Here is a 60,948-nt window from a genome sequence, read left to right on the forward strand (position 1 = left end):
TTTCCACTTGTAAGCGTGAATGTTGCCAAGGAGGCTAATAAAATTACTGGTCCCGCTCAGAGGACCCACTCAGGGAATATTTCACTGCTTCTGACGCTTTAACACGATTTTCCTGAAACTGAAGTCAAATCGATCGTTTTCCACAAGTGGCTTAAAATTCAGATGAGGAAAAAACAATCTATTTTGTTTTCAGCCAAAGTTTTGGTGTCTGTAGCTGAAATATGAATTTTAAAAAATTCGCTGAGATTTTCTTTGAGTCTGAGACACACTGCAATAATAATAATAATAATAATAATAATTTTATTAAAAACAGTTTAAATTTAGAAAAGTTGCTGTTCAGAGCGGGCAAGTTAAATTACTAAATGGAGTGAAGTTGAAAAGATTAAAGTTTTACAATGATTCAACCACTGTCACACAGTATCACATCTTTTCATGATGTAATTATGAATGATTGATCTCTGGATTCATGTTGGGTGATTTCTATTTCAGAAAAAGAGCATGAAATATAAAACAGGTGCATGGGTGGTCTAATGTTTCAGTTACAAATACACTCTAAAAAATGAACCACTGTCTCAATAAGAAAAAGTGATGTAACAATTTGCATAGATTTTTTTTAAAGTTATTTCAACTTAACTAAAGTTATTTCAACTTAACTAGAGAAGTCTTGAGGCATTAGCTCAGTTAACAGTTGAAATAGCTAAGCTGAAATAACACAGTGTACCTGTGTGACAGTCAGGAAACAGGTATACTGACAGCATACTGACACAGTCAGGAAACAGGTATACTGACAACATACTGACACACAGTCAGGAGACAGGTGTACTGACAGCATACTGACACAGTCAGGAAACAGATGTACTGACAGCATGCTGACTGATACACAGTCAGGAAACAGGTGTACTGACAGCATGCTGACACAGTTAGGAGACAGGTGTACTGACAGCATACTGACACAGTCAGGAAACAGATGTAAAACATTTTTTTGTGGTTTTGTTAAGTCCACTAATTCGCTGCTCCCATTTTCACCCAGGGTCACCACAGTGGATCCACCATGGATCCGGTGATTTGGCACAAGAGTTACACCGGAAGCCCTTCCTGACCCAAATCCACAGGCAGGGGTGGCCTCGAACCAGGAACCTTCCTCTCTGGGAACAACTGCACTCGTCCAGTGGTCCTCAAAAGAATAAAAAAATACAAAAGAAAACATCCAGACGGTGAAGAGCAGAGTCTCAGTAAAAGGACTTGAACCATCGAGATCAGTCACTGAAGGAATATTTACCAGAATCCATCAATAAGATGCTTCTAGACATCCTCAGCACGATTGGGGTTCCCACAGATCTCAATTAAAGCAGAACCTGAACCTGCCCGTGACCTCTGCAGGACCCACGTGGCTCATCAAAGAGTGGGCGTGGCTTATAGCATAACGCGGTCCTTTGTCAACCTGGTTCAAACGCGTTGTCTTACTGAACAGTCCCACACCTTCCTGTCAGTCGCTCATTCTGACATTTTCACACCTCGTGTTTCCTTCACTGAAGTCATCAGATGGTTGATTCAGGATGTCTCACGCGTTACAAAAGAACCAACTTTGAAAAAAACTTGGACAAAATAAAACCAGAATGAATACCAACGACAGGTTGATATTAAACATTTCTTAAAATAATCCCAATATTTAGCACGTATATATGATTACAGAGCCCTGAGACAGAATGGTGTCCCGTCCAGGGTGAACCTGCCTCACACCCTTCGGTCGGTAACACTGGATCACTTCCTAAATTTCATGGAGTCTTCCATGGCCTAAGATGTATCTGTGGTGAAAATTTCAGCAAAATCCATGAAGTAGTTTTGACGTAATCTTGCTAACAGTATATAAAGTGAAACGTGATCCACCTGTGCCATGCCCCGTGTCCGTATACTGTAGCATTTTTTCCTGGGCACAATCCTCTTTTTTGCTCTAAATGAGAATGGAGTGCATGTGGCTGCCTCCAGGAAAACAGCCACACCCAGCATCCATGTGGTGTGTTTCTCTGGACATGATCCAGCACGCAGACAAGTCAATGTGCCTCACGTCATAGACACGCCCACTTTTAACCTGGTGAAAGATACGCCCACATTTTACCTGACCAAGGACACACCCACATTTCCCTTGGCCAAGGACACACCCACATTTCACATGACCAAGGACACACCCACATTTCACCTGACCAAGAACACGCCCACATTTCCCTTGGCCATGGACACGCCCACATTTCACATGACCAAGGACACACCCACATTTCACCTGACCAAGAACACGCCCACATTTCCCTTGGCCATGGACACGCCCACATTTCCCCTGGCTGCTGCAGACAGATGTGGGGATGGACCAGATGTCTGTCTAGATGACTACCATCTAGGATCTGGGATGGTCCCACAGTGTGGTCTTTGCAGACCAGCACGTGCCCCCAAATGTGACATGATGAATTTTGTCCATTTTTTAAATTCTAACACTTAAAGACAAACATCTCAGTATCATTTATTCTTCTTTTACTTGTTGCTTCTGACGTCGTCTCACTGATGTTTCTGTACTCGTCTCTATTTGAAGTCTGTAATCAGACTGTGGGATTACGTTACAGATTACATTAATAACTGTAACTCAATACATTTAGCTCCTGCTGCGTCTGCTGTAAATCTGCTGGTGACCTGATGGGGCGCACTGGAGCGCTGACCCCCGTTAGCTCGTAAAGTCTGTGATTGAGGGACTCAAACTGAAGCTGATCTCGATAAGAGGATCTGTCTGAAATGTAAATGGTCTCTAAATACTTGAAACTCCTTGTTGAGGGCCGTACAATCCTTTTGTGGTGGCTAACATCTGCCTAAAGTGTCTTTCTGTCTGCCCGCTTAGATCCTGGCCGCTGAATGAGCGTAAAAATGAGCGAACGGCCCCTTTAGTGAAGAGCTCTCTGACCGACCTGCGTCCTTTTATTGCTGGCCTTTTTAGGATTCTGCATTGAGACGTTTGAGTGCAGAGGGCCATCAAACGCAGCGCTCAGAGGAGGGACCACACACAAGCAGAGCTCCACCGGCTCCTCCACAGGAGCTCCTCTTCTTCTCTGGAATGGGGCCCGCTTTAAGTGGCCCCTTCTTTCAGAGGCACCGTGGGCCACCCGGATCTGCTCATCATCCATTACAACAGCCAGAGAGCTGGCGAGCACAGCGTGGACCCCACAAAACACAAGTGGGCCTGTCGGCCACTTGCTCAGATGTGACACCTGGGTGGCAGGGTGCAGTCAAGGCCGGCGATTATTAACAAAATGCTGCTTGCTGTCTGCACTGTAATATGGTGTTAAGTTTCACACATATGACAAACCAAACCGCTTTAGATCACAGCCCTGTTAGCCCCCAAAACATGAATCAACTGCAAATTAGATTAGATTAGATTTGACAGAACTTTATTGGGGAGACTCCCTCAGGGAAATTGAGGTTCCAGCAGCATTATATAGCAGCACACAGGATAAGAAGCACACAGAATATCAAAAGTGAAAGTAAAGAAGAAAAACGGTTTGAGAAACAGAAAAACAAATCATGAATTACCATGATACTGAGGTAGGTAACGTTCCGGAGAAGTAACGTCTGTCTAAGCTGAAAACCAATTCAGACGGAACACCCAGATCTTCAAATGTTGATGACAGAGAGCCAAGAAAATTATCCGGAGCACAAAGAAGAACTTCTGTTTTTCCTGTAATAAGTGACAGAAAATAAGCAGTTTCTAATGGACATAAGGACAGTCTTCAGGGAGAGATGATCTGAGGTTTAAGTGAGACATACAGCTGGATATCATCTGCATAGCAAAGATATGAGACGCCTTCAAGAGGTACTCAAGATGTGTCAGAGTGGAAACAAATACAAGGCAAATAACATGTCCCAGAAGAGAACCTTGAGGTATGCCACAAGACAGAACGGCAGGAGAAGACACAAATTCAGTGGTAACACAAGAAACTCTACTCAGAGACAGGAAGAAAACAGTCCAGGACTGACCCAGAGATACTCACCCGCATTCTCAGTCTCTCCATCAAGACACAACTCTGTCAACTGCTGCAGGAACATCCAGAAGTACAAGGACAGAATATTCACGTTAAACCACACCAGACAGGAAGTGGTCTGAAAGTGACCGCATAATCTAACCTGATAAATCATGAATGGTTTTTCAGAGACTGGAGGTCCAGTAGAGACCACGCAGGAATTAAAAACTGCTTTTCAGGAAAAATCCTTGACTTTGAGAAAGTAGGTCAAAGTAAAAATATAGTTACATCCCCGAAACCCAACACACACAAATCATAATGATGACGTTTCAAAATAAATCAGGGTCAAACTTAAGCAAACTACTTCAACTTTAAATGTCATCTGTTTTTTGAATACAGGGACAAACAGAAACGAGGTGTGAGGAGTTAAAGAGGCAGAGTGCTGCTACACCCCTCCCCCACCTCCTCCCCACAGCACCCTCTCCGTCCTCCTCGCTGACAAATCTCACTGCCATCATGCTTCACGCTTAACCTGCTCCCCCACACGCATCCCACTCCTGACCCCCACACCCACTTTCTGCAGTCCCCCCCATCTACTATTACCAAACAATCGTCCCCTCTGACAGCATCATTCACAAGATGCGGCCTGAGGACTCTGTGCTGGACCTGAGGAGGTGGTCCCGGACCTGAGGAGGTGGTCCCGGACCTGTGGACGGGTCAGATGACCTCTGCACGGCCCCAGCAGGTCACTTCCTCCTGGATCGTCAGCCTCCATTCAGGAGAGAGGCGACTGTGGAGGATTGAGACCAGTGGTCCCGTGTCCACTGAGCCTAATTCCCACTAATCTGGTCATCAAATACCCAGAGTGCCGACGTGGCGGGGAGCGGTGCGGCAAGGGCATCTACAGGAGGCCAACGGGCACCGGAGAAAAAGACAAAAGACGTGAACGTAACACAGACTTTTAACATTCATGAGGTTAAAAATGGGCGGAGTTAAAGATGTGAAAATTATTTAAGTCTCGTCGACATCCTGAATTAAGACGAGAAGGACACTCGGAGTTTATACGTCCACCAACTGACAGCGAAAGGTGCTCAGGATTCTCTCTTCCATCATGCCTCTGTGCACATTAACACAGATTTTCTGCAAACATCAAATCTCATCATCATGGAAACAGACACTCCCAGAATAGACGAGACCTCTGCTGGACCAAGTCCAAGTCAACCGCAACAACAAAGACAGTTTGCGGAGACCATGAAAGACTTCTGCAAAAGTTTTAATTAAAATCATACTTATTATCAAGTGTTAAAACTGTCTGATACATGACAACACAGACATCTGTCAATAGCGCAACGCTGCGGTTTTACAGGGGTCCTGGGAGGGAGTTGGGGTCCAGCTGAGGTGGGGTGCCCCCTGTCGTCTTCCAGGTACATCCGACTGGGAGGAGGTCCCGGGCACGACCCAGAACACACTGCAGGGATTATATCTGCTGCCAAGAGAAGAGTTAGACCCTGGGTTCTTTGGGTCTGTCTGAACTCCCAAGAGAAGAGTTAGAGAACTTGGCTGAGAATAGGGAAGTGTGGGATGAGCAGCTTGGTCTCCTGCCACTGCAACCCCACTCAGATTGGTGGCAGAAAATGAATGAGTGAATATGGCTATACCTGTGTGTAGGACTGTACAGCTTTGTGACATCATAAAGTAAGGATGCAAAAGATCAAAGGAAAACCCAAATTTTCATGTTACAAATAAAAGGACAAGAAATAAATTGATGATATTGATTCATGCAAACACCAGAATGTCATCTAGTCCAAATTATTTTTATTATACTTAATTAATATCTGAATAATTCTTTCTATCAAGATTGATTAAGACTTATTGATCAGTTTTTCTGTGGAATGAAACCATTTTCTCTGAAAGACATTCAGACACGCGTTTGTGCGGAGAGACATTGTACCAGGTCCCAGTGTGGACGTCAGTCTTTGCCCATGACTTTTGGACTCTGTGGATCTTTCAGAGCCCTGGTTCGTCACATGGAGCCATACACGTGTCAACAGACCCTGATGTTAGAAGCAGGTTTCTGAGGTCTTTGGATCGGGGTTCAGACAGGACTTTTAGACACTTTGGATACTTTTGAACAGGTTTTTTATTTGAACTTTTTTCCACCGTGAACAACTTTGTGACCTTCAGCCTTCAACGATGGTGAAAACTCGACATTTCAGGATCCAGCTGAGCTTGGAGGCAGGTCCTGTCTTGGTACTGGATCATTTATCCAGGACTGACATCCTGGATAAATGATGTTGTGGTACCTACGCCCACCAGCCAGCCAACCGCTGCGTCTGTCAGACACATCGGCCCCCACGCAGTGACGCCATCTGTCAGCAGAGCCGCTCTCACAAACCTTCCTCTGGCCCAGCGGGCACAGCTGGCACCACCCGATCCAGATCCAGGACAGATGGTGGTAAGCGTCTTAACAGCACCTCCTCCTTGATGCCTCGACATTTCTCCAAATCTCCCTGTCAAAAAATGAAAAGCAGGAGGAGGGACTGAACCGTCCACAACCCATCACGGCTCACGACAAACGGGTTCCAGCTCCAACCTGATCTATGTTTCAGGTCTCAAAACCCAAAACGATCCAACCGAGCAGATCAGGGTCAAACAGCAGAACCTCACCAATAAATAAATACCAAGAACCAAAGGCCAGGTTCTACCATCAAACCGACCCAGAACAACAAGAACTCGCTTTCAGCGACTCCTCAAGGATACCAGGATTAAAACACACACACACACACACACACACACACACACACACACACACACACACACACACACACACACACACACACACACACACACACCTCGACTGTATTATGAATCAAAATATATTTTGAGCTGCAGCCCCCCAACGCCACCCTGAAACTGTCTACAGACCTGATCCAGAACCACTGTCCTCAGTACTTGGTCAAGACTCGGTTTGTTGCTGTGCTTTGATAACAATGTCAGACGGGTGTGCACGAGTCCTGAGTGCACAACTCTGCCAACACTGAACACAACTTAGAGAGATCCAGATCGTGATCTGGATCTGCACCAGCATCATTTATTGTTATGTGACCTGTTTGATTGACAGGATTCATCACGATCTGTTTTGATGAATTTCAATAAAGAAAGTAAAACCGACTCCAGAGTCCACGTCTGGACATCAGCGCCCACCTTTAACATGTTCCTCACATTTTACAGAACCCGGCTGTAACGGGCCTGATGTGGCCCTCGGGCCGCTGCTTTGACACACAGACAGTTCGACCTTAAATAAAAATTAAATAATTAAAAAAACAGCTAATCTTGAGGTTCTGATCGGTTTCTGAGGCAGATCTGAGTTTCACGGATCCACAGACTGTGTTGGGTCCAAACTTGTCTTTTCACGCCTCAAAGTTCGACGTTCTGTCTCCAAAAGGTTTCAATCTGCGACTCGAACTGGACCAGAATCCAGATTACCAACAGAAAGCAGAACTCCAGTGGTTCCGGTTCAGGAACGAGCTTCAGGTATTTTGGGACTCTAAGAACGCAGGTTCCGAAACGAATCATTTCTTAAACAGAACTTTAATCGGGTCAGAGATCAGACCACCTGAAGTCCTAAAAAGTCTGGGTGTTAAGTTTGTGAAGCAGGATTCGGTTCTGGACTCACCTGAGTCCCACATGAGGACGAGGTGCGCGCACAGCAGCAGACAGCAGCTCGTCGGGTCCATGGTTCCAAAAGTCCGCAGGCCGATCCTGAAGAAGATCCTGGGGTCAGGTCCCGGCGGTTCCGCTGCCCTCACTGCTCCATCCTGACCCGGTCGGGTCCGGTCCTCCCGACGCCCTCTCGGTTTGTCTCCTGATTGCACTCAACACGCGTCCCGGTTCCGGTGCGTCCGCTCTCCTGCGCACCGACTGACAGACTGAAGACGATCCGCCGGACTGCCGCGGTGCGCCACCTGCAGGCCGCAGGAGGAACCGACCCGCCCACTCCTCCCCATACGACTGATCGATCCATCGACTACTGATCGGAAAGAAAGAAAGAAAGTGTTTTGACTTTGACGTCGTCATGTGACTTCATTATGATGTCATTCATACCAACCAATCACTCATACTTTGCTGATCATTCATTAATTCGTGTTCTAAACCCCGGACACACAACCTGGGTGGGAGGAGAGGGAGCATCGAGAAGGAACCCGCAGGAACCTCCCCACAGAAAGGACCAAGCAGGAAGAGAACCCAGGACCTTCTGTGTCAAGCACTAAGACACTTCTTGGTCTCTTTTGCTGATCAATATATGCTATAGATCATCTATAGGCTTCTTCATTGTTGAGATATTTTAAAAAGCTGTTTTGGGGGACCATGTGTTGCTTTGACCAAACTACTTCAAAATCGAATCACCTACAGATCTCTGTCCAAGTCATAATCTCCCCATGTTTGAAAGAAATACATCCAGACATTTTTGAGTTATCTTGCGCACACACACACACACACACACACACACACACACACACACACACACACACACACACACACACACACACACACACACACACACACACACACACACACACACACACACACACACACATTGTAACGCGTAGGTTAATAAAATCCAGGTTCACATTGTTTCCACCTGATCTGGTTTGCTGTTGTTTCAACATTTTGTTTTTCATTGTTTATGTGTAAATAAACATGTAGCATAAACAACATATTGTTATGAAAACAAATAAACAAATAAATAAAGATGACTGTTATAAGCAATTAATCATCGTGAAGTTTGATCAAAATGACCTGAAACCAGCAACAAGCTGAAATTTAATGTGAAATACGGAGCTGAAAAACCAACTCTTAAAAATGGAGAAAACTGATTCGAATCTTTTGTTGTTGTTGTTTTGCTCTTTATTTTTCATAGATCTCACATGACGCAACATTTCATTTTTTCATTTTATAGAAAGTATCCTAGAAAAAACAAACAAACAAACAAAACACTTTCAACCACTGGCTGCGATTTTCCAACCTCAGAAAAAGCTCCAGACCGCCTCCACCTTTATCTGAGCGAATATATTTGCATAATTTACTCTGGATTATCTTTAATTTATGCAGAAACAGTTTTCCACTTGTAAGCGTGAATGTTGCCAAGGAGGCTAATAAAATTACTGGTCCCGCTCAGAGGACCCACTCAGGGAATATTTCACTGCTTCTGACGCTTTAACACGATTTTCCTGAAACTGAAGTCAAATCGATCGTTTTCCACAAGTGGCTTAAAATTCAGATGAGGAAAAAAACAATCTATTTTGTTTTCAGCCAAAGTTTTGGTGTCTGTAGCTGAAATATGAATTTTAAAAAATTCGCTGAGATTTTCTTTGAGTCTGAGACACACTGCAATAATAATAATAATAATAATAATAATTTTATTAAAAACAGTTTAAATTTAGAAAAGTTGCTGTTCAGAGCGGGCAAGTTAAATTACTAAATGGAGTGAAGTTGAAAAGATTAAAGTTTTACAATGATTCAACCACTGTCACACAGTATCACATCTTTTCATGATGTAATTATGAATGATTGATCTCTGGATTCATGTTGGGTGATTTCTATTTCAGAAAAAGAGCATGAAATATAAAACAGGTGCATGGGTGGTCTAATGTTTCAGTTACAAATACACTCTAAAAAATGAACCACTGTCTCAATAAGAAAAAGTGATGTAACAATTTGCATAGATTTTTTTTAAAGTTATTTCAACTTAACTAAAGTTATTTCAACTTAACTAGAGAAGTCTTGAGGCATTAGCTCAGTTAACAGTTGAAATAGCTAAGCTGAAATAACACAGTGTACCTGTGTGACAGTCAGGAAACAGGTATACTGACAGCATACTGACACAGTCAGGAAACAGGTATACTGACAACATACTGACACACAGTCAGGAGACAGGTGTACTGACAGCATACTGACACAGTCAGGAAACAGATGTACTGACAGCATGCTGACTGATACACAGTCAGGAAACAGGTGTACTGACAGCATGCTGACACAGTTAGGAGACAGGTGTACTGACAGCATACTGACACAGTCAGGAAACAGATGTACTGACAGCATGCTGACACAGTTAGGAGACAGGTGCACTGACAGCATGCTGACACAGTTAGGAGACAGGTGCACTGAAAGCATGCTGACACAGTCAGGAAACAGGTGTACTGAAAGCATGCTGCCACAGTCAGGAAACAGGTGTACTGACAGCATGCTGACACAGTCAGGAAACAGGTGTACTGATAGCATGCTGACACACAGTCAGGAGACAGGTGCACTGACAGCATGCTGACACAGTCAGGAAACAGGTGTACTGAAAGCATGCTGCCACAGTCAGGAAACAGGTGTACTGATAGCATGCTGACACACAGTCAGGAGACAGGTGCACTGACAGCATGCTGACACAGTCAGGAAACAGGTGAACTGATAGCAGACTTTTGTTTGTTCTTAGTGTGCTGTGTCTTATGTTGTAGACCCATGTGTTTTGTTTTGTTTTTGTGGAGCTCGAGCTCGCCGTTTGTTCTGTGTGAGTAATGTTTATTCTCATTGAGCTAACAGAGCAAACAACCAACAAAAACAGCCACAATAAAGCCACATCAGATGAAAAGCAGCCTGAAACCAGCTCTAATTATCATTTTTATTAATGTATGTTTGAAGGATTTTCATACTAGAAAACACATCAAAACAAGTTACACCATACAGAGTTTCTCCAATCACAGCCACAGAAGCCTATAACTCATTCATAGTTGTCTCTGTGTCTTGATGGCTTCCCTCACTGGCCTCCTTGTTGCACTGTCACTTGCAATTTGAGAACTGCCCTCTCCAACAGATTTACCAGTACTATAGTGTTTGTATTCCTTCGTGATTGATGGAAATTAAGTCCAAGACACAATCAGAGCCTTGGAAATGCGCACAGCTGATGTGGTTAAAGAAACCTGGATGTAAAATTGATGATTTAGTTGTTACACTTGGGCCACCTACTCGTACTTGTGTATTCCATTGTTTTAAATTTATGTCATATTCTATGGATTTGTTTTGACTGTGAACTTAAAGTGTAGAATTTTTCAAATGTTGATGACATCATTTTTTAAAAACAATTCAGTGTCATAAACATATTAATATGTGTCAAAGGTCACAGGGTCACAGCTTTTGCTAACTAATTTGTGTTCTGGACGAGTCCCTGGTTTGACTTCATTAAAGAAAAGAATTGATGGCTAAAGCGATAATGAGGTTCCTTTAAGAGCAGACGGTTTCCACCCTCAGATGATGTTACATGGGAATCAGCAGTGGCCTTTCAAACAGACGCTCATCCACAAATCCCCAGAGGACAGTGCTGTCCCCCGAGGACAGCGCTGTCAGGACATCAGGTAAGTGTCTCCACTTTTTATTGTTGGTTTTTCGCTTTATTTCTGCAGACAGACTGTGGTGGACTTTGTGGAGCTCCACCCTGCTGCAGCTTCAGTCACTCTGGGACCTGAGCGCCTCCATTAACGCATACGTGCACTAACGCGTACGTGCACTAATGTGTAGTGTTACTCTGACATGGACTCTGCTTTGTCTTTGTTTTTGATTTTGTGCTCTGATTATCCAGTTCACTGTCATCAGTTGTCTCTCTGAGTGTGTGTGTGTGTGTGTGTGTGTGTGTGTGTGTGTGTGTGAGAGAGAGAGCTGAAGTCTGATTTGAATTCTTGTCCGGGAACTCCTGGTTTCTGAACTTTGGGCCTTTGTGATCTGTACGGAACATCAGTAATCCTGGTGGGTCGAGTTTTCGGGTCTCTGGACAATAGAGGCTTCAGGAAGCTTGTGATCTTCGCCTGGTGACTGAGAACCCACACAGTCTCTGGATAATCCCCCCCGTGGACTGAAGTAATGGGGTCACATCACGTGGGACAGACTGGGTGTCATTTAACACCTCCCCCTGATGCCACATTTACTGCACATGCTCCGCCTTAACTAAGAGGCCAGAGGTCGGGGCCTGGTACCATTCAGCATCAGATGTTTTTTTTAAGTTCCCTCTGGGGATTCTCATGGAATCACAGAGTCCTGGTTCATCAGTTATACAGATCAAGTTCATGGCAGCAAATAATGAATATGAGCTGAAAGTGCAGCTTTAAACTCAGGCTGGTTACCCAAAGAAGGTGAACAGAGCAGTGTGTGTGTCTGCATGTGCATGTGTCTGTCTGTCTTTGTGTGTCTGTTTTTATATATGTGTGTCTTTGTGTGTGTGACTACAGAGCATCCAGAAAATGTTTACAGGGCTTCACTTTTTCCACATTTTGTTATGTTACAGCCCAAAATGGGTGAAATTTATTTTTTTCCCTCACATTTCTACACACAATACCCCATAATGACAATGTGAAAACAGAAGGTCAAAATTGAGCTCAGGTGCCTCCTGTTTCCACTGATAATCCTTGAGATATTTGTACAGTTTAATCAGAGTCCACCTCAGTTAAATTCAGTAGATAAATGGAAGAAATTCAGATCCACCAGGACTCTTCCTAGAGCTGGCCGCTCATCTAAACTGAGCGATCGGGCAAGAAGGGTCTTAGTCAGGGAGGTGACCAAGAACCTGTCAGAGCTCCAGCATTCCTCTGTGGAGAGAGGAGAACCTTCCAGAAGGACAACCATCTCTGCAGCAATCCACCAATCAAGCCTGTATGGTAGAGTGTCCAGACGGAAGCCGCTCCTTAGTAAAAGGCACATGGCAGTCCACCTGGAGTTTGACAAAAGGCACCTGAAAGACTCTCATACCAGGAGAAACAAAATTCTCTGATCTGATGAGACAAAGACTGAACTCTTTGGCATCATGTTTGGAGGAAAGCAGGCACCATCCCTACAGTGAAGCTTGGTGGTGGCAACATCATGCTGTGAGGATGTTTTTCAGCAGCAGGAACTGGGAGACTAGTTAGGATTGATGGAAAGATGAATGCTGCAATGTACAGAGACATCCTGGATGAAAACCTGCTCCAGAGTGCTATTGACCTCAGACTGGGGCGACAGTTCATCTTTCAGCAGGACCCTAAGCACACAGCCAAGATATCAAAGGAGTGGCTTCAGGACAACTCTGTGAATGTGAGTGGACCAGCCAGAGACCAGACCTGAATCTGACTGAACATCTCTGGAGAGATCTGAAAATGTCTGTGCACCGACGCTCCCCATCCAACCTGATGGAGCTTGAGAGGTGCTACACAGAGGAATGAACCAAACTGCCCAAAGATAGGTGCACCAAGCTTGTGGCATCATGTTCAAGAAGACTTGAGGCTGGAATTGTTGACAAAGGTGCATCAACAAGAATTGAGCAAAGGCTGTGAATACTTACTTACCTCTGATTTCTTAGTTTTTATTTTTAATAAATTTGCAGAAGTTAAAAAAAAAACTTTTTTCATGTTTTCATGTTGTGGGTAGAATTTTGAGGGGAAAAATGAATTTACTCCATTTTAGAAAAAGGCTGTAACATAAAATGTGGAAAAAGTGAAGCGGTGTGAATAATTCACGGATCCACTGTATATCTGTGCTTATATGGTTGTGTGTCTTTGTGTTTGTATGTGCATGCATGTCTTTGTCCACGTGTGTCTGTGTGTGTAAATCATCTCAAATATAAACAAAAATGACAAACATCATCATATATGATGTTGTTGTCAGTTTGGCTGCTCCTGTTAATGTTCGGGGTCACCACAGTGGATACAGTCAGATCCGCATTGGTATTTGGCACACGTTTTCTGCTGGATGCCCTTCCTGACACAACTCCAGTTTCACCTGGAGAACACACACAGCCACTGGTGTTCTGAAGAGGTCTCCCATCCAAGTACTAACCAGATGCTGCACTGCATATCATCATATATGATATCATACTAACAAAATGTTAAGACATAATGTTTGACTTGATCTTTGGCAACTTTTCTTTTCACTCCAACTTTAAATCTTAACATTCACACTTTTGTCACCTCCTCCTGCTGCTATTCCTCCTCCTACATTTTCATTTTAAATATACAACGCAACTGACAGTAAATTATCCTCATTAGTTAAATTGCGATTCTGCATGTGATCAGCACCATGGACAGTTCTCTCTAAGCAGCTCTCAGTATATTTGCTCGATATAAATATAATAAATGTAAAAATAATAATAATAAGTACAAAATAAGCAATCAATAATAAATATAAAATAAAGAGTTCTTTGAAGCACCTCATAATTTTTTTTTTTTGTAAGACCTTTTGTTGACAAGTGTTCTGTTTTCAGTATCAGATGGTGTAAATGAATCACTAATAAATGCAAATTCAGAACCATGAAATAAAAGTAGCTTTCACGTCATGTGGTTCTCTCTTGTGAAACCTTTGACCATTTTAAAAAAAAGTCAGTTACCGTAAACTAGCGTGTTGTCCGTGGAGATCCACAGGCTCTAGATTGGGTAGTGTTTATAAAATAGGTAGCTGACATTTTTCAAGGGTGGTACTATATTATGCAATGTTTCTATAATGATATGAAATGGCGTGTGAGACCAGAATTTAATTATCAACATCCATTGTTCAGTAATATCCGTAATTTCTCCAAAAATATTTGTCCTATCAACGTTCTATTTTGGTGGCATTCATCCTACATGCAAAATACATAAACGTACCAAACGGCAAATGTCAGTTCTCCCCAGTTTCTCCATGATTGTATACACACACTCACATGCACGTACACAGAGGCCAGTTGGCTTTTAATATATAGATATCAGAGGACACTTTGAAACAACCAGACATCACATGACCACATGTCAACAGAAGTCAAGTCCCTGGAGCATCCATGGGCAGCCTGGTTGCAGTCAGGCCCAGAACCATCATGCAGTCAGCTGGGGACATGGCAGAGGGTCAGCCTGGAACCATCAAGGAGTCTGTTGGAGAGGTGGATGCAATTAGACCTGGAACCGCCATGCAGTCTAATGGGAAGGTGGCTGTGGGTAACCCTGGAACCCACAACAGTCTGATGGAGCAGTGGCTACAGGTAGACCTGGAACCATCAGGCAGTCTCCTGGAGAGGTGGATGCAAGTAGACCTGTAACCTTCAAACAGTCTGATGGGCAGGAGGCTATAGGTCAGGGGTGGCCAAGTTCGGTCCTCGAGATCTACCTTCCTGACACTCTTAGTTGTCTCCCTGTTCCAACACACCTGAATCCAATGAAAGACTCCTTAGCAGGGTTTTAATGAGTCTTTCATTGGATTCAGGTGTGTTGGAACAGGGAGACAACTAAGAGTGTCAGGAAGGTAGACGTCGAGGACCGAACATGGCCACCCCTGCTATAGGTGGATCTGAGAAGATCGAATGAAAGCTTTCTGAGAAGCCGGTGACTTGGCAGACCCAGAGTGATGTTACTCATAAATGAAGAACCCTGACAGCACTGAGTCACTATTCAGGTCAAGCCAGACACACTGTGGAGTAACCTGAAAACTTTTAGTCTGTTATGTGAAACAAACAGTGTGACTTTTTATCTCAAAAAGAAATCCAAGATAAAAAAGAAACTTTATTAAATAAATAAAACCAAAGATGTTAACCTGGCAACAAATGGACACAATCAGATGACTGTACTGCACAGAGAGCATCCACACAGAACCAGTCATTCAGTCATTCATTTTCTGCTGCTGATCTGGGTCCAGGTGGGAGTAACTCAAGCAGCTCATCCCACACTTCCCTACTCTCAGCTACATTCTCTAACTCTTCCTGCGGGATTCTGAGGTGCTTCCAAGCCACCTGGGACATATAATCCCTCCAGCAGGTCCTGGGTCTTGGCTGGGGTCTCCTCCCAGTTGAACTCGCCTGGAAGACCTCTCTAGAGAGACGACCAGGGGGCATCCTCACCAAATGCCAGAACCACCTCAGCTGGCTTCTTTTGATGGGAAGATGAGAATTTATTTACACACAGAACCGTATCCACAGTAAAGTGAGCAGGAAGGCACATTTGAAATGTGCCGTGTGGCCAGCAGGGGGCAAATGTGTGAGTTTCCATCAATCTGTGGTAAGTGTGAGAGATTCTGTTGGAAATAAGGAATAACCCCCCCCCCCCCCCCCCCCCCCCCCCCCCCCCACCCACCACCACCACCACTACCACCACCACCAACAGTGATTTTTCACTGTGCTGTTGGCTTTTTGTGAATAAACCTTCACCCTGGTGTGCTGAGCACAACAGAGCCACCTGACCGAGCCAGCATCCAGCCCAACTCCAGCTCAAAGCCTTCAGAAAGCTGCAAACGAGGGAGGAGAAAGGCCTGAAAGAAAAAGTCTGCAAAGTGCAACTCCAAGCTCCGGGTTTCCTAGCAACATGAAACCGAGCAGCGCTATTTTATTTGTTTAGAGTTTGGTTTTATTAGGTGAATGCTGGTTTTCTTTTTCTTTTTTTCTTCATGAGTTCCTGTTCTTAATCCTCTGAACTGATCCAAGCGTACTGGCACTTTTCTCTCTGTGTATTTCTATAATGGCTGTATGTGCACAAGCTTCTTTTTCACTGTAATCTCTTTCACTTTGCTGCAGATCTGTTGAATCTCAAAGCTCATAACTCCCCCCCACCGAAAAGAGAGAAAAAAGGAAGACAAAAGCACGAATGCATAATTTATATAGTGAAGCCGTGTTTTTAATTGTTGCTGCTCTTCAAAGTTGCTCGGTGTCATTGTCTCTGGGTTCAGGCCGGCTGCTTCTGATGGCAGAGCTTCATTCAGGCCTTTTTAGGGCCCGAGCGGCACAGAAGCAGCTTGCCCCTTTTCTCAGGGTGTCTGTCTGCACAATGGACTTCCTCAGCCAGCACACAAAAGAGCCCGGTGCATAAAAAAAACCCCAACCAGCCTGACTGAATAGCATTCCTCTCCACAATGAAGCCTGAGAATACTTTCACTGATCTCTTTTCTCCTTCAAGACGCAGCAACATTTCGCCCTCACAAAGTGAATTAATCTGAAAATGAAGCAAATCAGATGAAAATATGAATAAAAAACAAGTTATGACAAATTTTAAACATGTTTCAAGTATTCGTCAGAAGACAAACAGATTTGCATGAAATACGAGTAGTTTTGATCTTTGCTTGCTGGCGATTCAGCCAGACTCCGCAGGCCCGATCTGCCTCGCCTGAGCTGGTTCAGGTCCGTCTGGGTCAGGCTCTCTGCACGGTCCTGATGTGTTTGAAAACTTGTGCTGGCCACAACCCTGAATAGAACCTGCAAGCCAAATTAATCAGTGTTAATGCATTTCAGTGTAAAGTGTCAATTCAACTCTCTGCTGGTGTTATTTTAACTCCACACATGCATGAATAAGGAGTTTGTGAGTAGTGTGTTTGGTAAGGTCACAGTGCTGCTGCCTGACTGTCAGGTCATACCCTGTCTGAGTGAAACCTGTCCGGTGTCCTCGCCTCGTCTGAACACACGTCTCAATGTTTTACACCATAAGAGTTAACCGGATAACACTATCAAAGTGTGAAAAACTTAACACTTTCAAAAGTGATAAAATAACACTGTTTATACAGACACTTTGTAAGATTTAAAAATACCACTGGGTGTTAATTTTAATTCTGACTTTGCCGGGTGAATAATTGAAATATTGTTCAGGGAGCGCGGAGTGCTGGCTGCCCCGCATCGCCGCTGCATCCACAGGCCACACCCCTCCACAGAGACATATCAAGGTGTTCACATTCAAAATTTTATATTCTCTAGTCCCCTCCCCACCTGAAAACAATCTGGATCCGCTCCTGTTCTCTACCTGTTGTTTTGAAAATAGGCTGTGATTTTGTCCTCACGTACAATTTAAGATATTTATTTGTAACTTTGGGGATTTTGTCCTTTTGTCTCAATATAGCACAAAACTGAACTGTTTCTATTTGAACCGTGGGCGGATGTGCAGGTATTAGTTAGCAGCACTGAGATCAATCAGTTTGATCAGAAATTTGTCTTTTCAAAAGTTAAATGCCAGCTCAGTGCTTTCTTACATTTCTCCACAGACATCAGGAATTTATTTGCATTTCACTTCAATTTGTCTAATGCACAATTATAATTGTAAATGCACAATTTTTATTTTAATCAGAATCAGAATTGCTTTTAGTCACCAAGTAGCTTGAAAGGATACAAGGAATTACACTTTGGTTTGAGCTGTATCTCTCTGCATGGCGTGTACAAATATACACTAAACACTCAATAATTCAAAGGAATAAAATGTGCAAATCAAAATGTGCAAGAAAACAAAATGTGCAATAAGAAAACCTTCTGATTCTGCCTGCAGCAGCGTTTATCATTCAGCATTTGTTTATCCCCCCCCCCACCCACCCAATCTGCCACTGGTACTTTACTATTTTTATTTCAGGTTTAAGCCAAAATGTTGAGTGGGGAACCGGCTGGTGTCCTCACAGCACAATGAACCCCCAAACAGAGCAGCCGTGTCCGCTCCTGACATTTGCTTCCCTGTCACATCCTCAGCGTGCACGGTTGGACTTGGGTCAGTGGGGGGGTTCCTCCTGAGCTGAGGATGAAATTGCTCTGTTGCCACATTGGCTGGTTGCCAACCTGAGGCTGCTGAGAGCCAAAAAGGGTCACGACACAGAGAGAGTGCACGTCACCAACACCCACGGCCTAATCCTGCTCCTCCATACATCTGCATCGGGCCGTTTTTAAAAGCTAAACCCCCTTTTTGTCCCCTAAAATCTCCCTCTGCAGCCCACAGCGGCAAAAAGGACAAGCTTTTGTCCAAGGCTACAGTCAGGCCCAGAGCCGAGGCTGCCGCGTGTCAGACGGAGGCTCTAAGCCTTTCACAGGCCTCACTTTGCTCATGTCCGTGTTTGGGGGAAAAAAGGGGGAAACTTTTATTTTAGCACGTGAAAAGGCTCCAGACACTTCTTCAGCCGGAGGAACACCGGCACCGTGCTGTTGGTCACAAAAGCCCCGTTTACACATAGACGGTAAGAGCTCCCGGAAGCGTCCCGGAAGAGTTTGGATCAAACGCCTTTGTTAACGCCGGCGCTAGGGGGCGTGGCTTGGTTCCCTGATCATCGGTGTACACAACGGCATTTAAACCGCCGACAGAGGCAGACAAAACGGCAGCGCTAGCGGACAGTACGCCGTTCTAAATGCCACCTCCCGGTTAAAACGGCGTTCCAAACGGCCGATAGGCGGCAGTCAGTATAAAAACGCTAGCGCGCTGCATGCAGACCTCTCACTCGTGGCCAGAAGACGAAAGAAGAACAAGAAGAAGAAGAAGCTCCAGATATTTTTGCAGAGAAGCTCCAGTATGCCTCCAAAGAAAGTTGGCAGCGGCAAGAACTTTGGCAAGAAGAAGGAAACCAAGAGGTCTGGTTCAGAAGCAGAGGGGAGGCCTGTGGTGGAGACACGTTGAGGAGGGGGAAAGGGAGGAAGAAAAGGCTGAGGATGATCCCCCTCCCCCTGCAGTGACTGAGGCATGTATTCCTGCTGCTCCAGCTGCACCAGCTCTTGAGCCAGGTGGATCCAGAGAGCAGTCTGCTGGGGAGGAAGTGCACGTACACCTCAACCAAGTTCCAGCATGGTGCCTGTTGCCTCATGCAAGGCCTCAGCTTCATCAATGCCCATGGGCATGTCCATGTCGAAGTTTTCTTGGTCAAAGAAGTCCATGGTGCTCCTTTTACAGCTCTGCTAGCAACTCCAGAATGATGAAAATGTGTGCAGAACCAGCCTATTATACTGGATACTCTGGGGGGGGTGCCTAATATGCAAATGATCCTGGAGTAATGCAGGATTTACCCTGTTTGCCTAGGTAAAAACCTGGGTATTAACCAGCGGTACACAGGGCATTATCGGCGGCAGCAGAACACCGCCGTTCTCCTCCGCGTCTTAACCTGCGATTGTAAGGGATAGAACTGGGTATTAACCCCCATTACCTGATGTGTGCCGGATGCTACGGCATCAAAACATCGCTTTATTCAGCGGATTTAGCTGCGTTTTATCCGCCTATTTGCAGCTAGTACGGCGGTCAAAACACCGGAAAAGTGCTATATAAATGCAGTTCATTTATCATGGTAGCAAGAGGTAGTGTGATTTGGATTTTCAAGTGTTTCGCTGATTAAAGATTTAAAAGGTTCCATGTCTTTCTGTGTTTGCTCCACCAGCTCGCTGTGACCGGGGCAGCAACAGACAAAAGTTGCACGACACTATGCACAGTCTCTCCAGTCACAGCTACTGACACTGGGAACTCCTTCAAAGTTGTCATGTGTGTCTTGGTGGCTTCCCTCACTAGTCATCTTCACGCAAGATTTAAACAACTCCACAGAGTCAGGCTGTTTATCCCAGCAGGCAGACAAGAAGAAGAAGAAGCTCTGTAACCTGTTGACTTCTTCTTTACCTTTGGAACACACAGTAATCCTGAGAATACAGAGCACGGGCTGTTTAATTAGCTCAGACAGACAGGGAGACACTAATCCATGATGGATTTTATATGTTCATAGCCAAACATAAAAATCTGAGCTCTATTTGGCCCATGACTGCACGTTCTAATTCAGGACTGGACCCATTATCATTGTTTATGCCCCGGTGAAAAACTGAACTAAAAACATCTAAAAAATAGAGCCCAGGTTGAAAAATCCCAGAGCTCCCCTTTAATTTTAAAAACTCCCAATTGTCCTTAAATGCTTTGACTCGTCAGTAACTCTGTGACCTGCTGACTGGCTGTCGCCCAATCAGAACTCTCAGATCCAGCGCTGCTTTTCCAGGTGAATCAGAGATCCAAACCAGCTGAAGGAGGATTTAAGTTACTTGGGCCCAATTTGGTGAGAATCTGAGACTCAGCTGATTCTAAATGATGACAGTTGGACAGCTGAAGGAGGTCATGTGACACGTTAACAGTCAACTTTTTTTAGTATCCAAGCAAACAAAGAGTAAGTCGAAGGGAAAGGTCACTCATACTTCCTGTGCAAACAAAAATAATCCCAGATTGAATAGTGTTGTGATAATAATATGTCTGTCATTGTGTGGAGACACTCATCAGTGCCCAGGACCTGTTACTAAGAAGAGGCAGGTAAAATTCCCATGTACATGTTGTGGAACTGGGGTACAATCAAACAGCAAGGTGTTGTCATGTGAGAACTGTGACAGGTGGACCCACATCCGTTGTTGTGGGTTTGATATTGATCATTACAATGAACTGGTTGCTACAGGTACAGATATACCTTTTCTGTGCCCACGTTGCTGTGCATCAAACCTTCCTCAAATATTAGATGAAGTTGATGAAGAAGAAGTGGAGCTAACAGGTGACTCTGGGCGTGACGATGTGGTGCATCAGTCAGGATCAACCACTGCAGATGTCGTTGGGGAGACCTTTAACCAAAGAGGCCTCCATATCCTACATCTAAATATAAGAAGCCTGCTTTCTAAGATAGACGAGGTACAAGCTATTTCACGAAAATTGAATGCTGCCATCTTGTGCTTCTCCGAGACATGGCTCAACTAATTTATACAAGATGCGAAACTAGAGATCACAAATGATACATGTACAAGGAAAGACAGATCTTGCAATGGCGGCGGTGTACAGTAGTGTTCAGAATAATAATAGTAGTGTGGCATTCAGTCAGTGAGTTCGGCAATTTTGTGGAACAAACAGGTGTGAAAGCCTGAGGAAAATGGGACGTTCAAGACATTGTTCAGAAGAACAGCGTAGTTTGATTAAAAAGTTGATTGGAGAGGGGAAAACTTATACGCAGGTGCAAAAAATTATAGGCTGTTCATCTACAATGATCTCCAGTGCTTTAAAATGGACAAAAAAAAAAAAAAAAACCAGAGACGCATGGAAGAAAACGGAAAACAACCATCAAAATGGATAGAAGAATAACCAGAATGGCAAAGGCTCATCCATTGATCAGCTCCAGGATGATCAAAGACAGTCTGGAGTTACCTGTAAGTGCTGTGACAGTTAGAAGACGCCTGTGTGAAGCTAATTTATTTGCAAGAATCCCCCGCAAAGTCCCTCTGTTAAATAAAAGACATGCAAAAGAGGTTACAATTTGCCAAAGAACACATCAACTGGCCTAAAGAGAAATGGAGGAATATTTTGTAGACTGATGAGAGTAAAATTGTTCTTTTTGGGTCCAAGGGCCGCAGACAGTTTGTGAGACGACCCCCAAACTCTGAATTCAAGCCACAGTTCACAGTGAAGACAGTGAAGCATGGTGGTGCAAGCATCATGATATGGGCATGTTTCTCCTACTATGGTGTTGGGCCTATATATCACATACCAGGTATCATGGATCAGTTTGGATATGTCAGAATACTTGAAGAGGTCATGTTACCTTATGCTGAAGAGGACATGCCCTTGAAATGGGTGTTTCAACAAGACAACGACCCCAAGCACACTAGTAAACCAGCGAAATCTTGGTTCCAAACCAACAAAATTAATGCCTCGCAGATGTGAAGAAATCATGAAAAACTGTGGTTATACAACTAAATACTAGTTTAGTGATTCACAGGATTGCTAAAAAAGCAGTTTGAACATAATAGTTTTGAGTTTGTAGCGTCAACAGCAGATGCTACTATTATTGTGAACACCCCCTTTTATACTTTTTTTTTTTTTACTAATAGCCCAATTTCATAGCCTTAAGAGTGTGCATATCATGAATGCTTGGTCTTGTTGGATTTGTGAGAATCTACTGAATCTACTGGTACCTTGTTTCCCATGTAACAATAAGAAATATACTCAAAACCTGGATTCATCTTTTTAGTCACATAGCACTACTATTATTCTGAACACTACTGTATATATGTACATCCGTCATGATATCGCTTTTGACAATAGTGAAGTAATAGTGAATAGTAATATGAACTGTGATGAACTTGAAGCACTGTGGATCAACTTACTGTTACTAAATCTAAGCCCATCCTTATCGGGACTTGCTATAGGCCACCTTCTCAGAATTCTTTCTAAAATAAGCTTGAGGAGGTATGTTGTGCATCAGATTTTTTGAAGTCAGAAGTTGTGATCGTTGGTGATTTTAATACCAATGTTTTAGCAAGCAGCAATCTGCTAGTTAAAAACTTGGAATCATACTGTTCAATGTTTGATTTGAAACAGCTAACGGACGAACCTGCTAGAGTTTCTAAGACAAATGAATCTATTATAGACTTAGTACTTGTATCTGATGTACAAAAAAAAAAAAAAAAAAAAAAATCACACAAAGTAGAGTCACTGAGCGATCACATGATCACTTATTGTACTAGGAAGGTATCGAAACAACAAATAGGCTGTCAAAATACCGGTACGTGTAAGGTCACACAAACATTACTCCAGGGCTGTATGTGTAGACAGACTGAATGCTGTAAATTGGGCTCCAGTGATTGAGAGTAGTGATATAGAAAGAGCCTGGTGTAATTTTAAAAAATTGTTCTTGAGTGTTTTGGATTCGTTGGCACCATTGAAAACTGTCAGAATAAAACAACGTACAGAAAAATTGTTTACCGAGGAAATTTTGGAATGTATTGTCAGTAGAGACAAGGCACTCCGTGAGTTAAAAAAATATAAGGATCAAAGTAAGTTTAATGATTTTAAAAAGTTACGTAATAAGGCACAGTGACTGTCTGATGTAGCCAAGGCTAATTATTTTCAAGAGACCATAAAAACGATCCAGAAAAGCTCTGGCAATCCTTAAAGGAACTCTGGGCTAACACAGTGAAAAAAACAAATGTAACATTAGTCTTGAAATAGATGGGACTGTAAATTTTGATAAAGCTACAATTGCTACTGTGTTTAATGACTTCTTTATTAATATTGCTAATACACTGGTAGACCAGTTAGCCAGCCCACTGGGCAGGTTTGATGGAGTTTATTATTAACTTTTACCAGAACAAATGTGTGTTAAAGGACTCAGTTGCTTTATTATTATTATGCTTTTGATATCTCTGCCTGCTGTGTTCATTGTATATATATATATATATATATATATATATATATATATATATATATATATATATATATATATATATATATATATATATATATATATATATATATATATATATACACATATATATATATATATATACATATATATATACATACACTAATGTATCTACAGACTGTCATGCACACAGCACTTTTGATATTTCTGCTGCATTCCCCTGCCTGCTGTATACATTTGCATATATATATTTATTTACTTATCTACAGGCCTGTCATGCACACAGCACTTTTTGATATCTCCTGCTGCATTTCTCTGCCTACTGTATTCTCTGTGTATATAGTTGAATGTGTACTTTTGTCCTTCGTCTTAAATTACTGTATGAGGTCCTATGCCAGACAAGGTGAAGCTGCAACTCAAATTTTGTTGAATTTTATTCAATGACAAAAAAAAAAGGCATCTTATCTTATCGGTGCCTGTTGACAAAGTTAAAAAAGTGCTGAGTGAACTGGATAGCTCCAAAGCTACCGGGCTTGATAACATGTCAGCCAGATTTGTAATTGATGCTGCTGAGGGTTTTGCTCCTTGTATCACTCACATTGTGAACACTTCTTTAGCTCAAAGTATTGTACTCCAATAATTTAAACTGGCCAAGGTGTTACCGTTGCACAAAAAAGGTAACAAATCTGTGTGTGGCAGCTATAGGCCACTTGCAGTTTTGTGTACAGTCGCAAAGGTTTTGGAATGTTTGGTATTCAACCAGAAATATGAATATGTTCAATCACAAGATCTGTTATACAATTTAAAGCCAGATTTTCGAAAGTCTTATCCAACTGAATCATGTTTGTTGTATCTAACCGATTTTATCAAAGGTGAAATCGATCATGGCAACTATTGTGGAATGGTCTTACTTGATCTTCAGAAGGCTTTTGACATGGTTAACCATGACATAATGATTTACAAATTGCATGCCTTAGGTTTTACATCTGATGCTGTTAAATGGTTCAACTCTTACTTGTCAGGTAGAAACCTGGTTAATGAGTGGCGTCATGTCTGAACCTGCTAGGGTAATGTGCGGATTTCCCCAAGGAAGTATCTTGGGGCCTTTACTATTTCTGTTGCATGTAAATGACATGGAAGTAATGGAAGTTCTGATGGTTTCCACTCTCCCAAAGAGTAATACTTCCCATCTTTCTAAATCTTTTTTGATCTGAGTGATTACTTTTCCAATATTTTCTTTGTATAGTTGAGAGGGATCTGTGGTTATTATAATACCTAAGTATCGAAATCCTTGAGGACACCAGTTAAATTTAACTTTGTGCGACAGCTCCACAGGCCAAGTTCCCTTAATCATCATGGCTTCAGATTTGGATTCATTTACTTTATATCCAGAAACTTTACTGAAAGTCCTGAGGCAATTTAAAAGTACAGGTATTGAGGTGGCGGGATTATTAATATATAATATAACATCATCTGCGTAGTAGAGAAGCTTGAATCTTCGACTGGACTGGGTTGCTTGACGCGAGGACGCTTCGCTTCAAATCGCAGAAGCTTCCTCAGCTAAAATTCTTGCTCTGGTGGTCTGACTTCTGTCTTGACTCTTGTAGAGAAGAATAATCAAGAAGTCACAAAAGCTGGAGTTTTAAACCTAACCAGACCCCTCCTACCGAGAGGCAGACTGCTATAGGCTAGTGACTAAACAATAGCTCTATTGTTTAGCGAAACGTCCTCGCGTCAAGCAACCCAGTCCAGTCGAAGATTCAAGTTTCTCTACTATGGAAACCACCTGGACAACTGAGAGCCTACACAGAATCATCTGTGTACAATGATAGTTTGTGAGATCTAATTTTATCTGTTATTCCTAATATATGTGGGTTATTCCTGATTAATACGGCCAAGGGTTCAATACTGATAGCAAACAAAATTGGCGAAAGGCAGCAACCCTGACGGGTTCCCCTTTTCAAGAGAAAACTATCTGAAATATAACCATTTACTCGCACTCTGGACTTGGGATGTGAATATAAGACATCAAACCAGTCATTAAACATTGAATTAAACCCCATCTTTTCTAACACTTGTTTCAGAAATGACCAATCCACCCTATCAAATGCCTTCTCAGCATCAAGGGTGAGAAGCATTGAAGGTGGGGTAGTTCTCGGGCTGTAGATATAATATTGAGAGTGCGCCTAATATTATTTACTCCGAATCTTCCGGATATAAATCCAGTTTGATCTGGATCAATCAGTTTATTTATCACTGTTTTAATTCTCTTTGCCAGTATAGCATTCAGGATCTTTACATCATTACACAATAAACTTATTGGCCTGTAGGAGGCGCACAGAGTGGGGTCATTTCCCTCGTTATAAATCACAGAGATAATTGCTTCAGACCATGTTTTAGGGTGGTCCATCTTGTTTAATGCATAATTGAACACTCTGTATAATATGGGGGTGAGCTCTTCTTCAAAACATTTGTAAAATTCGCCCGGGAACCCATCGGGCCCTGGCGTCCTATTGCTTTTAAGGTTTTTTATTGTTGATTTAATTTCCTCTGTGGATATGTTCCTTATTATTGATTTAGAATCAATCTCGTTAAGTTTTGGTAAATCTAATTGGTTAAGAAATGTTTTAATGTCTTTCAATTTATATGTTGTTTTTTTAATGACCACAATGGAAATAAGTCTGACTTTTTTGTGTTGTTTGTGAACATCCATGAAATGTATCAGGAATATGTTTTAACATGTTATTTTGTTGTAAGTTCTACAAGGTCTGTCCAAAAAGTAACGGACCTTTTTATTTTTTTCAAAAACCATATGGATTTGAATCACGTGTGATTGCGTCAGCCAAGCTTGAACCCTCGTGCGCATGCGTGAGTTTTTTCACGCCTGTCAGTTGCGTCATTCGCCTGTGAGCAGGCTTTGAGTGAGCACTGGTCCAGCCCCCTCGTCGGATTTTTATTGTGAGGAAAATGTCTGAACGATTTGGAGCTTTGCTGCATCAAATTTTTCCAGAAACTGTGAGAGACCTCCAGGTGGACACCATTCGGAAAATTCAAATGGCTTTCAGGGACGATTTTATGGGGATCACACAGATTGAGGAGTGTTACAGCCGGTTTAAAGACCGCCCACAGCGGCTGAGAGCGCGCCACGCTCCGAGCTGCAATTGACAGGCTGAAACAACCAGATCATTTCCAAAGTGAACGCTGTGTTGATCCGGGACGTCGTCTGACTACTACAGAAATGGCAGAAGACGTGGACATCAAGACTTTTTCGGCACATTCCACTGTTACAGGAGTTTTTGTCATGGGAAGAGGAGTGGAGGAATGCGCCACCGTGCCGCTCATGGCGCGGGACAAAAGCACCTCCGTGTTGGTCTCACAGGACGGCTTTCAGATGGCTTTTCAGTCGTGTGACTATCCAAGAAATTGTGGATTAGCTGGACATGCCAGAACATGTCCTGTGAGGCTTCAGCACGGCGTTGCTTTGCGCCATGCGGCTCCGTCCCGATGTGCAAATTCCTGTGGTTTTGTCCCGCGCCAGTCGCGGCATGGTGGCACATTCCTCCGCTCCTCTTTCCATGACAAAAACTCATGTAACAGTGGAATGTGCCAAAAAAGTCTTGATGTCCACGTCTTCTGCCATTTCTGTAGTAGTCAGACGACGTCCCGGATCAACACAGCGTTCAGTTTGGAAATGATCTGGTTGTTTCAGCCTGTCGATCGCCACTCGGAAAGCGGCGCGTTCTCAGCCGCTGTGGGCGGTCTTTAAACTGGCTGTAACACTCCTTAATCTGTGTAATCCCCATAAAATCGTCCCTGAAAGCCATCTGAATTTAGCGAATGGTGTCCACCTGGCTGTCTCTCACAGTTTCTGGAAAAATTTGATGCAGCAAAGCTCCAAATCATTCAGCCATTTACCTGACAATGAAAATCCGACGTGGGGGCTGGACCAGTGCTCACTCAAAGCCTGCTCCCGGGCGAATGACGCAACCGACAGGTGTGAAAAAACTCACGCATGCGCACGAAGGTTCAAGCTTGGCTGATGCAATCATACGTGATTCAAATCCATATAGTTTTTGAAAAAAATAAAAAGGTCCGTTACTTTTTGGACAGACCTCATATATGGAATTTCTAATCAGTCAATCAACTGTCACTCAAACCAGCAGGCTTAACTCGTCACTGTGGTCATATGACTTCTAAACCTGAGCAGGTAAACAGGTCAGACAGGAAGTGGTCACTACCGCTGAGCAAAGAGAGAAGGATGACGTCAAAGTGACCTCAGAATTTTTATGTTTCCCCAGAAATCTGTTGTGTTTATTCTGCAGCACCATCTAGTGGCGTTTACTGGTCTCTGCAGCATAAAAAACGAACTTTTCTAAAATGACTCAGATTCATGGAGTCCTCACATGTAGCAGCTATTATAAGTACTATCACATATCGTACAAATACTTGGTAAATGAAATTTAATTCTACGCCATTTTTAGATCTGAGAGAAATGCTCAAAGTGCTTTGCAATAAAAGATTCCATCCATCCATCCAATCATATTGAAAACTATATCACATTATTTGTCTGATCATAAAGATTACAAAAAGGTATAGTTTGGACTATCTGTGACAGAATGTTCTGGAGTTATGGGGTAGAAACAGAAAGAATGGTGGCAATGGTTAGTTTCCGTTTGTACAGATGTCAAAAGCCAAACTTGCTCCAATTTTGATAAAAAGTGATGCTAATTATTAGTTGAGTTAACAGGGTTTTTAAAAAGAATAGTTTGCACCATGTATCATGCTTAGTTATCATGTTACAGGGTAACATATGTCACGTTGACCTTGTTTGACCTTTACTTTGGAGGCCAAACATTCAACACAGTCAAACCATTCCATTTATTAATCCTATTAGCTTAACCAATAATTTTCATCACTTTTAACCAAAACTGGAGCAGTAACTTTTGACCCCTGTACAAACTGAGACTGAGCTTTGTCACCATTTTTTTTTTACCGTTTTTACCCTATAACTCCAGAACATTCAGTCATAGATAGTCCTTTTTTACCTTTTTGTTATTGTTATGATCAGACAAATAATGTGGTGTAGTTTTCAACATGATTGGAGCATTTTTAAATTTTGACCCTGTGTAATTCTTCAGTGACCCCTTGCTGGCTGCCTATTTAAAATTCAAGTGGCCTGTCGTTTTTTTCTTTTTTTTTTTTTTTTTGTTTGTTTGCTTGTTTGTTTTTTCCCAAAAGAGTAATGTCTAAAGTGTATTTGTGCCAAATTTGGTGCTTGCCATTTGAAGGATTCTTTCACTTATCCACTACAGTAATGTGGATTTCCTAAATCTGAATCAAAACTGATCTGGGATCTGATTTCTCACGCGGTTTGGGTGTGTGACGTCACAGGTGGCCGTAGTGCGCCTGCGCAGTGTCCGGAGTCCTTGGCTGCTGTCGTTCTCTAGGTGACACACAACATGCAGAGCTGGACCGGATTATACCGCTGTGTCCTCACGGTAAAAACCTCACTTTAACGCCATTTGAAACCTTCTTCAAATCGTGCTGTTTTGATTTACTGCTGGTCCAGTTTGGCTGTTTTATTTCCTCCCGGATTTGCGGCCCGGTTCTGGATGGCTGTTAGCCGTCAGCTAACTCTCCAAACTTCTCTTCCTAAAATATAAAATTAGCTAATTTGGAGATTATTTTTCAAGTACGCGCTGAGTATAAGGACATATTCCTTCATTTTTCAAGCGGTACTATTTAATATTTTAAACTCGGCATAAATAAAACCTGGAGAACTCATTTAACTAAAATGAATCTTGTTTTATGTTTGTTTCACGGGTTGTTGGAACGTTTTGCTGCTAAAGTCTGTTTTGAGCTCAGGATAACTTGAATTTAAATATACAAGTACAAGTATTTAAATAGTAAAACTAGAGACGGTTAATAATGTAAATAACGCTGAAGTTCTTAGCATGTTAGCATGCTAAGCTACTTAGCAGCGTGTTTCTAAACTTTTAGGGAATAACCCTGTTGTGTCTGATGATTTGCGAACGTTCATACTGGTTATACGGTCGCAACGGATATTTGCGACCGTAATAACAGCATGAACGTCCGCAAATCATCAGACACAAGGGGGTTATCCTCATTCTAATCCAATTCCATCATTTGCACGCTTTATTTTTCTGTAGGTAATTTGGTCGGTGATGCTTACCGTGAGGCAGCATTGCTTCAGCAGCGGTCAGGGTGCAGAGTAATCACATGAAACAGTAATTCTGTATCAGAATCCACATCAATCATTTCGTATGGTAGCTTAAATTTACCCATTTCGGCGTTGTCATCGGTACACGACTTTCTCTCGCTCTCAGCTAATAGCTAGCCGCACGTGCGGCCGGTGTTCTGTCAAATTGTGCATCTCGCCACATAAATCGACAGTTCCGCATCCCGACAATACTGTGCATGCATGTACATAGGACCAGAAAGATATTCATCAGGAATGACATCCCGTCAAAACACCAGTCAGGGCGCGGAGTAATACGTCCAAATGTGAAATGGTCAAATATTTTGCCACCATTGCCCCAATATTATATGGTCTGAAATGTCACATGATTAACCAATCACATTTGCGGAAAAAATGTAATTGGATTAGAATTAGCTTTATTTGGGCGTTTACAGCACAAAATGTTAGTTAATGCTCAGTATGGGTTGGCGCGGAGACACGTCACTTCTGGCGAAGTGGCAAATCTGAAGGCGAGAATTCGTACTTCCACTACTGGCTGCTCGATGAAGACAAGCTTGGGCTGCATTCATTGTCTGTTGAAATCAGCTGGTTTTGTTTTGTCTCTAACTTGCTTCTAATGAACCATTGTAGATTAAATTAACTTTATTGACGAGTCTGACCCCTTTGAAAAGTGACCAAATTACATGTATTTGTACTGCGTTCGGTGACGTTTTCATCGGCCAAAAACGGCCACCAGAGGGTGCTCAGGTAAAGTCTGCGGCAACCCATAAGCCTTTTCACACTCTGGGTTGGTTCAAAGGTCGAGAGATTTAAAAACGTAAACAGATACTTGGTTGGTCATTGACAGCGTCAGACAACTGTCTAAATCCATAATAAACATAATTTTACAGATGCTTTTAGGAAGGAGTGAAAGTGCAGCTATTTACAGTATAAATATTATAAATAATTACCTTTGAGATTATGTCAAATGCTTTCTCCACCCTATGAAGCGCACAAGAAAAGCTCCTGGAGAAAACTCTGTGCTCCCGGAGCAATTAGAGATAATTATTTTATATAATGCAGCATCTAGCAGCACACAGCGTGGCATCCAGCAGGTCACATTGGCTTGGCAATTATGCGGCAGTGCCATCAAGTCATGCCTCTCTTATCAACCAGCCAGCCAGAGTCCAGTTCGGATATCGGGTTGGGGAATGATTTGCTGTTGTCATCTTTTAAAAGGGCAGTGTAATCTGTCGCTTTGCTCTGTTGTGATACAAATCAGTGCATTTTATCCTACCTGTGTTTATTAGTGACTACACACAAAGAAAACAAAGCTTGGCAAAGCATGGGGGAGATTTACAAATTCAGGTACAGGACGTGGCACTGGAATAAGTCTAAAGCTTTAAGTACTTGGGTGTCCGGTTTGACCCGCTTGTAAACTCGAAACAGGAATTTTGTCAATATTTTAATGGACGAGATGTGTTTGGACCAAAGAGACAAATGAGGGAAGCCACCAAAACATCAATAACATCTCTGAAGATGTTCCAAGCTCTGGGGCAGAAGAAGACTTTTTGCCAAAAGGCACATGGGAGAATTAAACCCAGATTATTAAAGATGTTTTTTCTTCATCAAACTCTTCCGTGTGTTCCTCTGTCCCATGAAGCTATGACTGATGAAGACAAAAGTCTCTCTAGTCACATCCAGGAGAGCTTTTCATACGATGGACATTTTTAATGATTTATTTGAGGTGTGTAACGCTTGAGAATGTGTTCTGAGCATCATTCCATGTAACAGTGGTTTACCACAGTATATTGTGCTTTGATGGACCTTTTTGACATTGCCGTGGGTACACATCAGCGACACCCACTTGTGTTTTCAACAGACTTTAAGGTAGTCCAGGTGTTCTCCTCATCTCCATCCCCAGGTCCTCCAGAAGAATCCCAAACTGTTCCTGAGCTAAGTGTTCTTGGTCCACTCTGAGGTCTCTGTTGTAGTTGCTAAATGTTTAGACAGAAACATCCACACGGAGTCCTAATAAGCTGCTCAGCCCAACCTCAGCTAGAAGTCCAAGCTTTGTCTTGTCTGTTTTGAACCCAGAGTTCCATACCTTTCCCTAAAATGACTCTGGAAACTCATTTTGGCTGCTTGTCTGCAGTCTCATTGTTTTGGTCTCTATATCGAGTTTACAAGGATTATGGTAAGGCAAAAATTGTACCATATGACTCAGTGTTTTATCATGACACAGTGAAGCAGCTCCTGCATGTCTCTCAGTCCACTAACTCAGCCGCAAATCTGTCACTGCTTTTTCTCTGGTCCACAAGCCCCTGGAGTTGAAGGTTTCCAGCGGAGTGCTGTGGCCTCAGATTTGAGCTGCTGGTTCTTCACAGTCTGCTGCAAACTGGAGGTCACGATCTGAAGAAGACATCAGAGCTGCATCAATCTACAAAAAGCACAAATGTCACGAGAGACCTTAGATTTTGTCTGAAGAATAACTTCTGTTTTGTGTGTGACAGCGGAGTCATCAGTTCACCTGTAAAGTTCACGGAGCTGCAGCGCTTTCTGTCAGAACATACGCCGACAAAGCAGCAAGTAAGAATCACTACCGCTGTGTAAGGTTTATCAGCCAGTCAGGTGAAAGGCTGTAATGAGCTTTAGACGGGGACACGCACAAATACGCATACAAGCATGGTCAGATAGCTCGGTTACACAAACAAGGTTCTGCTGTCTCATGTTTGTTAGTAACTATAATAAAAACTGTATCTCAGTCACACAAATCTTTCTCATAATATTCATGTATTTTGTGAGTCCAGCCCAAAATTAACAGCTACTTCAGCTCAAATCCAGCATTTATCGAGTCTCACTAACACACTGTAAACACGGTCTGTGCTGCTCTGTGTAATATGAAGTCAAACTGCTGCTCAGTCAGTTTAGATTTCTGATGTTTCAGAGAAATGTTAGTTGTGGAAATAATGAGAATATTTGAAATTATCTTGACAAGAAAAACAGCAGCTGGTTGACCTCAGTGAGGACCTTTGATTGCACTTAATCAGAGTCTCTGTTATCACTGTTGTCGTAAACCTGCTCTGACTGTCTCTTTGTTGTCGTAAACCTGCGCGTGCTGACTGTCTCTGTGTTGCCTCTGTGTAGTCGATGCAGATGTTACGGTGATTGGATCAGGTCCGGGTGGCTACGTTGCAGCCATCAAAGCTGCACAACTTGGCTTCAAGGTAATGTGACGTCACTGACCATCTGAAATGGTACATAAAAAAAAAAAAAAAAAAATTCACTTTGAATCTAGAAATATTTTAGCCCTTGCTAATGTATTTTTTTTTAACCACATGGAATATAATTTTTTAAATGTTTAATTTTGAATATTGCTTTTTAGTGTTCATGAACCACATTGATGCAGGTTTTTCCTCTGACAGACAGTATGTGTGGAGCAAGGAGCCACGCTTGGTGGGACGTGTCTGAATGTCGGCTGCATTCCTTCAAAGGTCATAATGTGATTTTTAAAATGTTCTCCAGGCAGGTCAAATGATAAGAAAACATTAAAACTGGCTATTTTGGAAATTTCAGTGAAGCTGAAAAGAGGATAGAGATGCATAAGAGTTGAAGAAGGTGCACACAGGTGGATTATGTCTTATGCAGAAGATGTAACCTGAAAGAAGTGGAAGACTGTAAGGTGGTGTCAGTGGAGAGTGTCGCTAGAGAGGATCAGATGTAGGATGGTTTTGGAGGTGAAGAAGAGGAAGAAAGTGAGAGATGAAGAAACGATCAGATTGTGTGAAATTCTGTGAGAAGGTGAGATACACATGGATTCTGTACAACTGGAAAACTACTAGATGTGGGAGACCATTAGGAAGGTGCTGGGTGTGACAATTAAGCAGTGGAAGGAAGATGAGGAGACTTGTTGGTGGAATGAAGAAGTTCAAGAAAGTGTAAGGAGAAAGAGGCTGATAAAAAACAATTGGGATGGTTGGAGAGATAACAAACCTAGACAGGTGTATAAGGAGATGTGAAATAAGCTGAAAAGAGAAGTGGTAAAGGCTAAGGAAAAGACCTACAGCAAAGTGTACAGGAAGGTACACTGGAAGGAATAAGAAAGGGACTTGTTCTGATTGGCCAGACAAAGGGATAGAGCTGGAAAGGATGTGGAGGAGGTTATAGTCATGAAGGATGTGGATGGTAATGTACTGACAAACGAGGGGCATGTGTTGAGGAGGAGGGAATATTTTGAGGAGCTGATAAATGAAGAATCTGCATCTGTTGAGGATGCTGCCTGGTCGTCTCCCTAGATGGTCTTCCAGTAACAGTCCAGCAGGGAGGAGACCCCAGGGAAGGCCCAGAACACACTGGAGAGATTATATTTCCCAGCTGGCTCAGGAACACCTGAGAATCCCCCACAGTGAGTTAGGGGACTTCCACTGGAGGCACAGAAATGTTTAGGAGAGATGGCAGTGGAGTTTCTGACCAATAATAAATAAATAATAAATAATAAAATCTTGGAAAGTGAGAAAATGTCTGAGGAGTGGAGAAGAAATGTACTTTTTCATAGTTTTAAGAACAAAGGGGATGTGTAGAACTGCAGTAACTACAGAGGCATAAAGCTGATCAGCCACAGCAGTGAGATGTGCAGGAGGAATGACAGATTCATTCAAGGTGGAGGTGGGATTATATTACATGAGATAAGGAGGACATGTGTGGAAAAGGATTTCAGGGTCTGAAGAAGGATAGAGAAGAGCCTTGAATGCATTTACCCCATGAGCACAGCCACAGTCTCCCAGTGACTAACTTTAGGTCTGGAGGCACTGCCTTTGTGGTCAAGGACAATGAAAAAACAATGAACCTGTTATTCTGCTTGTTTTTTGATACTGAGGAGAAGAGGGAGGACAAAGAGCTTTATGGATGTGCTGAGGGAGGACGGGGTCAGAGGCGTGATCTGCTGTGGCGCCCCCTAATGGGAGCAGCTAAAAGATGATTCATGTGATTTGAGTTCTTGAGCACTTGTTCGGTTTTGTATCTTCTCAGTCTGGCAGCATTTTACAATGATTAACTGGTAAAAATGGATTAATTTCTGTTTTCTATCTGCAGGCTCTGCTCAACAACTCCTACTTGTACCATCTCGCTCACGGCAAAGACTTTGAAAGCAGGGGCATTGAAAGTAAGATATGAACAGAATGTTTTAATTGGACTTGGACATTTTCTCTCTGTGACAGATGAGCCTATCTCACTACACATCCAGTATCCTGGACTTCATCCAAACATGTCCTCACAGAGGACATAAACTCAGCCAGCAACACTGCTTGTTTCTAAAAAAAAAAAAAACCCATAAAAAGTTAAGTTTCTAAATTTAGTAATGGTTCTTGCTGAGTTCAGGTCCAAAGGACTGAAGATGTGTCAATAATGAATAATTAGAAAACATTGGATTTCAAGATATTTGGTTTGGTTTCTTGGCACCACCTTTTTATGTGGATCTGCCCACAAATATAATGGTGACTGTTCCAGGACTCTGCATCTTCACAAAGTTTGGTTAAAATGGCATCAACCTCTGTACTGTACAAAGGTTTGAGAAAACTGAGAATTTTAAATAAAAAAGTTTTCTTCATCGGGGAGACAACAGGAGATTTCAGGCCCTGTCCACATGGAGACAAGTTGAGGCATATCTGCAAAAGTTTTGTATCGTATCGGCATTTTGTCCACACCGAACCGGCGTTTTTGGAGCCTGAAAATGCTCCTTTTTGAAAATGGTTCCCAGAATGGATACATCTCGAAACACCGCTTTTCCGTTGTCATGTGTACAACCAACACCCAACTTTTGTGGAGTGATGATTTCATCATCTTCTGTGTCTGTATTTAGCGTGCAAGCTTGGTATATGTACTACAGCGTTTTCAGTGGTTTTATGTGTACTCAGATATTTCTTGAAATGGTGCCGTATTTGCGGAACTCTTTTGGAAACTTCAAAGAAAAAGATCAGGGAACAGGGTTCTTTCCAGAATTTTTTTGTATAGCAGTGGTGTTGGGAACTATCACCGTGCGCACAACGCTTCCACTCGGGGTCCTATCCTATTTGTTTCCTGAAGCCCAAAGACAAAAATGAAAAACTTTTAGCTCTGTTTCTGGTCTGATTCTGTGCTGAATTGTTGAGTAGTTAAATTTATTTAACATGTTTGTGTTTCATTGACACACTGTATGTTAGGAATGTACAATAAACTTATTTGAAAGAAAACATATAGAGAAAGACAATTTAAAAAGTGGGAGATCCCAGACTTTTTTTACTCTTTTCCCTGTATAATTTTCAATTTGCAAAGTTTGAATTCCCAAGTCACAATATCACCAGGCTGGCAGCATTCACTTCAGAGTGTGAAATCTCACCTTATCCTTGTGATTCAGATTTTTTTCACCCCTCTATTTTGTCAAAAATAAATAAAAATAGAAAAACAAAAGGTCCAGCTTTCTTCCCAGAGTCAGCAGGTGCATATCTGGAAAACCTTATTACTCTACATTTTACTCTGCATTTGTTGGCATTTCCCAGCGTGTGATGCACATTTTAGAAAAAGCAGAAACATTGCGATGGCTGACACAGTGTAACTAACATTGCTTTGTCTGATAACGAAGCTTGTGAGCTTTCATTCGAACGTAAAGGTTTGGATTTACAGAGGCTGTACAAAGAGACAGAAGCGACACACTTCACCCCAAAACTCTTAATTTTGTCATATTTTGGTTTCTAACGTGTGGTGACGCTGCCATTTGTGTCGCTGGACACTGTTTTAGTCCTGCCGTGAGCGTGCACGCAGAATGTCTCCATGACGCTGTTTTTTTTGGTGGGGCAGATTTTGGAAATCACAAGTGGATGGCTGTTCAGGTTTTTTTTTTCTTCTTGGTGGACCTGGTAGGGTTTATTTCTATTTTACTTTGAGTGTTTGTCTTAACGTGAGGCTGTTCTGTAGCAGAGCAGCACGCACCACACTCATGCAGTGTGTGCACGCACAAAATTTTTGCACCGTGGAAAGTGGCTCCTTTTACCGTGACTGCATCAAAAATAACAGTTATCACTAAAAAAAAAAAAAAAAAGTCATCACACCACGACATCACACTTATGTAAACTTGTAATTAATCTGTGGTTCCGCAGCATTCAAGTGTGCGCTGAGATGTTTCCTCTAAGAAACGCTGTCGGAAACACTTGGAAATGTTACAGTCCCAAATCCAATGAAGTTGGGACGTTGTGTGAAATGTAAATAAAAACAGAATACAATGATTTGCAAATCTTCAACCTATATTCAGTTGAACCACCACAAAGAGAAGATATTTAATGTTCAAACTGATAAACTTTATTGTTTTTGTGCAAATATATGGATGCCTGCAACACGTTTCAAAAAAGCTGGGACGGGGGCAACAGTGTTCAAAGAACAGCTGTTTGGAGCATTCCACAGGTGAACAGGTTAATTGGAAACAGTCGAGTGTCATGATTGGGTATAAATGGAGCATCCCCAAAAGGGTCAGCCGTTCACAAGCAAAGATGGGGTGAGGATCACCACTTTGTAAACAGCTGCGTGAAAAAATAGTCCAACAGTTTAAGAACAATGTTTCTCAGCATTCAGTTGCAAGGAATTTAGGGATTCCATCATCTACAGTCCATAATATAATCAGAAGATTCAGAGAATCTGGAGAACTTTCTACATGTAAGCGGCAAGGCCGAAAACCAACAGCGTTACAAAAGTGTGGCTTCGTAGTAAAAGACTGCGGGTACTAGACTGGCCTGCCTGCAGTCCAGACCTGTCGCCCATTGAAAATGTGTGGCGCATTATGAAGCGCAAAAGACCCCGGACTGTTGAACAACTGAAGTCGTACATCAAGCAAGAATGGGAAAGAATTCCACCTACAAAGCTTCAACGATTAGTGCATGGGTTAAAGTTCTCCGTCACCACGAAGGATTTCCGTCATTTGGAAAATTTAACCACACATACGCGTGCGCACATGGTTTCATGAGTGTTTTGGGGCTAAAATATGATGCTCTCACTGTCAAAGCAACATCCCATTCTGCACTAATCAAAGAAGCAGCAATGCGGAGGAAGGGACTGTGTGAATTTTCCTTCCTCTCCGCTCTGTTTACTGCTTGCCATGAGCCACGGTCCTTCTCCTCCCTGTCTTTGTGAGAACATTGGCAGACACTCCCCAAGCTGTGCTTTGAACCAATGAAGCAATGATTTGACTCACTGCTTCGATGGTTTGTTGTATTATTTCACTTTATCTTAATTTTCCCCTGCTAAAACCCTAAAGAGCACATGTCTGTGAGTAATATTTACCTTTTTTACATTAAACCGGCCTGTTATGGTCTTCTAAAACAGTTGATAGATGTATTTTATAACTTAAAAACGGGACCGATGCTAACGCGTTAGCATGTCTATGGCGTTTTCAGTGTTAAAGTTAGCATTAAGTTGTTTGCATCTCAGCACAGTTTGTGTGCTTTTTCTGTATAATAAATAATTAATGGCTCAGCGTTTGTTGTCGTAAAAGAGTCAAATGTATTACGAATTGTAATTTTTTTATTTTTATTTATATAGTAATAATAATAGCAACAACAACAAAAGTAATAATAACTAATATTGCTACAATACAATTTTAGAGAAACAGACAAAAAGAACCTGATAAAACAAAACAGAAAAGGTAAAACCAACTAACAATGAACATAAATAAATAAATATAGAAATAAATAACTGTTTCCTGTGAACACCTAGTGACTCCACTTCATCCCTGTTTTAAGTTTAATGACAATTTGTTTCAGTCAAACCACATCTAAGCTGTGTTTTTACACAAGAAAAAAAATAAAATGCAGTAAACTGCACATTTGTGTCTTTTTTCATGAAAATAACTTATCAAAGATCACATATTACACTTTAGTCAGGCCTTTAAAATACTTTTGTGGACTGGCATCTAAAAATACTCATAACTGAGTGAAACCTGATAGAAATCTCTTTGCGGTGTGTCAGTGATGTATGTATGTGCAAAATAAAACAAAACACTACTCCAGGTACGTTTTTGATGAGAATATAACATCATAACTTTGTTACAAGCTCAAACGTTGATGTTGCGTGACAAAGCCCTTTTAATAATAGCTCACTTCAAGAAATAATGGCAAAACTCACATGTAAGTAAAAAAATTCATTCACCGCATTCACCTGACAGTTTGAAGTGAGTTTCTGTGGGAGATCCCCCAGTGAGTTTTATTTGTTTCAGAGGGCTTTATACCCATTAAAATTCACCAGAATATACAAAATTTGATTTGCTCTTTTCAAAAATTTCTGGAGGAGATCCCCCAGGCCCCCCATAATCAATACTATGTTTTTACTTAACAGTTTGAAGTGAGTTTTCTTTGTTTCAGAGGGCTTCATACTCATTAAAATTCACCAGAATATACAAAATTTGACTTGCTCTTTAAAAAAAAAAAATTCTGGGGGAGATTCCCCAGACCCTCCATAATCAGTACTTTGTTTTTACTTCACAGATTGAAGTGAGTTTTCTTTGTTTCAGAGGGCTTCATACCCATTAAAATTCACCAGAATATACAAAATTTGACTTGCTGTTTTAAAAAGAATTCTGGGGGAGATTCCCCAGACCCTCCATAATCAATACTTTGTTTTTACTTCACAGATTGAAGTGAGTTTTATTTGTTTCAGAGGGCTTTATACCCATTAAAATTCACCACAATATACAAAATTTGATTTGCTCTTTAAAAAAATTTCTGGGGGAGATCCCCCAGGCCCCCATAATCAATACTATGTTTTTACTTAACACTTTTAAGTGAGTTTTCTTTGTTTCAGAGGGCTTCATACCCATTAAAATTCACCAGAATATACAAAATTTGACTTGCTCTTTTAAAAAAAATTCTGGGGGAGATTCCCCAGACCCTCCATAATCAATACTTTGTTTTTATTTCACAGATTGAAGTGAGTTTTCTTTGTTTCAGAGGGCTTCATACCCATTAAAATTCACCAGAATATACAAAATTTGACTTGCTCTTTTAAAAAATTTCTGGGGGAGATCCCCCAGACCCGCCATAATCAATACTTTGTGTTTACTTCACAAATTGAAGTGAGTTTTATTTGTTTCAGAGGGCTTCATACCCATTAAAATTCACCACAATATACAAAATTTGACTTAAGGAGATTTCAGGCCCTGTCCACATGGAGACGATTTGAGGCATATCTGCAAAAGTTTTGTATCGTATCGGCATTTCGTCCACATGGAACCGGCGTTTTTGGAGTCCAAAAATGCTCCTTTTTGAAAATGGTTCCAAAATGGATAACAGATGGTTCCCAGATGGAATGTTTGTGTTTCATTGACACACAATCTTTAAAAAATGTTCTGGGGGGAGCACCCCCAGACCCCCCCAGAATCAAGACTATACCCCCCCCACCACCCTTTTATGTACCTTTATGTTCAAGTTTTGCATTCTTTTTATGCTTTGTCTGTCTCTCCTTAGATAGAGGCTATTTAGACTAGATTTGTATGCTGTATAATGTGTTTATTGTATTTATTGAGAAAAAAAGAGTGTGTGCCCCCACTACACCACATTTTAGGGAATTGCTGGCGTTCATTTTTGCCAAGAAAAAATTTCAGTCAGATGAAAATTTATTGCTTTAACCCATGAATTAGTGTCCTCAGTTCCCAAACGCTTATTGAGTGTTGTTAGAAGGAAAGGTGATGTAACACAGTGGTAAACATACCACTGTCCCAGCTTTTTTGAAATGTGTTGCAGACATCCATTTCAAAATGAGCAAATATTTGCACAAAAACAAAGTTTATCAGTTTGAACATTAAATATCTTGTCTTTGTGGTGTATTCAATTGAATATAGGTTGAAGAGGATTTGCAAATCATTGTATTCTGTTTTTATTTACATTTTACACAACGTTCCAACTTCACTAGAATTGGGGTTGTATGATTTCAGTGTGCCATGTCCTTTAAAACATAGTAGAATGGTAATAATGCACGCCGCTATCCAGCTCCAGAATCTCAGTACATGAAGAATTTTGAATTCCGTTTTGCTGTTTTCTTATGGTAAATGAACTGCATTTATACCGCACTTTTCCATCTGCATCAGACGCTCAAAGCGCTTTACACATCAATGCCTCACATTCACCCCCAAGTGAGGCTGCTACACACCGGGAGCAACTGGGGATTAAGGACCTTGCCCAAGGGCCCTTAGTGATTTTCCGCTCAGACTGGGATTTGAACTGAAGTTCCTCTGGTCTCAGGCCCAACGCTTAACCACTAGTGGTTAAAGTGGTGGTTTTCTTCATCAAAGTCTCCCTGTGCCCCATGCCTCCTCCCCAGACTGCGCGGTGATCGCATGCCCTGCACGGACTGTGGTCTCCCCAAGACGAAACAAAAAATGCAGAGATGGTCCTCTGATCATCTGGCTTCGTGTAATGCTTGCATTTTGTCATGGCTTGTGTCATCTGGATGTTTAACAGGATAAAATAAACAGCTGAAGTTGTTTATGTGAAATTTCCCTCAAAAGCCGGTTTGCACGCTGTTAGATTACCACCAAGTCTCCCACTAAAACATGAGATGACACCACACTATAGCGGCGCTAGATGGTAGTATAACGGCCTGGTGCTGTTGTTCCATTGTCTGGGGAGAACTCTGGGGAAAGTTCAGTTTCTGTATGGACAAGGCCTCAGAACGCCCCAAAATTTCCATTATAACCAAATGAAATTCAAATGAAATTCTTTTATTTTATTGACTCAAAGCTAAAGTCTGGTCTTAAAGCATTACTCAGACTTCAGTAGGTAAATCCATCTCACCTTTTCCTTTCTGCGTCTTAGTCTCTGGGCTCTCCTTGAACCTGGAGAAGATGATGGGTCAGAAAAGCGGGGCGGTCAAAGCGCTGACAGGGGGAATCGCACATCTCTTCAAACAGAACAAAGTAAACTTAACATCACACACTTCACCTTGATGGTTTCAGTGTCCACGTTCACGTTTTGACTTCACTCCTGTCAGGTGACCCATGTCCACGGGATTGGGAGGTTGACCGGAACGAACCAAGTGACGGCTACAGCGCCTGAAGGCAGCCAACAAGTCATCAACAGCAAAAACATCCTCCTCGCTACCGGCTCCGAGGTCACACCCTTCCCTGGGATCCAGGTACCCGTCCATGTTACGTCTTGACTAATCTGCTTTAGAAACACTAAAGAAAAATCTTGGAGTTGGGAAAAGATCATTTAAAAAAAAATGTCCGGGGAAGGAAAATGTGAACAACGCAAAAAAAAAAAAAAAATCACCCATTTAATTTTTTTGCCCATTTTCAATTTCAGTTTAGTTCATTTATAAAGTGCCAAATCACAACAAAGCTTCACACAAGTAAGGTCTAACCTTACGAACCCCTAGAGCAAGAACACAGGCGACAGTGGTAAGAAAAAACTTCCTGTGATGCCGTTGAGGAAGAGACCTCAAGCAGACCAGAGAGGTGACTCACCGCTTAGGCGATTCTAACAGTTACAAGGTTTTTACCACGCTGAAGAAACAGGAAACAGAAAAACCAGAATAGCATCAAAACAAAGTGCATTATTGAGATGAGCACACAGCCATTGCCAGGGGGTTGTCCAGCACCCTAGGATGTGGGGCCAACATCCATCCTTCATGTCATCATGTAGGAGGAGTACATTCCAAAAGCAGACTGCAGTGTGCTGAGTCAGTTTCAGCCAGGGCATCTCATGGTCAGTCCAGCTCCCTGCGGTGCACAGCTGTCAACCTTGCGCGATGTGACCAGTGCCTCGGATAGAGAGAAAAAGAGCAGAACCAGTTGGCCAGAAATAACTGCGCCTAAGGTATGTGTTCACCAGCAAAATCGACACGGAAGCAGAGAGATTACTACGGTGATCACCAACAGCTGAGCTTCACTAACAGACCCACAATTTAGATGAAGCAAGGCCGAGGCCTGTTCTATTGCTAATGAGATGAGTTAAAGGGATAGGAAGCATAGTTCAATACTATGCCACTATGGAACTCTTTTGGCCAGTATGAGCCTTTTACAAACATATCGGTATTTGTCATTTTTCAGACATGAAAACTGTTTTTTTTTTTTACAGAATAAGCAACACAGAAAACACTTTGGCTGTTGGAAATTGTGTAATTATGTGGTTTGCCCAACAGAGGGTGCATTGTTTACAATGCAGTATGGCTCTTGGTCACATTAGCTACTACAGGTAGAGGTGAAGTGACCAGCTGCCATTCATTTTCAGTCAGGGTAGATGTTTCATAGAGACATGAGATGAGTGGTGTTTACGAGTCCAGCTAGGTGGACGTGTGCAGGTCTCTCACTGGCCCCGGTACTCACCCCAGGAACCTCTTCTTCCTCATCAAGCCTCCAGTGAATGGATGACCGGTTCTGACACCTGAACCACAGTCACACTTTATGTAGAGACTTTTCTCAAGTTGTATTTCGGAAGTTACGTTTTCATTTTTTCAGGTTGTCCCCCCGTGTATCGAACTTAAAATCAATGTTGTTGTGTTTTTTTTTTGTTTTTTTTTTTTTTTTTTATAAATTTATGTCCATCAAAATATGCAGATTTAGAAACTTAATTTGAAGCAGGATTAACACATTCATCATATGAGGGTGCAGGCTGGTGTGGTTCCCTTTGGGGTGTGATGGTGCGAGTCCAAGGACCGGATCAGACGTCTTTGGGTTGAATGTTGTCCGTGTGAGGTTACGGGTTTGTAGAGATGAGCTTTTACCCTGATGGGGTGATTTCATCTTCTTTCTGCCACAGATTGATGAGGAGACTGTGGTGTCGTCCACCGGAGCTCTGTCCCTGAAGAAGGTTCCAGAGGAGTTGATTGTGATCGGTGCCGGAGTGATTGGAGTGGAGCTGGTTAGTGTAATTTCAGTCAGATTCAGTGATTGATTGCTGAAATCAAACCAGGTTGACCTGTAAAGTTTTTTGAAAGCATGGCACTGCTCCCTCGTCTCTTAACTGCAGCAGCACGTCGGCCCAGATAGCGTTGGACTGAGTCTGTTTTTTGTTAACACTGTCAGAAAGAATTCTCCAACATCCTTTCAATCTGAAATACAGTTTCTGAGTATGAGTAAACTGAATGTTTTCTGCTCACGTCTGCAGCGCTGAAAACTCACAGAAGCAGCTACAGTCTGGATCACTTGATTCTAGAAGGCATCTGTTTGTCTTTTCATCCTGCAGGGGTCAGTGTGGCAGCGGTTGGGCTCAAAGGTCACAGCGGTGGAGTTCCTGAGCCATGTGGGTGGCATGGGCATCGACATGGAGATCTCTAAAAACTTCCAGCGCATCCTGCAGAAACAGGGTCTGAAGTTCAAACTCAGCACTAAAGTTCTGGGAGCCACCAAGAGACCTGATGGGAAGATTGATGTGGAGTGAGTGAAAAGCCAGGAGACATTTTCATTTGTTTAAACGGGGAGAAATGTTCAACAAGTTAGCTATTTAGCGAACGTTCCCCTCACAGTGAAGCTGTTCTTAACTGATTTCTTGACTAGCTTCAGATAATTTACAGTAGTGTTCAGAATAATAGTAATGCTATGTGACTAAAAAGATTAATCCAGGTTTTGAGTATATTTCTTATTGTTACATGGGAAACAAGGTACCAGTAGATTCAGTAGATTCTCACAAATCCAACAAGACCAAGCATTCATGATATGCACACGCTTAAGGCTATAAAATTGGGTTATTAGTAAAAAAAAAAAAAAGTAGAAAAGGGGGTGTTCACAATAATAATAGCATCTTCTGTTAACGCTACAAACTCAAAACTATTATGTTCAAACTGCTTTTTTTAGCAATCCTGTGAATCACTAAACTAGTATTTAGTTGTATAACCACAGTTTTTCATGATTTCTTCACATCTGTGAGGCATTAATTTTGTTGGTTTGGAACCAAGATTTTGCTGGTTTACTAGTGTGCTTGGGGTCATTGTCTTGTTGAAACACCCATTTCAAGGGCATGTCCTCTTCAGCATAAGGCAACATGACCTCTTCAAGTATTTTGACATATCCAAACTGATCCATGATACCTGGTATGCTGATATATAGGCCCAACACCATAGTAGGAGAAACATGCCCATATCATGATGCTTGCACCACCATGCTTCACTGTCTTCACTGTGAACTGTGGCTTGAATTCAGAGTTTGGGGGTCGTCTCACAAACTGTCTGCGGCCCTTGGACCCAAAAAGAACAATTTTACTCTCATCAGTCCACAAAATATTCCTCCATTTCTCTTTAGGCCAGTTGATGTGTTCTTTGGCAAATTGTAACCTCTTCTGCACGTCTTTTATTTAACAGAGGGACTTTGCGGGGGATTCTTGCAAATAAATTAGCTTCACACAGGTGTCTTCTAACTGTCACAGCACTTACAGCTAACTCCAGACTGTCTTTGATCATCCTGGAGCTGATCAATGGGTGAGCCTTTGCCATTCTGGTTATTCTTCTATCCATTTTGATGGTTGTTTTCCGTTTTCTTCCATGCGTCTCTGGTTTTTTTTTTGTCCATTTTAAAGCATTGGAGATCATTGTAGATGAACAGCCTATAATTTTTTGCACCTGCGTATAAGTTTTCCCCTCATCAATCAACTTTTTAATCAAACTACACTGTTCTTCTGAACAATGTCTTGAACGTCCAATTTTCCTCAGGCTTTCAAAGAGAAAAGCATGTTCAACAGGTGCTGTTGGGTTGCTGTTGGGACCAGGAAGCAGAGTTGTAGTCTTACACACCTCTCTGCAGCTTCTCTCCCCCTGCCATCCCCTCATTACCCCATCCCCGTAGAGACGGTGCCTGCTCCCAGACCACCAATAACCAGTAAAAATCTATTTAAGCATAAAAATTCAAAAAGAAAAAATAATATAGCACCTTCAACTGCACCACAGACTAAAACAGTTAAATGTGGTTTATTAAATATTAGGTCTCTCTCTTCTAAGTCCCTGTTAGTAAATGATATAATAATTGATCAACATATTGATTTATTCTGCCTTACAGAAACCTGGTTACAGCAGGATGAATATGTTAGTTTAAATGAGTCAACACCCCCGAGTCACACTAACTGCCAGAATGCTCGAAGCATGGGCCAAGGGGGAGGATTAGCAGCAAACTTCCACTCCAATCAATCAATCAATCAATTTTTTTATATAGCGCCAAATCACAACAAACAGTTGCCCCAAGGCGTTTTATATTGTAAGGCAAGGCCATACAATAATTATGTAAAACCCCAACGGTCAAAACGACCCCCTGTGAGCAAGCACTTGGCTACAGTGGGAAGGAAAAACTCCCTTTTAACAGGAAGAAACCTCCAGCAGAACCAGGCTCAGGGAGGGGCAGTCTTCTGCTGGGACTGGTTGGGGCTGAGGGAGAGAACCAGGAAAAAGACATGCTGTGGAGGGGAGCAGAGATCGATCACTAATGATTAAATGCAGAGTGGTGCATACAGAGCAAAAAGAGAAAGAAACAGTGCATCATGGGAACCCCCCAGCAGTCTACGTCTATAGCAGCATAACTAAGGGATGGTTCAGGGTCACCTGATCCAGCCCTAACTATAAGCTTTAGCAAAAAGGAAAGTTTTAAGCCTAATCTTAAAAGTAGAGAGGGTGTCTGTCTCCCTGATCTGAATTGGGAGCTGGTTCCACAGGAGAGGAGCCTGAAAGCTGAAGGCTCTGCCTCCCATTCTACTCTTACAAACCCTAGGAACTACAAGTAAGCCTGCAGTCTGAGAGCGAAGCGCTCTATTGGGGTGATATGGTACTATGAGGTACCTAAGATAAGATGGGACCTGATTATTCAAAACCTTATAAGTAAGAAGAAGAATTTTAAATTCTATTCTAGAATTAACAGGAAGCCAATGAAGAGAGGCCAATATGGGTGAGATATGCTCTCTCCTTCTAGTCCCCGTCAGTACTCTAGCTGCAGCATTTTGAATTAACTGAAGGCTTTTCTGGGAACTTTTAGGACAACCTGATAATAATGAATTACAATAGTCCAGCCTAGAGGAAATAAATGCATGAATTAGTTTTTCAGCATCACTCTGAGACAAGACCTTTCTGATTTTAGAGAGATTGCGTAAATGCAAAAAAGCAGTCCTACATATTTGTTTAATATGCGCTTTGAATGACATATCCTGATCAAAAATGACTCCAAGATTTCTCACAGTATTACTAGAGGTCAGGGTAATGCCATCCAGAGTAAGGATCTGGTTAGACACCATGTTTCTAAGATTTGTGGGGCCAAGTACAATAACTTCAGTTTTATCTGAGTTTAAAAGCAGGAAATTAGAGGTCATCCATGTCTTTATGTCTGTAAGACAATCCTGCAGTTTAGCTAATTGGTGTGTGTCCTCTGGCTTCATGGATAGATAAAGCTGGGTATCATCTGCATAACAATGAAAATTTAAGCAATACCGTCTAATAATACTGCCTAAGGGAAGCATGTATAAAGTGAATAAAATTGGTCCTAGCACAGAACCTTGTGGAACTCCATAATTAACTTTTGTCTGTGAAGAAGATTCCCCATTTACATGAACAAATTGTAATCTATTAGACAAATATGATTCAAACCACCGCAGCGCAGTGCCTTTAATACCTATGGCATGCTCTAATCTCTGTAATAAAATTTTATGGTCAACAGTATCAAAAGCAGCACTGAGGTCTAACAGAACAAGCACAGAGATGAGTCCACTGTCCGAGGCCATAAGAAGATCATTTGTAACCTTCACTAATGCTGTTTCTGTACTATGATGAATTCTAAAACCTGACTGAAACTCTTCAAATAGACCATTCCTCTGCAGATGATCAGTTAGCTGTTTTACAACTACCCTTTCAAGAATTTTTGAGAGAAAAGGAAGGTTGGAGATTGGCCTATAATTAGCTAAGATAGCTGGGTCAAGTGATGGCTTTTTAAGTAATGGTTTAATTACTGCCACCTTAAAAGCCTGTGGTACATAGCCAACTAACAAAGATAGATTGATCATATTTAAGATCGAAGCATTAAATAATGGTAGGGCTTCCTTGTGCAGCCTGGTAGGAATGGGGTCTAATAGACATGTTGATGGTTTGGATGAAGTAACTAATGAAAATAACTCAGACAGAACAATCGGAGAGAAAGAGTCTAACCAAATACCGGCATCACTGAAAGCAGCCAAAGATAACGATACGTCTTTGGGATGGTTATGAGTAATTTTTTCTCTAATAGTTAAAATTTTGTTAGCAAAGAAAGTCATGAAGTCATTACTAGTTAAAGTTAATGGAATACTCAGCTCAATAGAGCTCTGACTCTTTGTCAGCCTGGCTACAGTGCTGAAAAGAAACCTGGGGTTGTTCTTATTTTCTTCAATTAGTGATGAGTAGAAAGATGTCCTAGCTTTACGGAGGGCTTTTTTATAGAGCAACAGACTCTTTTTCCAGGCTAAGTGAAGATCTTCTAAATTAGTGAGACGCCATTTCCTCTCCAACTTACGGGTTATCTGCTTTAAGCTACGAGTTTGTGAGTTATACCACGGAGTCAGGCACTTCTGATTTAAAGCTCTATTAGAGAAAACATTTTTCATAACCATCCCAAAGACATATCTTTATGTTCGGCTGCTTTCAGTAATGCTGGTATTGGGTTAGACTCTTTCTCTCCGATTGTTCCGTCTGAGTTTCTTTCATTAGTCACTTCCTCCAAACCATCAACAGGTCTATTAGACCCCATTCCTACCAGGCTGCTCAAGGAAGCCCTACCATTAATTAATGCTTCGATCTTAAATATGATCAATCTATCTTTATTAGTTGGCTATGTACCACAGGCTTTTAAGGTGGCAGTAATTAAACCATTACTTAAAAAGCCATCACTTGACCCAGCTATCTTAGCTAATTATAGGCCAATCTCCAACCTTCCTTTTCTCTCAGAAATTCTTGAAAGGGTAGTTGTAAAACAGCCAACTGATCATCTGCAGAGGAATTGTCTATTTGAAGAGTTTCAGTCAGGTTTCAGAATTCATCATAGTACAGAAACAGCATTAGTGAAGGTTACAAATGATCTTCTTATGGCCTCAGACAGTGGAGTCATCTCTGTGCTCGTCCTGTTAGACCTCAGTGCAGCTTTTGATACTGTTGACCATAAAATTTTATTACAGAGATTAGAGCATGCCATAGGTATTAAAGGCATTGCGCTGCAGTGGTTTGAATCATATTTATCTAATAGATTACAATTTGTTCATGTAAATGGGGAGTCTTCTTCACAGACTAAGGTTAATTATGGAGTTCCACAAGGTTCTGTGCTAGGACCGATTTTATTTACTTTATACATGCTTCCCTTAGGCAGTATTATTAGAAAGCATTGCTTAAATTTTCATTGTTACGCAGATGATACCCAGCTTTATCTATCCATGAAGCCAGAGGACACACACCAAATAGCTAAACTGTAGGATTGTCTTTCAGACATAAAGATATGGATGACCTCTAATTTCCTGCTTTTAAATTCAGATAAAACTGAAGTTATTGTACTTGGCCCCACAAATCTTAGAAACATGGCGTCTAACCAGATCCTTACTCTGGATGGCATTACCCTGACCTCTAGTAATACTGTGAGAAATCTTGGAGTCATTTTTGATCAGGATATGTCATTCAATGCGCATATTAAACAAATATGTAGGACTGCTTTTTGCATTTGCGCAATATCTCTAAAATTAGAAAGCTCTTGTCTCAGAGTGATGCTGAAAAGCTAATTCATGCATTTATTTCCTCTAGGCTGGACTGTTGTAATTCATTATTATCAGGTTGTCCTAAAAGTTCCCTGAAAAGCCTTCAGTTAATTCAAAATGCTGCAGCTAGAGTACTGACGGGGACTAGAAGGAGAGAGCATATTTCACCCATATTGGCCTCTCTTCATTGGCTTCCTGTTAATTCTAGAATAGAATTTAAAATTCTTCTTCTTACTTATAAGGTTTTGAATAATCAGGTCCCATCTTATCTTAGGGACCTCATAGTACCATATCACCCCAATAGAGCGCTTTGCTCTCAGACTGCAGGCTTACTTGTAGTTCCTAGGGTTTGTAAGAGTAGAATGGGAGGCAGAGCCTTCAGCTTTCAGGCTCCTCTCCTGTGGAACCAGCTCCTAGTTCGGATTAGGGAGACAGACACCCTCTCTACTTTTAAGATTAGGCTTAAAACTTTACTTTTTGCTAAAGCTTATAGTTAGGGTTGGATCAGTTGACCCTGAACCATCCCTTAGTTATGCTGTTATAGACTTAGACTGCTGGGGCGTTCCCATGATGCACCCAGTGTTTGTTTTTATTCACCTCTTTTTGCTCTGTATGCACCACTCTGCATTTAAGCATTAGTGATTGATCTCTGCTCCCCTCCACAGCATGTCTTTTTCCTGGTTCTCTCCCTCAGCCCCAACCAGTCCCAGCAGAAGACTGCCCCTCCCTGAGCCTGGTTCTGCTGGAGGTTTCTTCCTGTTAAAAGGGAGTTTTTCCTTCCCACTGTCGCCAAGTGCTTGCTCGCAGGGGGTCTTTTTTTACCGTTGGGGTTTTTTTGTAATTATTGTATGGCTTTGCCTTACAATATAAAGCGCCTTGGGGCAACTGTTTGTTGTGATTTGGTGCTATATAAATAAAATTGATTTGATTTGATCGTTACTGAGCTTTTAAAATGCTTATCGCATTGCGTTCTTTTTTTTATGACATCATGCAAGTTTTATAAGTCCGGACACTGATCTGTGTGTTAGAGATACAAATCAGTTTCCTCGGATCCGCGGAGTTTCGAGGAGAGTAAATGCCACTCCAAGCCTGGCTGTTATGACAGTTGTCGTAAAGCGGGACTGGTTGGTTGCTGCGGTGACACTGTGGCTCCTGTGCGAAGCTTAGCTAAACGTAGCATGTGGACATCGCAAACTTTTAGAACTTTCAAGTTTTTAAAAGAAGAACTTTGCAGCATGTCTGTGTCACGGAGCGACATCAGACAGAGCGAAGATAGCGAGAAAGACGGTTTGAAAAAGTCTGATAAGGACAAGAATCCGTGGAATTGTTGCTGGCTTCATCAACACACCTGAAAGATAAACAGGAAAAGCGAACTGGTAAGAATTTTTTTTCTCTCTCTGGAAAATAAACATTGTGCCGTTAATTTCAGAGAAGATTATGTGCCTTTTTTTCCTTTCATTAATCTATTCTTTCTTTCATTGAAAAAAAAGGCTGTGGCTTCGAATTAATTTAGGCTACATGAATTTACACAACAATGTAAATTAGTTTTTATTAATGTAGACTTTTCTCATGGGACAGAAGACACTGTGGCTTTGAGTGGATTTACAGGAATTTACACAATGTGTGGCTTTTTGTTATAAGGTATTGATATTTTACCCTGATTTTTAGAATATTCTACAAGCTTTAGCTGTGGTTGACATGGTTTAACAGTCTTTTCAGTCTTCATGAATTTCATGCAGTTTAATTGTTCAGAGTTAATGCATAATTTGGTTTACAATTAAAAGGAAAATCATACCAGGTCCTACTTCCACGTCGTTTTCTGTTATTTCAACATCATCATTGATGGTTCAAATGAAAGGTTGAATCCAGGATCATTTAAATATCCACACATTTTTTTTTTAATTTGTTCTTCCAGGAGATGTTAAAAATGTGTCAGTAGATGAGAATTTAATTTGGTTTCTGGGGTCTGGCGCCCCCCCAGACCCCCTGCGAATTTTCCTCAGATTTCACAATTTTCATTTCACAGCCCTGCTACTTTTTTTTTTTTTTACTAATAGCCCAGTTTCATAGCCTTAAGAGTGTGCATATCATGAATGCTTGGTCTTGTTGGATTTGTGAGAATCTACTGAATCTACTGGTACCTTGTTTCCCATGTAACAAAAAGAAATATACTCAAAACCTGGATTAATCTTTTTAGTAACATAGCACTACTATTATTCTGAACACTACTGTAGATAAAAATGGAAATGGGGCATATTTCTCATTTTACCCTTCAAGGGAGTCTGCAGGATTCCACTCCTGTGGATACAGAGGAGGACGTTGGCATTCTTCAAGTCACTAAACCTCAGATGATTCAACATCTTATGAGACCATTTGTTCTTTACTAGTTAGAATAGAATACTGTCTTTACTGTCATTATATTAAATGGTAAATGAGCAGCGGCTCGTTGGCATGTGCCCCTCCCATATTGCTACAAAACAAGACACACGTGACACATTTCTCTACACACGTGAACAGGCAACAATAAAAACAATAATAAAAAAGATGTTAGAATTTAGAATAAATAGATAGGTAAAATAAATCCCTAATCAGAAGACCTGATTAGGGCCCCCCCCCTTTTGTTTTCTGTTTCTTCTGTTTGTAAACAAATTCTTGTAAAACTTTCTAAAAACCTTGTAACTGTTAGAATGGTCTAAGCAGTGGGTCACCCCTCTGAGTCTGGTCTGCCTGAGGTTTCTTCTTCATTGTCACCAGAGGGAGCTTTCCTTACCACTGTCTCCTGTGTTCTTGCTCAGGGGGGTTGGTAAGGTTAGACCTTATTCTTGTGAAGTGCCTTGAGGAAGCTTTGTTGTGATTTGGTGCTATATAAATAAAGTAAAATTTTAATTTAAATTGAATTGAAATTAGTGTATGGTGAATAAAAAGTTCTCACCCTCAGCCAGAACCAAGCCTCTGTCCAATCTGCTGTCACAGGTGAGTTTTTTTTAGGATCAGATGGTGGAAGCTGAAGGAGGAAGACTGTTGTGTGAAATTTAGCGAGCAGGTGAGAGAAGCACTAGTTGGAGGGGAAGCAATTTTGGACAACTGGAAAAGTACTGCAGATGTGGTGAGGGAGACAGCTAGGACAGTACTAGGTATGACATCTGGACAGTGGAAGGAAGACAAGGAGACTTGGTGGTGTAATGAAGAGGTCCAGGAAAGCATAAGGAGAAAAAGGTTGGCGAAAAAGTTTTGGGATAGTCGGAGAGATGAAGAAAGTAGACAGGAGTACAAAGAGATGCGGCGTAAAGTGAGAAGAGAAGTGGCAAAAGCAAAGGAAAAGGCATATTGCGAGCTGTACAAGAAGTTGAATAGTAAGGAAGGAGAAAAGGACTTGTACCGATTGGCCAGACAAAGGGACAGAGCTGGAAAGGATGTGCAGCAGGTTAGGGTGGTAAAAGATGCACATGGTAATGTGCTGACAAGTGAGGAGTGTGTGCTGAGAAGGTGGAGGGAATATTTTGAAGAGTTGATGAATAAAGAAAATGAGCGAGAGAAAAGGCTGGATGATGTGGTGAGAGTAAATCAGGAAGTAAAAGAGATTAGCAAGGAAGAAGTGAGGGCTGCTATGAAGAGGATGAAGAGTGGAAAGGCAGTTGGTCCAGATGACATTCCAATGGAGGCATGGAAATGTCTAGGAGAGATGGCAATAGAGTTTCTAACCAGATTGTTTAATAAAATCTTGGAAAGTGAGAGGATGCCTGAAGAGTGGAGATGAAGTGTGCTGGTTCCTATTTTCAAGAACAAGGGTGATGTGCAGAGCTGCAGTAACTACAGAGGCATAAAGCTGATCAGCCACAGCATGAAGTTATGGGAAAGAGTAGTAGAAGCTAGGCTTAGAAAACAGGTGAAGATCTGTGAGCAGCAATATGGTTTCATGCCAAGAAAGAGCACTACAGATGCAATGTTTGCTCTGAGAATACTGTTGGAAAAGTACAGAGAAGGACAGAAAAAGTCAGAGGGGCGAGATTGAGATGGTTTGGACATGTGCAGAGGAGGGACCCAGGGTATATAGGGAGAACGATGCTGAGGATGGAGCCACCAGGCAGGAGGAGAAGAGGGAGACCAAAGAAGAGGTTCATGGATGTGCTGAGAGAGGACATGCAGGTGGTTGGTGTGACAGAGGAAGATACAGAGGACAGGGTGAGATGGAAACGATTGATCTGCTGTGGCGACCCCTAACGGGAACAGCCAAAAGATGAAGAAGAAGAAGAAGAAGATTGTGAAAATAATCCTTCCATCCCATTTGCCTGAATAAGTACTGCAGTGATGTCATGGCAGTTTAAAAAAAAAAATGTTCAGGGATTTTTCAGCTTCAAAACATTTAGAGCTGGTGCACAAAAAGCAATTCCACTCCGAACAAAGACGCTGAGTGCAGTGTGTTTTTGTTTTTTAACCCTGGAGGTGGCTCCTTGCAGCCAGAACAAAGTGCCATGTGGACACTGGGTCTTCATGGAAGGAAACACCACATGCTCAATTACACAAGCAACCAGCTGACAAATATCTGACCACATGTTGTCCCTGATCCTCACCAAGTGTTTACTGATGATGACTAACCTTCTAAGTGAATCCACCTTCTGTTTTGCCAACCAACATGGCAGCATAGGTGCTGAAGGTCATGTGAGTTTATTTGTGAAACAGCCGCGCCAACTAAATGGCAAACATCGATTTAAAAAAAAAAAAACGTCAGTGTAAAGACGACGCTCTGGTGACCCTGGTTAAAATCTGAGTGGCACTTAAACCTCTCAGACTGAATCTTTGTCGATTCTGTTGTGTATTTGTGTGTCCATCAAATATCTAATAACCTGCTGAAAACAGGAAGTTGAGCTGGCATCGAATGTGTCTTTGTGTTTCAGAGTGGAGGTGGCATCCGGAGGGAAGAATGAGACTCTGGCGTGCGATGTGCTGCTGGTCTGTATCGGCAGAAGACCTTATACAGAGAAGCTCGGCCTGGAGGCCGTGGGCATTGAGCTGGACAACAGAGGCCGCATCCCCATCAACAACCGCTTTCAGACCAAAGTACCAAGGTATCCCTGAGCCGCCAGGCAGCGCCGCCTGTCAGTGTTTGTCCTGTTTGTACTCACCCCTCCGGTCCCTCTCCCTCAGTATTTACGCCATTGGCGATGTGGTGGCCGGCCCCATGCTGGCCCACAAAGCCGAGGACGAGGGCATCATCTGTGTGGAGGGCATGGCCGGCGCCGCCGTCCACATCGACTACAACTGCGTTCCATCCGTCATCTACACACATCCCGAGGTGGCGTGGGTGGGCAAGACGGAGGAGCAGCTAAAAGAGGAGGTGAGACTGGTTGTAGCAGGCAGTGATGGGGTCTAGGAGCCGGCGGGTCAGGATGAGGAATGACAGGGTAAAGGTCGGTTTGTAACTGATACGGCGGCAGGCTGAGGTCCTGTCAGACTGCTGGAAACTCGTTGAAATGTTCATAATTAATACAAAGATAAATTCCCGAGTTCCTGCGACTCGCGTAGGCGTGTTTGAGTTTGAATGTGTTGTTTGTCCTTTTCAGGGTGTCCCCTACAAAGTGGGAAAGTTCCCGTTTGCAGCCAATAGTCGAGCCAAAACCAACGCCGACACGGACGGTATGGTGAAGATCCTCGGCCACAAGGAGACGGACCGGATGCTGGGAGCACACATCCTCGGATCTGTACGCACTCTTTATCTGAACGGGATGAGAATCCTTTGATGCAGGACAGATATTTAGTTTTTAGTTGATGTTTCGTGAAAAAGACAGAACCAAACAGGAAGCACTGAGACCTGGTGAGGGTCTTGACTAGCGGGCCTGTAAACTAGTGGCTGCATGTCTCTGAGCCACCGCTTTGTGCTCCTAGCAGAGCCATGCCGTTTAGCACGAGTGGCGAACTTATAGGACTGAATTCTCCTGAGCGTGTTTATTGTGACGTACGTCCTACGGTATCTAAGTAAGCAGCAGCAGTTTTACACATTCAGCGTTGAGCAAGTCCTTGTCTGTTGATAGCTGCAGGAAATCCTGCTTCACTTCTGCTAACATTCTGATTGGAACATTGCGTCACTCATTGGGTCACACTGGTGGGACAAACACTGACTGCCGGATGTGGATTACTAAGATGTGAGTGTGTGTTATTTAAAAGTTTTCATAATGTAAGGCCATAAAGCAATCACATTACAGCCTATAGCGATGGAGGTGCCACCATCGCCCTGGGTGTCGCTCTGCTTGAGCCGCGTTCACACCGTTTGCCACGCGACGCCACAAATTCATCATTTGCTGCAGGAGGTGCGTCTGGATGATGGCCGCTTTCAGTGGTACTTCCGAGACCCAGTTTGAGGACCTTCTGTCCTGTTCGTGTGCGCACACGTGAACAAAGAAAAAAAACTGGCTGCTGCTGCAGTTGCTCGCTCTCCCCTCCAACTCTGTCATAATTGTGTTAAATAAAGGACAAAAGGGGACGTAAGTCCTGTTCACAGGCTGGCTGCCAGAGACAGGACATGTCCACATCAAGTATAAACTCCAGACATTTCCATGTCACTACATATCCAGTCCCTGATTGGTCATCGCGACGCCACAAGATGAAAAAAATTCAGATTTTTCAACTTGGGGGAAGAGGGCGACGCGATGCAACGCGATATCGCACCACAAATACGCCAATCGCTCAAAATTGCTTTATTCGCGCCCATCGCGTCGCATTGCGTGGCTTGGACTTTTGTGGTGCCACAACGCGTCCTTCCATGGGGATTACATGGCAACCTCTCGCCACCGTTGCTCGCGTGGCGTCTGGTGTGAACGCAGCATAATACATGACCACACAGTAATACCTCACCAGGGGGTGCTGGAGAACACGTAATAGAATGCGATTTCTGTCTGTGACCCTTATAATCTAAAATACAGCAAAAAAAAGACTGTTTTGATAATAGGAAATAATGTATTCTTGAGTATGAAGAGTGTGGGTTTGAATAGAAGGTGTACTCCCTTTCACAGGGGTGTAGAATTTTCCAGACATCGACTAAACCCAGCTCATCTAACAAAACATCTATGACTAGTTGTGATTTATGTACTAACCTTGTATTAATGACTTTTGATTTATCTAGGGCTTGGTCTCTTACCTGATTAAAATCCCCCCAATAATTATGCAAGTATCCCCCAATTGTTTCGCCACATTGCAAATATTAGCAAAAAAAAAAAAAATCAGGAGAGTCTATGTTTGGTGCAGATATATTAATGAGAGAGCATCTGCACGTACTGCCACCCGCCGGCCTTCTGTGTCCCAGAGTTGTTTGTGAATAGTGATATTTGCATTTTTACATAATAGGATACAAACACCCCTTTGACTCGATGAGTAGGAACTATAAAATACTTACTGACCCAATCCCTCTGCAGGTTTGTTGACTCCTCCTTATCTAAAACATCTACCTTCTTTTGTTTAAGATACAGGAGAAGTTTCTTCCTTTTGATCCTTTCTTCCCCTCCCTGAGCCTGGTTCTGCTGGAGGTTTCTTCCTGTTAAAAGGGACTTTTTCCTGTCCACTGTCGCCAAGTGCTTGCTCACAGGGAGTCGTTTTGACCGTTGGGGTTTTTACGTAATTATTGTATAGCCTTGCCTTACAATATAAAGCGCCTTGGGGCAACTGTTTGTTGTGATTTGGCGCTATATAAATAAAATTGATTGATTGATAGCAAGATTGGCCCTCAGTCTTCATATTTAACTCTGGAAAAAAGTCCTACAAAAGTATTTTTACAGGATAAAAATGAACCTGAGGATGAATGAACAAATGATTTAAAAAAAAAAAAAAAGTGTTTCTGCCTACAGAAACGAGTGGCATGGTGGCCTAGTGGTTAGCACTGGTGCCTTACAGCAAGAAGGTCGTGGGGTCACTTCCTGCCCTTTCTGTGTGGAGTTGGTATGTTCTCCACGTGTCTTTGTGGGTTTCCTCCCACAGTCAAAAACATGATTATTTAGGGTCTGCTCCTTTTCTACCCCTGAGCAAGGCAGCGTCTCATCTGGAGTTGGTCCCCGGGTGCCGGACTGTAGCTGCACACTGCCCCTAGTGGTTGGATTGTGTCTAACTGTAATTAGGATGGTTTAATGCAGAGGACACATTTCTTTGTATGTACGTACACTAATAATAAAGGCCCTTCTTCTACAGGGGGCAGGAGAGATGATCAATGAAGCTGCTTTGGCGATGGAATATGGAGCGTCGTGTGAAGATGTGGCCAGAGTTTGCCACGCCCACCCTGTATGTGCTACAGTAACACACACACACACATATACATTCTTGATGTGGTGAAAATCAAGTCTTTTACCCTGAGATGAAATAAACTGAACTCTTGCTGTGACTATCTGCTGCTACTGGAAGGGTTCAAATGATGGAAACAGAACCTCGTGTCTGACACAAAAAAAACACACACATTACAGCTAAATAAACATTTCACGTTCTTCATGATTTCACACAGCAGTGATGGGGTTACCGATGGTTTCAGACGCGGCTGCCAATGGGGTTACCAATGGTTTTGCATGCCCCTGATGGGGTTACTGATGGTTTAGCACACCGCAGACAGGGTTACCGGTGGTTTTGCATACCCCTGATGGGGTTACTGATGGTTTAGAACACTGCAGATGGGGTTACCGGTGGTTTTGCATGCCCCTGATGGGATTACTGATGGTTTAGCACACCGCAGATGGGGTTACCGGTGGTTTTGCATGCCCCTGATGGGGTTACTGATGGTTTAGCACACCGCAGATGGGGTTACCAGTGGTTTTACATGCCGACGACAGGGATTGGGAAGGTGGAGGGCAGGGGATTGTAAGGTTATGGTCGATTTCTATTCAAGGGTGATAAATAAGACCCTCAGATTTAGCTGAGATGTTGGTGGAAGGTCACTGCAGAGGGTTGTTTTCTTGATTGGATTTCTTAAAAAAATTTATTTTGAAATTGAAACATTTCAATGGACCAATGACCATCTTAATTTTGATTGACACCAGGCTGCTCTTAAAATTCTGGTAATTTGCCTAATTTCAGTTTGCAGTTAAAGGTTTCACCTCTAGGGGGCACTTTAATAATCTGTCCCTTAATTTTGAGCAGTTTGGCCTGATGATACCAAAACAACCCAAACACAGTGAAACCTGAAACTAATGTGGGAGAATGACATCATCAGAGTAAGTTCCTGCGTTAGGTATTGGGCGGTCTGCTGTCTGTCATGTGGCTGTTAGTGTGTTTCAGCTGGATTAACCCGACTCCGTGTGCGTTCTTCCTCTTGCAGACTGTGTCGGAGGCCTTCAGAGAAGCCAACCTGGCCGCCTCCTTCGGCAAAGCCATCAACTTCTGATCAGCCATCATGCCTCCAGGAACCAGAACCCATCTTGCCCAATACACCAGGATCCTGTGAACTTTGAACTCCATCACATTTAGTTCTGTTATTTAAATGTTGTCAGTAAAATAAGACCTGGGTGTGTTTGCCTGCAAATCAGTCTTCATACAGAAATAAAAGCTTCAGAGGATTTGACACTTTCTAGGATTCATGCCGTCGGTGTGTTAATAATAAAATACTTTTATTTTAGCAGAGTTATACTAATTCATTAGTTAATAGAAGTTAGTGAAGCTGTTTGAATGAAACATTCTTGCTGTTTGAGGATACATAAGTCTGTCATATTAAAAACAGTCCGTTTGCTTTATTACAGTCTGAACATTTAAACGGATGACAAGTTTTTAAATTTATTTTCTTAGAGTGTCAAAGAAACAAAAGTTCTGAAAAATCAGCAGTTGGTTTGTATAAATTGCCCAAACATAAAACTTAATTATGCAGTGTTGGGTGGAAGTACCCCCTCATCCTCTATCCTGTTTGTGATATTCATGGATGGCAATTAAAGGTGCAGTTAGAGACCGAAGGGTGTACAGTTGGTGACTTCAGAGTTGCATCTCTTCTTTTTGCAGATGCAAAGCCCCTTGCCCTTCTCTAAGGGTGACTGCAGAGCCCTTCGCTCTGTGTCTAAGGGCGACTGCAGAGCCCCTCGCTCTATATCTAAGGATGACTGGAGAGTCCCTCTCCCTTCTCTAAGGGCGACTGCAGAGCCCTTTGCTTTGTGTCTAAGAGCGACTGCAGAGCCCTTCGCTGTCTCTAAAGGCAACTGCAGAGCACTTTGCTGTCTCTAAGCGCGACTGCAGAGCCCTTGCCCTGTGTCTAAGGGCGACTGCAGAGCCCTTCGCTGTCTCTAAGGGCGACTGGAGAGCCCCTTGCTGTGTCTCTAAGGGCGACTGGAGAGCCCCTTGCTGTGTCTCTAAGGGCGACTGGAGAGCCCCTTGCTGTGTCTCTAAGGGCGACTGCAGAGCCCCTTGCTGTGTCTCTAAGGGCGACTGCAGAGCCCCTCGCCCTTCTCTAAGGCTAGGACATCTTACTACTCATCACTAATTGAAGAAAATAAGAACAACCCCAGGTTTCTTTTCAGCACTGTAGCCAGGCTGACAGTCAGAGCTCTATTGAGCTGAGTATTCCTTTAACTTTAACTAGTAATGACTTCATGACTTTCTTTGCTAATAAAATTTTAACTATTAAAGAAAAAATTACTCATAACCATCCCAAAGACATATCGTTATCTTTGGCTGCTTTCAGTGATGCCGGTATTTGGTTAGACTCGTTCTCTCCGATTGTTCTGAGTTATTTTCATTAATTACTTCCTCCAAACCATCAACATGTCTATTAGACCCCATTCCTACCATGCTGCTCAAGGAAGCCCTACCATTAATTGTTTCGATCTTAAATATGATCAATCTAGCTACACTCAACAAAAATATAAACGCAACACTTTTGGTTTTGCTCCCATTTTGTATGAGATGAACTCAAAGATCTAAAACTTTTTCCACATACACAATATCGCCATTTCCCTCAAATATTGTTCACAAACCAGTCTAAATCTGTGATAATGAGCACTTCTCCTTTGCTGAAATAATCCATCCCACCTCACAGGTGTGCCATATCAAGATGCTGATTAGACACCATGATTAGTGCACAGGTGTGCCTTAGACTGTTCACAATAAAAGGCCACTCTGAAAGGTGCAGTTTTATCACACAGCACAATGCCACAGATGTCGCAAGATTTGAGGGAGCGTGCAATTGGCATGCTGACAGCAGGAATGTCAACCA

General features: G+C 42.3%; 2 protein-coding genes across 2 annotated transcripts in view; one reads left to right on the plus strand and one right to left on the minus strand.

Annotated features, from left to right (window-relative positions):
• LOC117514994 (receptor-type tyrosine-protein phosphatase zeta-like) overlaps positions 1-7,938 on the minus strand; it is a 233,993-nt gene extending 226,055 nt beyond the window's left edge. Inside the window, 1 exon segment of the mRNA XM_034175555.1 lies at positions 7,675-7,938. Within this exon segment, the coding sequence (XP_034031446.1) occupies positions 7,675-7,735 (61 nt within the window). The 5' untranslated portion in view covers positions 7,736-7,938.
• A 21,318-nt stretch (positions 7,939-29,256) lies between these two features.
• dldh (dihydrolipoamide dehydrogenase) lies at positions 29,257-59,320 on the plus strand. Its single transcript, XM_034177317.1, has 14 exons — positions 29,257-29,392; positions 32,607-32,682; positions 33,241-33,320; positions 33,519-33,587; positions 35,185-35,254; positions 41,922-42,022; positions 42,097-42,240; positions 43,866-43,967; positions 44,292-44,482; positions 54,680-54,850; positions 54,930-55,119; positions 55,346-55,483; positions 57,957-58,046; positions 59,071-59,320. The coding sequence occupies exons 1-14, from the start codon at positions 29,354-29,356 to the stop codon at positions 59,134-59,136; spliced, it is 1,527 nt and encodes a 508-aa protein (XP_034033208.1). The 5' UTR covers positions 29,257-29,353; the 3' UTR covers positions 59,137-59,320.
• The last annotated feature ends 1,628 nt before the right edge of the window (positions 59,321-60,948 follow it).

Source organism: Thalassophryne amazonica, chromosome 8 (genome assembly GCF_902500255.1).
Source record: "Thalassophryne amazonica chromosome 8, fThaAma1.1, whole genome shotgun sequence".
NCBI classification, from domain to species: Eukaryota; Metazoa; Chordata; class Actinopteri; order Batrachoidiformes; family Batrachoididae; genus Thalassophryne; species Thalassophryne amazonica.

What these genes read in the sequence shown, in the direction of transcription:
- dldh (XM_034177317.1), top strand. Translation starts at nt 29,354, where the DNA reads ATGCAGAGCTGGACCGGATTATACCGCTGTGTCCTCACG. An exon ending in GAGTGATTGGAGTGGAGCTG is followed by an intron (nt 43,968 to 44,291) that starts GTTAGTGTAATT and finishes TTCATCCTGCAG; the next exon opens with GGGTCAGTGTGGCAGCGGTT. An exon ending in AGGAGCAGCTAAAAGAGGAG is followed by an intron (nt 55,120 to 55,345) that starts GTGAGACTGGTT and finishes TGTCCTTTTCAG; the next exon opens with GGTGTCCCCTACAAAGTGGG.